We start from the raw sequence: 72,089 nt of genomic DNA, 5'->3' as shown, positions 1-72,089 counted from the left end.
GATAATGATTAACCATCTGGTGAGAGTCCGCTGGGATAATGTTGATGATGAATATTGTAAAGCCCATGAACACCACAAAAAAACATGCATGGGACCTCGTTCCTTGTATAGACGAAGATCAGCACCAACTGCAGATCCTCCATCGACCAGTACATGAACTACGCCAAGTGGAAATTAAGCCTCTACATCAGCAGTGGTATCCACTACACTGACTCCTCTGTTATTGACACCCATTCTAACCCTGATGAAAGTCATGTGTACAAAATGCTGCAACTGGGTAGTCAAGGGAGAAGACACAATTGAGCAATGGCTGAAGTTAATCGCTGAACACCAGATTACCTATCATGCGAAGTATTTTTTTTAAGTGGCATTTCCCCCCATTTCTATTAAAAAAAAATAAAAAAACATATATATGTTGGATTTTATTTTAATTCCCTTTGTTAAATGTTTCATCCTTATGTATTTTCCTCCCCTATTCCACCCACCTCTTTCCATCCCGCAAAACAGCCCTTTTAAGGGCCACCGTTTATGTTACAAAAATAGATAGAATTAAATACAGACTGCAAACATATATTAGAATATCTATTGTAATTTATTTTATGCAGTTTCAGTACTCACAATTGTCAATTGTTGCCTGTAGCCACGGTTATCAGAGCACCAATTAAAAGCTCTCCAGACATTTCTCACCTTAGCCACGCCAAATAAATCCTGCTATTCATTGGCTAATACTGTAACCATGGCTATATATATATATATATATATATCCAAAGTCTTACCAAATACCTTGCCTCTTTCTTCCATATAAGAACTCTGAAAGAAAATGTACTTAATATTAATGTAAAGGCCATTTATACCATACACTATCACCACTGCAGTGGTACTATGGTGTTCATCATAAAAAAAATACAAAACTATTTGTTTTTTTTCTCATAATGATACTAAAAGAATACTGATTGTATTCCACATACACAGCCATTAATGATCAAGTTGTGTCCATTAATCATGCTATAGAGGAAAACATCTTCTCAATGGAGGAAAATAAAACCTCTGTTCTGTTATTTGAAATGCTTAACATTTAAGTCATTACATACTAGTTTTTGCATCACCAATCAATGCATTTGACTGTAACGCACAGATGTTAAAATACTATACAAAGATTACTGTGTGCTAAATGATGAGTGATTCATAAATTACTTTATACAACCTTCACCAGGAAACCAAGACATATAATATACCTATGTCTTCAAGACATGCCAACACTGTAACATTATTTTAAGTATTGATCTTTTTAAACTATAGTCATACCTATATAATAAATAATATGTAGACAATATAAAATGTTGTGAAAAAGCATATTAACACTTATCAAAAACTACACTAATAACATCTTTCTGGACGACCGCTCACAATCGGTGTCTCTCCCTCCTTTTCGCGCTGGCCCAGTCTTACTATGATGCATTGTTCCACAGGGGCCTGATTCTTTTCAACTTGTATATTCGGCATCTTCTGGCTCTCCTTCACTCCCATGGCTTCCGCTATTATTCCTACACCGACGACACCCAAATTCTGGTCCGTCTTGACCTTAATCACGCCAATACGGGCAGTCGGTTTAGGTTGTATCTTCAGGAGGTCGGGGAATGGATGTCATCTAACTGGCTCAAATTAAGTGGTAGCAAGACGGAGGTATTGGTGGTCGGTACCACCTTACCGCTCCTTTATGGGACCAATGATTGCTGGCCGGCCTCCCTTGGCCTCTCTTGGTCCCTGTGGCATCCATAAAGAATTTGGGGGTTGTTATTTCCTCCTCTCTTGCGATGGATGCCCAGGTTGCGGCAGTATGCAAGAGCGGTCATTTTAAGCTGTGCATACTCCGGAAAGTTCTCCCTTTTGTGCCGGAAAAATGCTGTGCTCCGGTGCTAGCAGCACTCGTTTTGAGTGGTCTAGATTACTGCAACTCACTGTATCTTGCCCAGCCCTGATATGTGATTCATCCGTTACAGTTACTGCAGAACGCCGCTGTCAGAGCTATCCTTCGCCCCCCTAATTTAGCCCACATTACCCCTCTGCTGGCGCAGCTCCATTGGCTTCCGGTGGACAAGAGGATATCGTTCAAATCCTTGCGTATGGTAAATTGGGCTTTCAAAGGCCTCGGGCCAGAATATATTCAAGAAAAGTTCCCCCATTACGTACCAACACGATGTCTCCGCTTTCACTCTGCTTTTTTGGTCAAGGTCTCCTAGTTTAGATTGACTCATACTGGCAGCTTTGCTTTTTTTGTGGCTGCCGCCAAGGCCTGGAATGCTACTCCCCAGCCATTGCGGATGATAGCTGATCACCTTACCTTTTGGTGTATGCTCAAAACATCTGTGTTCTAATTTGTTATATGGTAGCTCTGTATTCATCCTAGCGCCAGGGTGCCTTTGGGTGTTTGTGCACTCTGCAAATACGTTTAACATAACATAACATAACAAATGTAATTTCCATACTTCTGATACAATCTGTGTGCGTCCTTTGTTTGGCCACCTACACACATGTGAAGTTCATAATGACATTGCATATCAATAACATCATATTATTTTCAGAAATACACATTATTATATCAACCTTTGTTAGCACTCATATTACTACACAGTTTGGAATACCTTTTTTTACTATATCAAATGTATTCTAAATTATAAAAATGATATCTACATTGCCATTTCATGACTTATTTCAAAATGTGATGTGGGTCCTTTTTTCTGGCCACTTGCACACCTTAAAAGCTAAGCACAATTACCTTAAACCTACCATACAAAATTAAAGAATATACAAAGTTTAATGACTGAAAAGATTGACTTTTCTAAAAACTCCACACATAAAAATTATTAATACATTTAACAAAGTAAACTATTCAGTCAGTTATGTTGATTGTGTATTTTAATTGCAATATATGTTTTGTATCTATATTGTTTACTTGTCTCATATATAAACATTCATCAGCTTCTACACTCCCTCACACTCAAATAATGTACATGGAACAATTTATTTAACCTCACACTTATAGGGAACACTTGTACATGTTAAAATATAAAGTTTTTTACACAATAAAACAGAAGTAGCCGAATGCAGGATTCTAATTTTTCTTCTAAATTACATAATCTTCACAATACTACCTCTACTTTTATTTAGTACTGTTTTAAAAAAACATCCTAGTAACAAACCATGTCCTGCTTTACAAAAAACACTTACTAGCCTATTTTTCTATTTCAAATTTGTATTTTACATCTTTATATTCACAAAGAGTATTAGACATATATTTTAAAACTTTGCTTCAAACAACATTAAGTAAGCATTCTTGAAACACTTTGGCAATCTAGCCTGGTGTGTGACTATAGAGTGATTACAAACAAGCCAATCTACGCCTGTACACACCGATGTTGTGAAATGTCCAGATTCAATGGATGTCCCCCATGAAAAATATTTGCACACATTTCAAAAGTTTTCTTACTAATACAAACCTGACCATTTCAAAATTCATTATTTATGTGTTTGTTTTCCTACCATCTACATTGTATCTTTGAAACATAATCTATACATACTTATTATAAACTAGATGTTGCAGTGTTGATTGTAAATTACAACCAGAGTCACTGCATTGTATGTCATGGAATGCTTTAGTTACAAGTTCAGAAAAGTGTAACATTTTCTGATCAGGCACATGCAGATACACAAATCTTTCACAAACATCTTGTTAAGGATTTCAATCAGGCAACACACCCAAATCTCAGCCTAGCATGCAATGCACAAATGAAATACTTATTTATTGTGTCTATAGGTTCAATATTCTGAGTGATATACCACTCATATCACACCCCTCCTCAAAATACCCCCCAGGTCACAATAGACTAGGAATCAGGCTGGTTGGTAAAGTTAATATTTATTTATTAATTTACAATTCAAATCAAACACAAGTTTTAATATATATGTGGCAGCAAGCACCAATGTTGTGACAATACAAATAGGAAAGTAGATAAATGCAGTTGAATTCACTTTTTAGAACACAGAATATAAAACACACAGAAAAGAACAGTTTTGGCTTATGAAAAGATAGCGCTTAAATTCAACTCACAAAGAAGCAATTCTACACAGGTGTAAGTAAGCAGCAGGCATTCGGGAATAAAGAATAGTGTACAGGGTTTAAATACACTCTTCCCTCCCCTAACAAGAGAGAAAAACGTTTTGAAAATGTTACACTTTTAAAATCACAGTTGAAAATGGCTGAGAAAAACAATGAAAAGTGTGCAGAAATCCTTAAATTGATATAAATTCCTATGGGAGCAACACTACAAAGATCCTAACAAACATAAGCTATAATATGAGCAACAAAACACACTTTAAATCAGAATGGATGTTTGGAAATACTTTGAATGGGAAAACACACGTGTAAAACGTTTGCAAAATTGCAAGTTCCTGCCTAATTTTCACTATGCGATTTTTAATAAAAACGGGTTAAAGACACTTAAAGGGTAATTCATAGAATCCAGCGCACAAGTGGCGCACACGGCTGGCGCACAGTGTGCGCGTGCGACAGTCTGCGCCAGCCGTATGCGTCAAAATCCTTTTCCGCGCACAGCGTATTCATGGATTTTAACATCCATTACCAGCCATGGCGCAGAGTGGTGCAGCGCCCCTGCAGCAGCGCCAGTTACGCCCCAACCCCTCCCCGTGCACCATGCACAGTGCACAAATCCCGTACACGGCGCACAGGCCAGTGGACCAGCATACAGGCCCCCAACCACGAAAACGCCTGTAAAACTCCCTGCACACCCCTCCGAATACACGTACACTCCTGCACAGGGAGAATCACACGCGATTGGGCCTGTGCGAGCGGGGTACGTGTATTACTGGGGTGCACGGGGAGAATCACACGCGATTGGGCCTGTGCGAGCGGGGTACGTGTATTACTGGGGTGCGCGGGGAGTTCTACACGCGATTGGCCCTGGGCGAGCGCGGTACGTGTATTACTGGGGTGCGCAGGGAGTTTCACACGCACTTGGGCCTGTGCGAGCGGGGAACGTGTGTTACTGGGGTGCGCAGGGAGTTCCACACGCGATTGGCCCTGTGTGAGGGGGGTACGTGTATTACTGGGGTGCGCTGGGAGTTTCGTACGCGATTGACCATGTGCGAGGGCGGTACATGCATTACTGGGGTGTGCAGGGAATTCCACATGCGATTGGCCCTGTGCTAGCGGGGTACGTGTATTTCGGGGGGGCGCGGGAAGTTTCACACGCAATTTCGCTGTCAGAGCGGGGTACGTGTATCCAGTGGGGTGCGCGGGGAGTCCCAAACGTGTATTGGCAGTGTGGGTCCTCCCAGGTGTGCCCCCTACCCCCTCCATGGCCCCTGCAGGCAACCCACACCTCAGGGGACTACCCTGCACCCCTGTTCATGTCCCGCAGGCAGCCCATCCAGCATAGGCATGCCCCTCAGCCAGCCCACATGTCACCTTGCACTAGTGATCACCAACTCATGTCCCCCTGCACCCCCACCCACCCAGCGTTGACGGTCACCTGCCAGCAGGCCCCGACTCATGTCCCCCAGCACCCCCACCCACCCAACATTGACGGGCACCTGCCAGCAGGCCCCGACTCATGTCCCCCAGCACCCCCACCCACCCAGCATTGACGGGCACCTGCCAGCAGGCCCCGACTCATGTCCCCCAGCACCCCCACCCACCCAGCATTGACGGGCACCTGCCAGCAGGCCCCGACTCATATACCCCAGCACCCCCACCCCCCAGCAGTGAGGGGCATCTGCCAGCAGGCCCTGACTCATGTCCCCCAGCACTCCCACCCACCCGGCATTGACGGGCACCTGCCAGCAGGCCCGACTCCTGTCCCCCAGCACCCCCACCCACCCAGCATTGACAGGCACCTGCCAGCAGGCCCCAACTCATGTCCCCCAGCACCCCCACCCACCCAGCATTGACGGGCACCTGCCAGCAGGCCCCGACTCATGTCCCCCAGCACCCCCATCCACCCAGCATTGACGGGCACCTGCCAGCAGGCCCCGACTCATGTCCCCCAACACCCCCACCCCCAAGCAGTGAGGGGCACCTGCCAGCAGGCCCTGACTCATATCCCCCAGCACCCCCACCCACCCAGCATTGACGGGCACCTGCGAGCAGCCCCCAACTTATGTCCCCCCGCCCCCACATCATGACGATCCTCAATCATGGGCCTTATGGCCACCCACATCACAGCCCACGCCACCCCAGTCAAACACACAACCAGGTATCACATCCCCCCTACAATGTAATCCCTATCACATGACACATCACAAATGGCAAGTATGCACATCAAGACAGTTACACCCACACAATGCGTGCATGAGATTGAGAAAACACACATCCTGACATGCATGTAACCAAAGAGAGAATACCACACATTGTATTAAAAACAAAAGCAAGGGAATGAAATGAAACACACAAGAATGGAAATGATGAAGAAAAAGCTGCATGTCCAAAATATAAAAAGAAAATGAGTGAATGCAGAATCGAAATCAATCCAAATGCACATGGGTCCAAAGTCACTGTCCGGCAAAACAAATCCAAAGTGATAAACCAAGACAAAACCATTGATCCATGGGAAAGAAAAAAAAAAAGAAAAGTGAAATCCAGTGTTGAACTATTTACAAAGTACAAAACCAGGGTCCATGAGTCCAACCTTTCAGCTTAAAACTAGAAAAAACCCTACCTAATGAAGAACTATATACAAAAACGTGGGGCATTGTCCAAGCGCCCCAAAATAAATAATAACAGAAAGGAAACCTAACACTATCTAACTATATAAAAATGGCGGTGGGCAAGTCCTGCGGCTCACTCTGTGATGGCCCGAGGTCTTGCAGGGATGCTTTCATGGCCTGTTCCAACTCCCTGCGAGTTGCCTCGAGGCCCTCTGCCCGCCTCAATACCCGACGCATGGAGAACTCCGCCCTGACCATGGTTAGCCGCGCTTCTTCCGCCCACAGCCGCTCCGCATCTATACGCTGGCCCAACCGTTGTTGGGTGTCCACACCTGCTGGACCGCCGACTCCTGACTGTGGCAGGGATGGGATCTCCACACAACCTGGCTGTGTTGGTCAGACCAGGTCCACAGGGGGCCCTGGTGGAATCTGGGCCGGAAGACGGCAGGGAGAACGACTGGCACATAGTCTCCACAGAGGAGGAGAGGTCCGCCAGAGTGTGCGACACATCTAGGAACCCACCGACCAGGGCCCCTCCTAACAGTGCCACGTCGCGACGCTGCTGTTCGTGATGGCGTGCGTGCTCCGCCCAGGAAGCATGCACGTCATCACGAATGTCATGCGTGCACGATGCGACACCAACCAGGACGGAGCCCATACGGTCGTGGGACCCCTCGTCCGCAGGTAGTGGAGAGGCAGATGACGTGGCACTCCCCCCTACCTGCAGACGAGCCTGGGATGGGGCATCTCTGCTGGTGCATGGTGGTGCAGTCACAGGGTCAAGGACAGCGACATGCACAGGCCCCTCCGCAGTGACCTGTGCTGCCTCCTGACCCTGGCCCTGGACTGCACCACTTGCACCAGTGGTACTACCCCCACCAGGCCCCATGTGCGGCTCAGTAGCGGGCTCCTCCTCCTCTGTGAAGACCACCAACCTGGATGTCTCTGCACCGTCTTCCGCCATTGCAAGCCCCTGTGGGGGCTCACCCGGCCCTTCCGCTACAGCCGTAGTGGCAGACACGGCACCAGTCCCCTCACTCCCGGTTGATGGCAATTCCTGGGAGGGTGGCTGGGCCTTGCGTCGCCGCCTGGTGGAGGCATCCCCGCCGCTTGGCTCCACAGCGCCGTCTCCGCCCTCTTCTTCACTTGATGCTGCATAGAGGGAGACATAGAACACAAGCATCACGGTACAGTACAATATTCCCCTAGACAGGAAGCAATAAGACATGAGTGGCACTGTCAAATGTCACTTCCATCCTGTCCCTCCACAATACATGGGTGAATGCACGCAACACAAATGCACAAACAGGCATGGCGCCTGCAATCAACATCAGCATCCATGTACAAGGGCCTCTTTTAACCAAAAAGTTGCCTTCAAACTCACATGCATCATGGCTCACACTGATCCCATGCACACACATCACCGGAGGGTCATGCATCATGGCTTGTACACCACAGACACAGTGGATAGACACAGTGGATACAACTGGGACATCACTGCAGAAGTGAATCTACACATCATCACGGACATGTGTCATACATCCATGGCGTTTCAAAATCACACAAACACTTCTCAGACACACACACATGTGCACCATACATGTACATGAGAGCAGCACCCATCCCTCACCCCCCCTCCATGTCCAAGAACAGAGACTGGCATGCATTTATGTGTGCATTCCGCATACAGCTCCCCATGTTGCATTGGAACACATGCACCATCCATGTGGTTCACATTTTACTCGTCTCACATGCATGACCATGATGTCCCTGCACACACACATCCATACATGGCCTATGTCACACATACAGGCAAGTATCAGATTACCAGCACACTGCAACATGCCCTGTCTCACACAGCAATGCTTGGCCACTTACCGCTCAACTCCAGACGGGTCTGACTTCGAAGGATCTGGGCGTGGAGCGCTGGGCCTACGCGTTCCAGGGCCCTCATCTGGATGTTGCTTATGCTGACCCGGCCCCCCTCCGCGAGGCACCGGCCTTGTAGAGGGTCCTGGACCTGAAGTCCTCCCAGCACTTCTGGACATGCTTGATGTCGCGGCTTGCCACCCCCTCCGCGTTGATGGCAACCACTGCGTCCTCTCAGATCCTCTCCCGTCCTTCCTTGTTGGCGCGTGATGTTCCGAAGAGGGCATCATAATGCCCCAGGACATGCTCCATCAGGACACCAACTTCTTTCTCACTGAAGCTGGTGGCCCTCTGCCTCTCTGGCTGGGGGTCGCCAGTGGTCTCAGATGGTGTTTGCCCCTACATGGCGACCCCCGAGGCAGGCGTGGATGGGCAACTGGGTCCTGGGGCTGGGCTGTGGAGCGATGGTATCCCAGTCGGGAGTCTTCGGTTCCAGCAGGGGTGGACACAGCAACTGGACCCCTGCAGATGGCTGACCTGCAGGTACCAAATAGCAGGGCACGTGGGCAGCAGGCAGGCAGCAGCAGATGGCTGGTGGGAGCGTGCTTGGGGCTCTTGGGGGCAGGAAAATGGCCATCTGGGCAGGAGCGTGGTCTTCCGTGTATTTTCGCGTGGCCAGCTTGATACGGAGTGATTTGGCACGTGAAATAATTGCACGTCAGCGTGTAATTCGAGGAAATGCCCTTAGCGTGTAAGCGTGTTTGTGACGTAGCGTGCACGGGCGTTTCCCTCGTGACGTGTGCATAGTGGTTCAGCGCGTGAATGAAAAAACTGCATGTCCGCATGTGAATGCGTGTAATCCGAGGAAAGGGGCTACGCGCGTAAGTGACGCGACGCGCGCAGGCGTTTCCCTCAGCACGGTTTAAAGGTGAGCGGGGCTAGCAGTTCGCTGTACGTGCCTTTCGTGGAGACCGACGTGTGTTGCTACTTCGTGTTGTTTCACGCGGCATCACAACTTCACAATGGATCAAGGACGTATCTCTTCTTTTGGCGGGAGTATTGGCTACGTGTGTTTTTCATTATCACGCTAGTCAGACGGTGAGTCGCGCATGCTATTTTTCCCACTGCGGGTGCCGCTGTGTATCGCACCAGTTTTCAAGGTCATAGTAGCCTGCGTGTCCCATGCATACGCATTTTTCGTGTTACTGGGTGCCACCTGCGGGAGGTTAATTCCACGCACGTAGGCTGCAGGGTTGTGTGCACGGTTTTACTGCAGTTTTGGGGTGCCTGAGCATTGCGTGACCCGTCACTACATCACCAGGGTCACATACAGCCTTGCAGGTGCAGGGGGGCTGTTAATATCTTGCATCCCACCCCCTTCACCCCCAATTGCCCAGGACAATTGTGGTGTACACCTCCCATTGGGACTCCTCCATCGGTGTCGGCACTACTCCATCTGCCATGGTTGGGAGGCCACCAAAGGTGAGGGGCACTCAGCTGGGCGTCCTCCTCGTGGTGGGCGTGGTCAGGGACGTGGCCAGGGTGACCAGGGAGTAGGGGGACTCCAGGGTGTCCAGGGTGGCCGCAGAGGGGGACGAGGCAGGGGTGCGCCACTTGAGCACGATGTTGTGCCATGTGTCGGTGCAGTCATGCCACCACCCCCTGTGGTTCCGGGAGATGCAGCTTCTGCATCTGGCACTGGCACCCGTGTGACCCAGCAGTCCGTTTTATCGACTGCCACAGGCCCAAGGGTAGTGGTAGCTGCAGGTGCAGCTGTAGACACCACCACCCAGGCTCAGGGTCTGCCAGCGCAGGCTGCGTTGGCACTTGAAGAGTCCTTGGAAGATTTCCAACAGGCCAGGAGGGAAACCGTAGGTGCACGCAGGGCTGCCCTGACCAAGACACGTGTCCCTGGGGCAGTAATGTCATCTGCTGCCCTGAACAGCCGGGTGTTGGCAAGTGCAGGGGCAGATGCAGCCAACAACACCCCGGTTGTGAGTCTGCCAACCAGGACAGTCGCGGTCAATGACCCTGCCACAGTGGATGTTGCTGCGCAGGGTCCATTAGTGGGCACCCAGCTGCCACTGTTGCAAGTCAGGCCTTTGGTCGTCCCTCAACTTGCCACTCCCTTGGCTCAATCCAGTGGTGCCACTGTCCATACTGATCAGGGAGGCATTTGCCAGCCAGGGTCTGTGCCACAATCCAAGAGGAGGAAGATTGCACCTGCAGCACAGGCTGGGACCCCACACACAGCCACGACCTCCTGCATGTCGAGGAAGAAGCCTTTCTGCAACCAGGAACTGGACTTCCTCGTGGACTATGTGCGGGACCACAGCCGTGACATGCTAGTGGGTCCTAATTGTTAGACTACGGCTGCCCACCGTGATACCCACTGGAAGCAAGTTGCGGAACATGTGGGTGCATTCGGCCATGAGGTGCGCACGGCGCAATAGTGCAAAAAGCGTTGGAATGACCTCAAACGCATCGCTATGGCTAAGCGTGCCTCAAATTACAACTTGACTCTGGTGACTGGCAGTGGGCCTGCACCTGAGGAGGAAGACCTCACTCCGCATGAGTCACTCGTTGCAGAGTTCATACCATCTGAATTGGTCGAAGGAGTGGGAGAGATGCCGGACTTTGATGCCCAGTCCAGTGTGTGTTGCTGCGTGTTTGTTGAGGACATGTGTGTTTTACTTGTGTGATGTGTTGTGCATGACTGCCACTACATGTCACGTGTACATGGTTCTGATGTGCAAGTAATGCAATGCTTCCCTGATGCATGGCTGCTCTGCTGCATGGTGGACATGTGGAGCGGATGGGGACTGTCCGCATCACCACTATTGCACCCTACTCACATGCTGGTCACCAGGATGCCCCTCCAGTCCATGTTCCAGCTCACTGGCCCTTCTGCATGTAGCGTGGGGTGACCTTCCTCTCAGCCCAGGGACTATGTCATAGCATGACTGACGTGCATGTGTCCTCTGCCTGCATGCGGGTACTCCATGTAGGCATGCTCCCTTGCCCCTCCACCCCCCGCTCTACACCCCAATTCCACCTTTGCACTGGTCTGCTTCAATTTTGCCATTGAGTACTTCCCTGTTCATGCGTCCTGTGTACATGCCAACTTCCAGCGGCCAATCTGCCAGACATATGCTGTGTGGTACATCCTTTGTACTTGATGCAGGGTGTCTCACTTAGACTGTGCAGAGGTCAGATGCTCCGCAGGGACATGCGTGCCCATTCATGCACCATGTGTATTCCATGCATGCCCCTATGTGTCCTTGACTGGATGATCATTGTAGTACAAGTCCAGGGTGACCTACATTGCATGTCATTTCATCAGCCTTCCCATGTCCACTGTGGCTCAGTCCTGCGTCGCACACATGTTTAGGGTGTGACAGTCTGTGTGGGTCACAGGCCTCAGCCTGTTTACTGGCCAATGACCGTGTCCAATTGGTGTAGTGTCTTCTTCACACGTGGGTGTACTCCAGAGGTTTCATCATGTGTCCTGCTTACTGTCCCATCATCATTTGCTGTGTTGTCACTTGACTCACATGATGCAGTTGATGCTAGTCAACACTGTCTGTTAATACACAGGTCTATGGTCAGCCTTTTGATATCATGCTAGGCATCCCTGCATTTGCACTTGGCGGGAGGGGTGGTTTGCTTGTAGCCATGCTACCCATTGAATGCACATTGCACGTGATGCCTGAAGTTGACCTTGCACTGCCTTCACATTTTCTGACACACATCATGAAGTACTTGTACATGTAGATAGTCAGTAACGTACAAATTTGCTGCACTTCATCGACCCACCTCTGTGCAAACTGACACCATTCTACATGCCTAATCACAGAAGCAATGTCATGTTGACCCAGCATGCATGGTAGGTTCTATTTTGTGTGTGACATGTCTGCTTGATGTGTTTGGTGTCTGTGTGATGTCTGTGTGTGTGTGTGTGTGTTGTGTGCTTCTAACATGTGTAGTGAGCTTTTTTCTCTCTACTTTTCAGATGATGACGCAATGGAACCAGAGGATGGTGTTGTCATGCCAGGCACAGGGTTGTTATCACTACAGCAACCCGGCACAAGTGGGGGTCATGGGGTGGTAGTCCATGAAAACCCACTTGTGCTACAGTCCATCTTGTCTCTGGCTGGCAATGAGTCCAGCCCTGATGAACACTCTGACGTCCATGTCGAGTTGGATGTGCATCAGGTCCACATGTCAGGGGTGAGTGATTCTGATGTGGGCACTCATCTGTACGCAACACCTGCACTGAGGGGTCAGACAGTGTTGGAACCTCTGCCTGTGGTGGATCGGGACACAGGATCACCCTCCACACCAGTCACTGATGTGCCTGGGCCATCAGGTCGACGGGGGCATGTAGTCGTGCAGCCGCGGGAGGTGCCAACACAACGAGGACACCCGGTCCTTGGGTCCTGCAGGGGTCAAGCCCAGCAACGCGGTCGCCGCAAGCAACCACAGTATACTGAGTGGGAGCAAGACATGACTGCCAATTCTGAACGGCAGGGGGCAGCAATGGAGAACATCGCTGAGAGCATGGAGCGTGTGGCCCAATCCGTGCTCCCCCCTTCTAGGCAGGTGCTTCTCCAGCAGCAGATGGCACGGTCCATGGCCCGCTCGCTCAGGCTGGGCATGGCGGCCTCAGACAGGGCACACCAGGCTGAAATGTTGTCTCTGCGTCAAGCAATTGCTGCTCACGCAGAGGCACACATGGAGGCCCTGAGGCAGGAGTATGCTTCCCTCAGATCCACTCTGGGTGTCCTTCTGATGTCCCAGAGGGAGCGGGCAGAGGAGAGGTTTGCGCAGCCTGAACATACCATCTCGGCTGAGCTACATGCTTGCCGGGAGGTGCAGCAGTTGTCCAGCCAGGCCTTGCAGGAGGAACTCCGTGTTTCACGTGCTACCTTGCAAGAGGAAGCACATGTATCAGGGGAGGTTCTGCATGCAGACCTACGTGTGATCACCACACAGAACCAGGCTCACGCGTCCGGCAGACTTGCAACCGATGAGGGGCAAGCTACGGCTAGGTGTGGTCAGGCTCCTCCTTTCCACAAAGGTCGGGCTGTGCAGGCGTTGAGCCCATGGAGGATTTTTTTTTCCTCAACATCATCGCATGTGGGTGTTGAGCAGCACCCTGTAACTCCCCCCTCCTGGGTGCCTCCCCCCCCCGGGTCATATGTGGCCATTTTTGATTTTTCTTTTAGTTTAGTTTAGTTTAGTTTCATTTTGATAGCTAGTTTAATTAGGTAATGTAGGTTTTTCATAGTTAGTGTAATTAGTTAATATAGTTTAAAATTGCTTGTCTATTGTGCTTTCATGTGACGGTGTGGTGCTTTGTGGCTTTTGAAAGCATCCACTCTCTGTTCCAGCTGGGCCCTTCAAGCTTGTCTTGTGTATGTGTTTGCAGCTTGGGGTCCTTGACTCACATATGCCACTCCTGCTTCCCTTATCCATGGGCTTGCAAGGATGGTTCGGTGTAACAGCCTATTACACAAGGGCTTTGGACTGTCATATCTGTGGCATGTCTGCTGCTGTCCAACTTGTGTTAACACCCCTAGAGGGGATGATAGGGTATATTGACCACTGTTCATCTTTCGCTAGATGGGGGGTTTCATGATTCATGTGTACATTAATTGCTATGCATTGTGTAGTATGTTTCTCATCTTTACTGTACACGTGCTTGTTGCAAATCATGCCGTAGATAGTGCGTTCCACACTTTGCCTGTGAAAGACTCACTGATGGTGTGATTTCTTAAGTACGTCTCTGACATGGTCCAGTCATGAAATGCCTGAAGAGACACACACAGATGATTTTAAAGAATTAATAATGTGTTTCATGCCCTTTGTGCACGGGGATGAGCCTCCAGATCACCTTTGCCTGCAGACATGGGCCATTGGATGTCTGGAAGCTGGACATGTTTGGTGGTGCCAACATGCGCATGTGTGCGCAAGCAGAGGCACAGGGATTGCGCTGATACATCCAAAAACAGCTGACGTGTTTCAAGGGACTCCAGGCAAGGTGAGCAGCACAGGGGGGCCACAACGCAGCAAACCTTTCACCAGGCCAGTTGCACATGCATGCTTAATAGCAGCACTGACTGAGAGCTTGGACAAATATTGGTGTTGAAGCTCACAATACAGCTGAGATGCGTTGGTGGACTAATGGCTAGTTGATGGGAAAGTTGTCTGGGGCACCTGCAGGGGCAGTGGCACATACCCTCCGGTCCACCATGGTCCATTGAGGCACTTGTATTAGCCATGTAGCATTCCAAGACATGGAAAGAAGCAGCTCACCACAGGGACAGACAGCAAGGGACAGACTTGTGTACAGTGCATTTCATTCCCATGTAGAATTTGACACATGCACTGCCTACTTTATTTCGGTCATGGTGGAACACAACTTGCTCTGAAGTCATACCTTGCTATATGCGTCTGGCTGCTAACCCAGGGAACATTGCATGTTGTGTGAATCGTGACACATTGGTCTTCCATTTGCCACGCACCCACCGCCGCCTGATTTACTGCATTGATTGTGTATGAACAATCACAGGGGTAATGTTACGTTTGGGTATGAAACATCCACACCAGATTGTTTGTTTGTAGAGTAGTTTGTTACTAAGGGGCATATATGGTGGTGTGTGTGTGTTATGGGCACGCACAGATTAGTAACTGTGGCTGTCTTTGCAGCTTTGAACTGCTCCTGTTACTGGACCTGAGAGTGCGCAGGCAGGAGGCCAGCACTCACCCCAGAGATAAGTTTCTCTTTGTCTTCCATTTGAGTAATTTGTTACTATGTGCATGGTGATCAAGTTTGGTGTACTTGTGTATGTGGTAATGTGAGTAGTACAGTTTTGTGCATTTCCTACTTTCCTGTGTCAATCCTACTCCCCTCTCCTGCCCCTCATTCCGGTTATCCAGTATTGCAATGCCTGTCCCGACTGCATATCCCTGACCCTCCTTCCCCACCAGGGTCTCAGAGGCCTCTGTGAGTTTGACCTTGCAGGCACCCAGACCACGGTGGGTGTGGTTGGTTCATGCCACTCCTGCGCCTGTACACAGGAGCTGTGACAGTACACATCAGTTTGTGGTGCATCATTCTGTGTTATGTACCACACATGGTAAACATCCTGTTGTGACATTGTTTTACTGTGCTACCTTGGTTGTTACGTCATTGTGGTAGTACTTGGGCTTTGTGACGTACTGCTACTTCAAGTCATCCACTGGAGGCTCTTCTGGTTTGTTTTGCTGCCTGCAGGCTTTTTGCTTGGCTTCTGTGTTGGCCTGCTTTGAGTTCTCTTTGATTTGTTGTTTTTGCAAGTCAAGGTGGCCTCTGAGGGTGCTGGACACGTTTTACACACAACGTGGGAGATGTTGACAAAGGGGAAGGGTGATTCTGTGGCCAGGTGAACTTCAAGGATGAAGGCTACATAACCCAGGTGCAGTTGTTCAGTGGGTCATGGTGATTTGTGAGGGAGGGAGGGTGTTTTGTTGTTGACAGTTGCCTTGCCCTACAGTGTGATGCACACCCTGACATTGTAATTGCGGTATCCTATGTACATGATGTTTTCTGCTGATCAATGCCTGGTCATGTGTTGTGTTTACCTTCCAGGTGTGAGGGAATAGTTGTGGCTTGACATGCTTGGGTGTACACATGGTCAATGTTCACATGTGATGTGTAGAGGAAACTGATGGTCACTTGATTGCACATGCATATAATGAGTGCATGTCCCTACTGACCCAAACACTCGCACTATGATCCACTACATGTACAACCTCCCTTCCATGTCCACATGTACACTCTGTTTGCCTTCTGATGCCCACAGTGTCCCTGCAGCACATGATATATGACCAATTGTGGATCCTGTACATGCGTAATTTGCTTTTTGATGTAGTTTGTCGCTTAGATGTGATGCTCAGGGTGTGCGTTACACACAATGGCTGTTCACTATGCTGTGTGCTGAGCAGTGTGTTGCAGGAGGTGGACATGGCACACAGAAGCTGCAGTGTTGATTTTTCAATGCACAATGTGCATGTAGACAGGCATTCATTGTTATGTTACAACTACAACTGTTTTAATGCATTTGGGTATGATTATTTTGGGTGGGAGGTTGTTGGTCAGTCATTTCATCTGATTCCATGTCAGGCATCATTTTGTGATGCCACTTTACATTTTTAACATGTAAATGTGTACCTTATTGGTACTGTGTTGGTGTATAGCTATTGCTTGCCATGTCATGTTGTGGTTTGGGAGGGTTTGGGTGACATACCTGTGATAGTCATGGCCTGTTTTGCAGGTCTGTGTGATTCACACCTTGCATGTGTGCCTTTTGGTCACACAGGATTGCTTATATTTAAGAGGCTAGGGATGCACACAATGTGGCACTTCCATGGCAACATTCTCAGGGTGGTAAGGTTGTGACAGTTGACTGTCTCTTTGTCATCATCGATTGTCACCTGGTATGTGGCAAGCCTGTGTGAACTCTGCAGGGGTGGGAGTTTAGGTGAAAAATGTGGCCACAAGCTGGATCCGGGCTTCCTCGCCACGTGCCCTATCCCCTCCCATGGGCAGCGCCTGTGCCTGTGGTTGGGAATGTGGCGGCACCACCATGTCCACTGGTATGCCGTGCCGTGTTGCAACATTGTGCAGGACACATGCTGCCACAATGATCCTGCACACTACTGGGGGTGCATAGAGTAGCTGCCCGCCAGAGCGGTCAAGGGAGCGGAAGCATGACTTGAGCACGCCGAATGCACGCTCCACTATGGCCCTGGTTGCAATATGGGCCACGTTGTATCTTACCTGGGGTGGTGTGGTGGGGTTCCGGATTGGCTTCATCATGTGGTTGCTCAGAGGGTAGGCACTTTCCCCTGGAGAGGTGATGATGGTTGTGATTATTGGGGTTGATGTATTTGTGTGTGTATGACATGCATGCATGTGCACGGGCATTTGTACTCACCTAGGAGCCATGTGTCACCATGCTGCCCAGCTTCCAGGGCCCGGCTCAGGGCGGACATTCTGTATATGAAACTGTCATGGGTGGAGCCAGGGTCGTTTGCATAGACAGAGGTGATGATTCCCTTTGCATCGCATACCACCTGCACGTTGATGGCATGCCAGTGTTTGCGGTTTCGATAGATGTGCTCAGTGGCCCGAGGTGGACGTAGGGTCACATGGGCGCAATCTATGGAACCAAGCACTTTGGGGAAGTGTGCCACCCTATAAAAGTCCTGGACAATGGCTTGCCTTTCTGCAGGTGTTCTGGGCATGTATATGTGCCTGCGGACTGAGGGGCGCACTGTCATGATTGCCAAGACCTGTTGTAGGCAGCGTGACTGCGTGGCCTGTGAGACCCCCCCCACTATGGCAGTAGTCCGCTGAAAGAACCCAGTGGCCAGAAAATGCAGGACATTGAGCACCTTCTCCAAGGGGCTCAATGCTTGGGAGCAGAGGGTGGAGGATGTAAGGTCATCTTCCCACTCCCTGACCAGGTCTAGGATGATACGAGGTGGAAACCTATACCTGCCATAGACCTGGTCATCAGGCATCCCAAAAAGGCCTGTCCGGGGTGAAAAAATGCGGGCCCTGGCTATTCTCCTCCTCCTGCGGTGTCCCACGATCAGGGCTGCGACAAATGGGGCATTCATCGTAGCTGTATATACGTGTTTGTTGTTTGCGCACACTCTTATACTGTGTGCGGGGACGCTTCCACCTGCCTTCGTGTGGCGGACGCGTTGACGCCTATGCGCATCTTTTGCCGTGCGCGGGTTTCCCGTATTGGAATCCATGAATACGGGTTGTTCGCGTGCGTGTGGGCGTTCCGTGTAGTTCCCTGCAGTACTTCCCCAGTTACGTCTTCTTTTTCACGCGTTGTTCCCCATTCTGCGTGTTACGCACCGTGTCCTGCCCCGTTTTTGGTGTGTGCGCGGACGGTGTGCGATTTCCCTGTGCATGTCACGCATGGCATTCGGGATGTTGCAATGACGTGTGCGCCACGCACGGGTTTGGTGCACATTTCTGGAAAAACACGTGCAGAAGCTTCCATGATTGCACGCGTGCGCTTCATTTTTCACGCTTGCACCAGCTTGCATCAAGATTTTCGGTGCACATTTGTTCCATGAATCGGCCCCTCAATGTGGTTTTAGGTTACGGATGTAGCTAAAGGTCTTAAATTTAAGTCAGAGTTGAAATTAAGTCTCTAGCTATAAAACTGAGGAAGTTATACAAGTTTGAATGAGAGGTGTTTTTGAGGTGTTTTTGAAAATAAAGGCGTTGAAATGAAAACAGAAATCAGTTTTTACAATGACAATTATGCTCTGAACTAGAGTATTCAGGCTGGTTACCAGTTTGAAACACAGTAAGCTCCAGAGTGGTCAGCAGAAACCAACCCCAGCACCTCTGTGTCCACCTTGGCGGACTCACTCGGATTACCCATGGGATGATTTTAAGGGTTTGGAATTTCACAAGACAAAGAATTTTAAAGATATTATCACTAGCACAAGGAATCAAAGCAAGGTTTCAAGACTGGTGTGACACTATTACAAGTTCTTAAGTTAAAGGGAGTATGGGTTATTGATTGGGATAGGACAAGGCAAATATACAATGGGTTACTAGGATTCCTATTGATACTTATGGTCCACTGTGATTTAAGATCGGACCCTCAGGGCTCTGGTCATCCAGATCGGGTCTACAGGCAGCAGGGCACCTCTGGTGGAACTGGATCAGCTGAGCAGTTCTGGTCAGTTGGACTGGGACCTCAGACTGGACTGGATTGGCCCTTCTGGTTACTGGACATTGTAGATCAGTGGGATGGTGAGTTTCAGCAGGCAAGCATGAATGGTAGCAAGCCAGACCGGATCAGAATTATTCCCTTAAGTTGAGGATGGTTTCAAGATTTGGGCCTAGCTGAAAAGGAGTTAAGCACATGCTGAGGCCTTGGCTTGCTAAAGAAATCTGGAATCAGTAGCAAGATGAAGAATTCAGGAACAGAGCGCCACGCGGAAATCAGGATGGAGTCAGGAATCACTGTGTTGTGAGGTTCCCTTATTTATCCTGCCACGTGACATCACTCATTTTATGGTAGGGGCAGACTTACAACCCACACCCAAAAGGCTATGAGTGGTCAAAAGGCACAGTTCCCTCCTTTGCTTTTTGCTGGTTGAATGACAGAAAGAGTTGTCATATTTTATGATGTGACTTGGGAAACTCCCACAGTTATTTGGACCAAAATGTAACTTTCCCACAATTATATTTTGATATACTTATGCCCTCTAATAAAATCGGACACATACATTACATATTTTGTAGGTTACATTTACATCTAAATCCCAAGTCGGTGAGACCTGGTGTTGTCTTTCTATTAAATTTTGTCAATTTTGATCATAAAGGTTTGGCCTAACAATACCTAATTTGGTACATATATGTGCAATCACCCCTAGAACATGGGTACACAATATTAGATTTGCAGCATTAATAGTTTTGGCACAAATAGTCTTTTTGTGTAACTTCAGTTCCTTACACAGTAATTCCACCAAGTCTTCACATGTCTCTCATAAATTCAGATTTCAATGTATGTACTTTTCATTAATTTACTTATTTTTGCCGCCAAGTTAAATGTTATGAAGTTCTGTGGCAAAATAAGCAAATTAACTCCAAAATCACAAGTCAGTTTCTTTTTCTTTCTTCACAAGTGAGCAAACGGCCAGTCCTTTGAAGTTCCCTGAGAAGCCTCTCCCAACATCATCCTCTTGGAGGATGGGTGTCCAAGCCTTCTATTGTCGTGCCTGAAGCAAAGATGAATGTCTAATGAGCGCCTTTGTTCTGAGTATACAAGGCCTCCCCATAGCAATTAGGCCTTCCTGCCAGCAGTAAGTGTCAATCTGAAGTGTTAACTTTCCCAGGCTGAGGACTGTCAAAGCAGTATTGTAATAGTTAATTAACTCAAGACTGGGTTTTAACTTTAAGTTACCTACATCTTTCATTAAAACATATAAAATGAACACAGTTTATAAGGGATTCTTACATTAGCAATTTGACATTTTGAAAGAAATAAACCTTTAAACAAAAACATGCTTTCAAAACAGGCAATTTTGCACTTCATTCCTGAAAAAGCACCTTAAAATGAGTCCTTTAAATCAGATTTTCCTATGCAGTACATATACATTTGATTCAGTATTATTTCTTCCCTTGAGTGCTGGGATTGTTTGCAGTCTTTGTAGTAAACTTTTAATATCAGTGATTCAATAGAAATAAATAGATCTAGTGCCAAAAACAGCACTTTTGAGGTAGCAAAGCTAACATTTTGAAAGTCATTTTCGGTTTTTAGCATGATTCTGCTGCTTTGTTCCATGTTGAATTTGGCAAATGCCACTGGCATGCTCCTGCAGTAATAACTCTGTTTTCAGCCCCACATTGACTGTGTGTGGCAGGGGTGCAGCCTTTCCTTGGTTTTGACCCAAACACGGTTTTACAGATGTTGGTGTGCACAGGAGTCAGCGCATCCATTTTGGGCTGTTTCTTGCTCCATTTGGAAAGTGATGCAGTGGGTCACATTGGAATGGGTCAAAATATCCCACAATCTCTAGTACATTAACCTTTCTTACATTTTGGACTGATATGATTCCACACATAACTAATTCCTACATACCTATCTACGTTAACAGTTTCTTTCACTAATACCTCAAAGACATTCATTAAGAATTCTTGACTATCTTCCTGTGTAATTTGAGAAAATTGTTGATTTTCACTTGCAACAGCTACTACATTTCAGATTGACATTGCCAAATGTAAACTGTGTGGATCTTCATCTACAGATATTTTGAGAAATGAAAGTTCAACACATAGCTGTTTCTCTGCAGTAGAAGCTATTTCTTGCATCAATGGAGTCATTTAAAACAACATACACAAAGCTGCATTATAATAGCATTCAGCTCCTATTGCATTACTAAAGCTGCAATGAGAGTATGTTATAGTTGAAAGACTCTCCAACTCCATTACATTCCATTGTTTTTTATTCTAACAAGTACTGATTTCATTTGAATGTGCTTTCACTGACTCCTTACATTTCGTTGATGAGTGTTTCACAGGTACAAGTATAAGGTTAAGGTGAGGAGCATACAGTACACGCAACCTATTGTATTCTTCGATTCAAGAAACGTCAGCTGTCACTTTCCTTTCATCAAATTCTATTAAAAAAAAATACATTTTTCACACTTGACAAAGCTACATATGACATGTCTTCTTTAAACACTGTATGACCGATATCAATAAGTGTTGCTTCCAAAGTCAACCCTTGTGATTTATGAATAGTTATTGCATAGGCAGAGCACAATGGAAACTGTGCTCTTTTAACAAAGGTATCCTTAAAAAGCATGAAACATGCAGAGCGCCGAGAAATCAAGTGAATTACTTCTACACGATCAAACTTAACTTCAACATGATTAATACTTCTACTGTGAGGAAAAGTGTGAAATGCAATCACTCTTCCTATCGCTCCACTGACTAGACCAATTTCTACATTCAAGTTCCTCTTTAACATTATCTGTGCATTGATACACAGTTTTAAAAGTCATTCCAGACCTGCTGTTTTAGAAATTGAATTCTCTAGTTGACCTAATCGAACATTTGCTCTCTTATCCAACTCTAAAGGTAGAACATGACCATCTAAAATATCACATGATTTTATATCTACAGTATTTTGCTTCTCTGACAGGAGCATTGTAGAGGTAAACTTGTTAAACTCACATCAAAGCAACACAAAACATGTTTCTTTCCTTAAGAGTCAACATTACATGACAGATTGCAATCTACATTAAACAGGTTAGAAATCAGTCTTCCCTTTAAGACTGCTTTCACATTTTCCTCAATAACACCCATTCTAATCCTATTAAGCATTTCTGCATACTGCAAGTCTCTAGATTGCCTCATATTAATGGCAAGTTCCTGGAATTCAAAACAATTACAAGGGTTAAAAAGACCAATACTTCCCATACTTTATGGAGCAGCCTTAGATTGCAGCATTCTAAAAACTGGGTGACCTTTCACAGGAGTTAAGTGTGATAAGTCTCCAAAAACAACTGCATGTTTACCTCCAAACAAAATGTTTTAGTCAGTCTTTAAAACCTCTTTTATTCGCAAATGACTGAAAGCTAGCAAGGAGTTAGACACCATACTTACTTCATCTACAATCAAGGTATTTAATTTTCTAAAAACATTTCCTAATTTTTGTGCTGCACTTGATACAAGTTTCCAATATTCTAGTTTGTTGTTTTGCTCCACTGGTAACATCAACAGGCGATGTACAGTAACACATCCTACATTAAATGTTGCTAAACCTGGAATCAAAGCAAGGTTTCAAGACTGGTGTGAAACTATTACAAGTTCTTAAGTTAAAGGGAGTATGGGTTATTGATTGGGATAGGACAAGGCAAATATACAATGGGTTACTAGGATTCCTATTGATACTTATGGTCCACTGTGATTTAAGATCGGACCCTCAGGGCTCTGGTCATCCAGATCGGGTCTACAGGCAGCAGGGCACCTCTGGTGGAACTGGATCAGCTGAGCAGTTCTGGTCAGTTGGACTGGGACCTCAGACTGGACTGGATTGGCCCTTCTGGTTACTGGACATTGTAGATCAGTGGGATGGTGAGTTTCAGCAGGCAAGCATGAATGGTAGCAAGCCAGACCGGATCAGAATTATTCCCTTAAGTTGAGGATGGTTTCAAGATTTGGGCCTAGCTGAAAAGGAGTTAAGCACATGCTGAGGCCTTGGCTTGCTAAAGAAATCTGGAATCAGTAGCAAGATGAAGAATTCAGGAACAGAGCGCCACGCAGAAATCAGGATGGAGTCAGGAATCACTGTGTTGTGAGGTTCCCTTATTTATCCTGCCACGTGACATCACTCATTTTATGGTAGGGGCAGACTTACAACCCACACCCAAAAGGCTATGAGTGGTCAAAAGGCACAGTTCCCTCCTTTGATTTTTGCTGGTTGGATGACAGAAAGAGTTGTCATATTTTATGATGTGACTTGGGAAACTCCCACAGTTATTTAGACCAAAATGTAACTTTCCCACAATTATATTTTGATATACTTATGCCCTCTAATAAAATCGGACACATACATTACATATTTTGTAGGTTACATTTACATCTAAATCCCAAGTCGGTGAGACCTGGTGTTGTCTTTCTATTACATTTTGTCTATTTTGATCATAAAGGTTTGGCCTAACAATTCCTAATTTGGTACATATATGTGCAATCACCCCTAGAACATGGGTACACAATATTAGATTTGCAGCATTAATAGTTTTGGCACAAATAGTCTTTTTGTGTAACTTCAGTTCCTTACACAGTAATTCCACCAAGTCTGCACATGTCTCTCATAAATTCAGATTTCAATGTATGTACTTTTCATTAATTTACTTATTTTTGCCGCCAAGTTAAATGTTATGAAGTTCTGTGGCAAAATAAGCAAATTAACTCCAAAATCACAAGTCAGTTTCTTTTTCTTTCTTCACAAGTGAGCAAACGGCCAGTCCTTTGAAGTTCCCTGAGAAGCCTCTCCCAACATCATCCTCTTGGAGGATGGGTGTCCAAGCCTTCTATTGTCGTGCCTGAAGCAAAGATGAATGTCTAATGAGCGCCTTTGTTCTGAGTATACAAGGCCTCCCCATAGCAATTAGGCCTTCCTGCCAGCAGTGAAGTGTCAATCTGAAGTGTTAACTTTCCCAGGCTGAGGACTGTCAAAGCAGAATTGTAATAGTTAATTAACTCAAGACTGGGTTTTAACTTTAAGTTACCTACATCTTTCATTAAAACATATAAAATGAACACAGTTTATAAGGGATTCTTACATTAGCAATTTGACATTTTGAAAGAAATAAACCTTTAAACAAAAACATGCTTTCAAAACAGGCAATTTTGCACTTCATTCCTGAAAAAGCACCTTAAAATGAGTCCTTTAAATCAGATTTTCCTATGCAGTACATATACATTTGATTCAGTATTATTTCTTCCCTTGAGTGCTGGGATTGTTTGCAGTCTTTGTAGTAAACTTTTAATATCAGTGATTCAATAGAAATAAATAGATCTAGTGCCAAAAACAGAACTTTTGAGGTAGCAAAGCTAACATTTTGAAAGTCATTTTCGGTTTTTAGCATGATTCTGCTGCTTTGTTCCATGTTGAATTTGGCAAATGCCACTGGCATGCTCCTGCAGTAATAACTCTGTTTTCAGCCCCACATTGACTGTGTGTGGCAGGGGTGCAGCCTTTCCTTGGTTTTGACCCAAACACGGTTTTACAGATGTTGGTGTGCACAGGAGTCAGCGCATCCATTTTGGGCTGTTTCTTGCTCCATTTGGAAAGTGATGCAGTGGGTCACATTGGAATGGGTCAAAATATCCCACAATCTCTAGTACATTAACCTTTCTGACATTTTGAACTGATATGATTCCACACATAACTAATTCCTACATACCTATCTACGTTAACAGTTTCTTTCACTAATACCTCAAAGACATTCATTAAGAATTCTTGACTATCTTCCTGTGTAATTTGAGAAAATTGTTGATTTTCACTTGCAACAGCTACTACATTTCAGATTGACATTGCCAAATGTAAACTGTGTGGATCTTCATCTACAGATATTTTGAGAAATGAAAGTTCAACACATAGCTGTTTCTCTGCAGTAGAAGCTATTTCTTGCATCAATGGAGTCATTTAAAACAACATACACAAAGCTGCATTATAATAGCATTCAGCTCCTATTGCATTACTAAAGCTGCAATGAGAGTATGTTATAGTTGAAAGACTCTCCAACTCCATTACATTCCATTGTTTTTTATTCTAACAAGTACTGATTTCATTTGAATGTGCTTTCACTGACTCCTTACATTTCGTGGATGAGTGTTTCACAGGTACAAGTATAAGGTTGAGGTGAGGAGCATACAGTACACGCAACCTATTGTATTCTTCGATTCAAGAAACGTCAGCTGTCACTTTCCTTTCATCAAATTCTATTAAAAAAAACTACATTTTTCACACTTGACAAAGCTTCATATGACATGTCTTCTTTAAACACTGTATGACCGATATCAATAAGTGTTGCTTCCAAAGTCAACCCTTGTGATTTATGAATAGTTATTGCATAGGCAGAGCACAATGGAAACTGTGCTCTTTTAACAAAGGTATCCTTAAAAAGCATGAAACATGCAGAGCGCCCAGAAATCAAGTGAATTACTTCTACACGATCAAACTTAACTTCAACATGATTAATACTTGTACTGTGAGGAAAAGTGTGAAATGCAATCACTCTTCCTATCGCTCCACTGACTAGACCAATTTCTACATTCAAGTTCCTCTTTAACATTATCTGTGCATTGATACACAGTTTTAAAAGTCATTCCAGACCTGCTGTTTTAGAAATTGAATTCTCTAGTTGACCTAATCGAACATTTGCTCTCTTATCCAACTCTAAAGGTAGAACATGACCATCTAAAATATCACATGATTTTATATCTACAGTATTTTGCTTCTCTGACAGTAGCATTGTAGAGGTAAACTTGTTAAACTCACATCAAAGCAACACAAAACATGTTTCTTTCCTTAAGAGTCAACATTACATGACAGATTGCAATCTACATTAAACAGGTTAGAAATCAGTCTTCCCTTTAAGACTGCTTTCACATTTTCCTCAATAACACCCATTCTAATCCTATTAAGCATTTCTGCATACTGCAAGTCTCTAGATTGCCTCATATTAATGGCAAGTTCCTGGAATTCAAAACAATTACAAGGGTTAAAAAGACCAATACTTCCCATACTTTATGGAGCAGCCTTAGATTGCAGCATTCTAAAAACTGGGTGACCTTTCACAGGAGTTAAGTGTGACAAGTCTCCAAAAACAACTGCATGTTTACCTCCAAACAAAATGTTTTAGTCAGTCTTTAAAACCTCTTTTATTCGCAAATGACTGAAAGCTAGCAAGGAGTTAGACACCATACTTACTTCATCTACAATCAAGGTATTTAATTTTCTAAAAACATTTCCTAATTTTTGTGCTGCACTTGATACAAGTTTCCAATATTCTAGTTTGTTGTTTTGCTCCACTGGTAACATCAACAGGCGATGTACAGTAACACATCCTACATTAAATGTTGCTAAACCTGTTGGAGCAGTTACACTATATAACAAAAAGGATCTGTTAAATGTTGGATCTTAGATCTTATTGCATTAATTAAAAAATATTTACCTGTTCCTGATTGTCCACTAACATTCAACAATACAGGTTTGTATTACACATAATAACATTCATGCTTGTCATGCAGTAAACCATGTAAGAACCTATCTTTAATTTTATAATAAACTTCTTTTTGCTCTACATTAAGTTTACTAACAATTTCATCACAATTCACATCTGCAAATTTACTTTGTTACATTGCAATTTCCACTTACGCCATAGCAAGCTCAACATCGGTTTGAATAATTGCTCACCAAGAACATTTTTACTTCCTGCTGCGGGAATCTTGACTGCCCTCAGGAGTCTCTTTTGCCAAATCAGCTGCAAAAAGTTCTTCTTGGCATAATTGTTTCTCCAGTAACTCCAAGTACTGCTCACATTTTGGATATGTAATTAAGCATTTTTTAGCAAAAAAATGATTTTTCAAAAGTTTAAAAATTCCAGGTAAATCACTCCCTGCACACCATGACATGAACAACTGAAAAATACAAAAATAAAAGAATTCCTTTCTCTCTGCACTTTGGTTTCATGTGGTTAACGAGACCTGCCTTTTCATGTCTCACTAGACAACCACTACATCTGTGTACTTTAAAGCATCCTCTGTCACTGTTTGCTTTAATATTTTGATATGAGTAGCATTGTGCTACTTCAAATAAACGAAAATCCTCCAGCATTTCAGATCGATTTGGATAATATGTATCAATCAAGGCGGTTTTGAAAATCTCTGTACTGTCAGGTGCTTCTTCAGATAACTGCTCAATTTCAGTTAAAGGCTTCAATACCTGATTTCTAGTACTAGTTGGTCCAAGACTTAACCAAACGACATTAACACTACGTCCATACATAGGCAAACTAGTTAGCCGATCTACAGCTTCATAGCGACCCCACTCTCTATGTGAAAACCAAAGCTTACAAGTTTCTGACTGAGACTTGTATCTGATGGCAAATCTACACATACTTCAGCTGCATTGCTCTTATCTGCTTTTATCATGTATGCTGTAACATAATGAACAACAGCTTTTGAATTATCAGCAATAAGCTCTACATCGTCCTTGAATTCACGTTAGTGTAGTGGATGAATAGTATAAGGTTCATACAAACTATTCTCTTCTACAACAGATAGACGATGAAACTGACCTTCACTACTTTTCTTTGTTGACTCAGCATCAAGCATAGACAAGTTTGGTACAGTCAGACTACCTTTGTGCTTCAATAGGAACGCCAATACATTTTACACTTTTCCAATATTGATAAGTTGTTGCCAGATTCTCTTATCTTTAGTGGCAACGCCATTTACTAAAACAAACAAAGAATCTGCCATGTCACATTTCACTCCTAGAGTATTAACATGTTCTTCAAAATTCAGGGGTAAATACACAACTTTGCCTCTCACACCTTGCGCTAATGACTTCTTAGGCAGATTTGACATCTTTATTTGCAGTCTAACAATAAATTGAAAAGGATGAACAGTTTGCAATGCAATCACTTCAAACATGTTACATTTTTGAAGCACAAGAGGGATATCAGGCACTAACATATTGTTTAAGACACTTCTTGGTGGAATGCATGTTTGAATATAACATCCAACACAGTGTCTACAAACATAAAGTGCCTTACATGTGTCATATAGTTCTTCTACAAACATGTGCAGATAAAGTTTTTTCCAAACATTTTATATAGATGTGTTTAATTTTGTTCTCAACATATACTAGTTGCACTTGAGACTTATGAAAAGTGTGTCAAAAAGATACAAACAATGTCAGATCTTTCAGTAGAAGACAACTCAAACATTGCAATACTTCTTTTATACTGTTGAAAAATCTGATCCTTTGAAAGCATAGGATCATCATTTCCACTTCCTGTAAGTGTTTCATCTAGGTACACATACTCTTTTAAATGCATCATATTTATCATTTGCATTGTGGAAACTAAACTTTTTAAATTTCCAGTCAAAAGTACTTGATTTAAAGCTCCAAGAGAAATACTTGGTGTTTTGCCCTCATACAGTTTAATTAGAAGGTATCTCATTTTGGTATGATGTGCAGCCAGCATCTGTATAAGATGAAACTGACTCTTACATCTATTTTTATCAAGATAAGCTAGAGAGTGACCCAAAAGTCCTATTTTTCACAAACTTCACAGTCATCTATTATTTGTAGTATCTTCATCTGCCTTTGAATATTATCAATGTTGTGCAATACTTGCAAAAATCTCTCCATACCTCACAATCCTTCTTTCGTTTAATATCTGACTGACCTACAGTTTCCATTTCCGTATTATTACACTGCATGAATTATTCCTTTTCTTAGAAATCACACCATTTTGGATTTTATAGCTACATCCACTCTCATCAATAGCTAGTGGAACATTCTTTCATTGAATGTAACTCTCCTCATTAAAAGAAATGTCAATATGAGAAGCGTGTTTCCACACTCCACCAAAGATGTCACAAAAGTTGTCTTGTGTAAGCACATGAAGTGTTTGTATATTTGTATAGAATGGTGTAGTCACCTTAAGCAATGTCTTAAGTTTATTTAATACAAAAATGAACAATTTTCTTTTCATATCAAAAGCTTTCTTAATGATGACTTCTACTTTTTTCTTTTGCAAAAAATGTTGTACCACATATCTAAATTTTGGTTTCACAATTCTCCAAAGATTTGTAAAAACTCAGGATTCATAAATGTTCCTATATATATCCTTAGTCCTCTGTTTGGAATTGATAGAACATTTTTTTCTAAAAAAATATTTCCTTTTTTACTAGCTAGTAACACATTTGAATCTATTCCTTTTTTTTACTTTCAATAAAAACAGTATTGGTTCCAGCAAAATGTTGTGTTGGCATATCTCTTATTTCAACTTCAACATTTTTAAAACTATCCTCAGCACTAGAAATGGTTGCATCATCTACAGGATTTGTATCTGCAGATTTAAAAAAAGTACTTTAGAAAAAAACTATACTGTTTATATCTACTTCCCTGCAAATGACCCCATTCTTATAACTTGTTTTTTTTTTGATGGCATATTACAAAAAAAGCTGTATAAAAAAAATAATTGACATGATTAAGTTCACGCATTGTGGTTCTTTATATTTTAATTATAAAATATAACTTTCAAGTCCAGGCTCACAGGTCGAGATGGAGTTTAACGGGCGACCAACACAGGATTTGTAAGGCCAAGTGAAACAACACACTCACTCAAAGCTGTAGAACAGAAAAGCCTGTGTCTGCCCGTCAGCCCAAGGGTAATAATTATTCACACCCTGGGAATTTTCCTAGGTGCAGATCATTTTCTTTTTTTTAAATTCCTGACAAGATATGTACACCTCCCACCAGAAAAAAATATATATACCGCCACGATTTAAATCAAAAAGACACTTGTTCCCTTTCCAGATGACAGCAAACATCAAAAAAAGTGTTCCAAACTGGCCACCATAATTTAAAAAAGAAACCTTTAAAATAAAATTACAACTACTACTCAACCAAACATATCAGCATGACCACCTTCCGTCCACTACCCATCCCCATTTTCACTACAGTTTGAATGGCTAAGTCCCCTAGCAGCGCCATAAAACACTTCACAAACTTCTAATTGATAGGTACACGACAACTCCAAGTACACAGCATTAAGTATATTTTTGTTCACATAACTAGGCCCTTCCACACCCTTGCTTCTCCCAGCACCCATTTATTTACTTCTCCTTAGACATCCTCAAGCAAAAGCATGTTAATTACCCCATCTGATTCCACCCATTTCAGCATAATAACACAATAGGCTAATGCACTATCCTGCCTTTCCCCTACAAACTAATAACTACTACTGTTAATCAGCAAAAATGTATCAGCATGTATGTCCTCCCTTCGCTGTCCATCCCCACTCTACTAAAGTTTCAATGGCCATTTGCCCTAACCAGACCCAGAAAACGTTCTCAATAATACTGTTTACCCCAACCCACTATGCACCCCCATTAATTTGAAATCTTATACACCACATTAACCATTTCTTACATACCATAATAATTTGACATCCACACCACATCCAGAAAAAAAGGGTGTTATATGTCAAAACCCAATACCTGCCGTAACAGAGAAAACAGGATTTGGAAAAAACAAGGCGTAGATAACCTGACACAACTGATGCTGGAAAATAAGCCGTTTGGTCTACCTGCAATGCCAACTATAACACTTTAAATCACCAAAATAACCTTCACCAATAAGGAGGTCGGCATGACTGCCATGTGCTCTGAAAGAAAACAGAGGTGCATACACTTGACCCTCTGTGGCCATAGCAAGCCTACCTCCACCTCATAGAAGACTCAGAGTACTATACAACCTGGTGGAACCCTCCTGCTCCTCTTGTGGAGCTGTCCCTACTGATTAAAGGTATAATAACATTCATGCAACAGCTGGCCGTTCAAGTAAGGAGGAGACCATGATGGCCACACAAAGACGGGGACAAACAGAGTAAAAAGTCAGGAGATCATATTAGCTGTACCAGCCCACCATCATCTACATACTCCAACTCAGTGAGAGAGAACTTGAAAGCAAAGGAAATATACACTTTGCCATGTCACACCATTTGAAGTTGGTTGCTACACACCATTGTTTTAAACAGACTACTCCCAGTACACTGTTGGCATGGTCCATGTCCTGATACAGCCAACATTTCTACACACACTGGCAAAGGTGGTAATAGCTCCCCTACACCATGGAACAGCACACGTGGCTACCCAAAATCCCAGGGCAAACAGATGATATAAAAAGATGATTTTACATCATTGACCAGTTCCCAAACACTAGTGGTTTCCTGATCTGCACACATGTGCGATATTCCATGTGTGTAACCCATCGGGAGGAAGCATGTCTTCCAGAACTGTAGATAATAGCAAACCCTAAATGTAAGAGATTACATGTGATGCAGACATGACCTGCACACCCTGTTTCACCGGGATCCCTAGGTCCACACAGGACCTCATGGTACTGTGAAAGAGTACAATGGATGCATTCATGGCCACACACATGGGACAACTGGCATGTCTCATTGGTAAGTAAAACTTAGAGAGTGACGAGGCAGTGAATGAGAGGTTCAGGAGGGAGTGCCTGCTTAAGGTGGAGGGCTCAGTAGGACTGCCTGTGAGAGTCGGGGTGATGGGACAAGTCTGATTGGAGGTGGACAATTATCAAATATATACCCAAGAACATTGCAAATGATATAATATCATAAGTCATTTATAATGTGCCTGTACAAGTGTTTATAGGCGTGACAAACCAAGGGGAGGAAGACAGAGGAAAGACAAGACAAACCATTTTACTAGGCCTTGTGTCATACAGATCATGCAAGTGCAAAAACAAAAAGTGCAAAGAGAAAAGGAGGGAGGAAGTGCAAGGGATAGGGAAGGGGAAAACAGGACACAAATGCTCTGAGTATGTGCAGCCAGGGTAGTGCGGCTCTAGGTAATGCAAGGAGACTACTGACTGCTTATCGTCTTCAATCTACGGTGGTATTATTCTCAGGAATGTTGTCATCTGTTCATGAAAAAAAGGTGAAAATAATTTACTCAGTGCTTTATTGAAAGATGATGGTGAGAAAATGTATGTAGCAAATCACTCCAGTAAATACTGATACCATACGTGGTAAAGAGAGTTGTAATGGATGATTATACCTTTGCCTCCACAAATGCAGTAAAGGTAATTACTGGATGTAAAAACAGAACAAAATTGCATTTGAGAAAATCAGTCATGTATCATTGCTTCCAGTAATGCTCGTACCAGAAGCAGAAACACCACATATGCTGAAGTAAACACCTGAGATGGCAGCTAGAATACAAGTTCAATCCATCAATAATAACAGCCAGGGAAAGGCATCCATTTTTCAGGCTTGTCTGCTTAGATGCCTGTGATTACCAAGTGTACATTAAAGAAGAACTCCTTAGGATGATATTTATGGTTAAACCATCTATGTCCCTCGTACGCACCCATGTTCCACATTGACATGATATGATATGATAGGTTATTTATAATGTGCTTAATAGCCAGAGGTTTCTAAGCGCTGATCCGGGGATCGAATCTGTGGTGCTCCGTGTCGTCTTGCTTCCAAGGTGAGCATGTTGCACCTGAGCTATCCTCCCGAGACAAATACAGTATAAAGAGGATTTGTTTGTACACCACATTAGTAAAAACTATATGTAGTAAAACTTGCTGTAAAATACTTTATTGCATCAAAACCAAATGCTTTTAGGGTATTGCATTTGTGAAACTATGCTGCAAATTACACACATTATACCCCATTTTTCCACACTCCTCTCCTGGGCAGAACCTTCTGACCCCAATGTGGGGGATATACATGCTCACAAACTCACAATTCTTACAAACGCAGAGAACCCCCATTTATGCCCCACACCTTTACAAAGTCATCAGCCACCACTCCTACCAACAATCCTGCAGTACAAAGAAATGTGCTATCTACACCTCACCTTTAACTGCTTGACTAATTTAATTATTTTATTTATTTGCATGTGTAGAGCGCACTTTCAGCCTGTGGGCATCGAGGCGCTGTTACAGGATTTTGTACAAACTTTTGATTAATAGGTTACAGGTGACCAGAGGTCTCTTGGTTACAGAAACGCAGACTGTGTACGATACAGAGATGAACAGAGTTACAGGCCAATGCATATAACAGTGAGTAAGTTTACAGGCTGCATGTAGACCTTTTCCTTTCAGACAAAGAGATTAGTTTTGATAGCTTTGCGGAACACTTGGTTGGAGTCTATCATTCTTAGGTGGGTAGGTAGTGCGTTCCATGGGTGGCTGCCAGAGTCGGGAAGCTAGATCCACCACCGCAGACTTTTCGAGTTTTGGGCGTGACAATCATGTTGGAGTAGCACTTCCTGAGGGGTCTTGTGGCGGCATGCTTGGTGATTCTCTGAGCCAGGTACGAGGGTGCAGGTTCATGGAGGCATTTGTGCGTGATGGCAAGGGTTTTGAAGACAATTCTCTCTTTGACAGGGAGCCAATGGGCATGCCTTCTAACTTCGGAAATGTGATCTTTTCTAGAGGCTCCTGTAGCTGCCTTAAGGGTGTTGTTTTGTACCAGCTGGAGTTTGGCCAGATTTTTGCATGATGTCCCTATGAGGAGGGCATTGCAATAGTCCAACCGTGAGCCAATTATTGCCCTGGCAATAGTGAGACAATTCTGGCGTGATAGGAAGGGTCTGGCTGCGTTGAGGACTTTAGAGTAAAAGGCTGATGAGGATGCAATGGTATTAACCTGTCTGTCCATGGTCAGATTAGAGTCGAAGTAGACTCCAAGTGTCTTAACATTGTTGGAGATCTTGCTGGGGATATTATCAATAGTGAAGGATAAGTACTGTTCATCAAGGTTGTCCAGTGTGGTGGGTGACCCTATGAGCAGGAGTTCAGTTTTTTCACTGTTAAGGCAGAGCCAATTATCTAGTGGAGTAAATGGTGGTGAGTGTGTTGACATCCGCTTCATTGTCCCCGGTGAGTGGAATAAGCACCTGTGTGTCATCCGCATAATTTGTATACAAGATGCACAGGGAGTCAAGTATGCTGAACAAAGGCCTTGTGAAGAGGTTGTAGAGCGTGGGGGCGATACATGAGCCCTCTGGCACACCACATTTGATGTGGCTAGGGGTGGCACAGACTGAGTCAGAGAAGACTTTCATGGCCCTCTCTTGGAGCAAGGAGGTTATCCATTTGCACGCTTTAGGAGAGAAGTTAGCCTCAGTTGCCAGATGGTGGCACAAGGTATTGTGATCCACTAAGTCAAAGGCTGCGGATAGGTCAAAGAGCAGAAGGAGCGCAAGTTTGCCTGTGTCTCTTAGATCGTCCATTTGATTCTTTAAGTCTAGGAGAGCCGTTTCAGTGCCATGTCGTGAGCGGAGTCCAGATTGCCGCAGGACTAGAAGCCGGTTGTCTTCCAAGAACTTTTGGACTTGCAGGTAGGCTGCTTTGTCCAGGATTTTGAGTAGGAAAGGGACGGTGGTAATGGGCATATAGTTCCCTGGGACCGATGGATCTAAGGATGGTTTTCTAAGGAACGGGCGTACCCACGCTTCCTTAAGTCCGGTTGGAACGTGGCCAGCCTGGAAGGAAGAGTTGATGAATGTGGTTAGGAAGGGTGCTAGGATATGTGCCGAATCTTTGATGAGTTGGGCAGGAAATTCATCTCCCTTGCAGTTAGAGAGTTTGATAGATTTGAGAAGGGAAATTACTTCCAGCTCAGTCATGTCTTTGAAGTCAAAAGGTGGGGTTGACTCAGTTTTGGTGGGCGTGGGTGTTTTCGCTGTGCAGGTTGGCTATGAGGCAGTTAAGGGCTTTTTGATGTCCCTGGAATTTGTTTTGAAGATGATTGAGCTTGTCTAGTATGGCAGATTGAATACTGTTGCACCAACATTCGTCCTTGAGGAGGGAGGGGAGAGGAGAGGAGGGTTTTTCCAACTCCCTAAAGATGGTGAAAATTTCTTTCGACCCTGATTTAGCGTCATTGATCCTTGAGTTGTAGGATGCGGCTTTAGCTATGGTAATGTTGACTTTATAATATATGGAGATGGCCTTGAAGGCGCTTCTGGTGGCTTCAGGGGGGTTGGCTTTCCATGCAGAAAGAGCAAGCCTCTTCTGAGAACGTTGGTCAAGGAGTTCTTTTGAGAACCATGTGTTGGAATGTTTGGCTTTTTTGGCTTTTTTAAGTGCGAGTGGAGCAATGGCATCCACTACTTGGGTGATGACCTCTTTAAAGGTGTTGGCTAAGGTTTCTGGGTTTTTGGGAAATGGGGCCTGCAGGGCAGGGATAAGGAAGAATGGTGCTAAGTTTTCAGCTGTCAATTGGTGTGAGCTCCTTGCGAAAGCTGCTGGACAGGGGGAGATGGTCTTAGGGGGGTCTTTCGTCACGTTGAGGTTGAATTGAATATAGTGATGGTCGGACCATGGGATAGGAGAATTGGTGGTTGTTTGGATGGAACAGTTATGATGGCTGATCCAGTAGAGTACTGAACAGCTCATATACCAGACATAATTTACAAAAAGTAGAATGCCATTAACTGTGCCAACTTTAAATATATATGTGCTTAGAACCAGACATTTTTCAATGATAAACCTAAATGAAAAGTGAGCTAATCTTATACACCACACTACCCATTTCCTACATACCATAAACATTCTTAATAAAGCATACACATAATACAAGTAATATATACATAAACCATTCATGACAAAGATATCAAGAGAAACAAAACTGCAAAATAATGCACTGGCAGAGTTACACCACCCAGCTCCAGTTTTATTTATTTATTTATTTGCATTTGTTAAGCGCACTTGCAGCCCAAAGGCATCGAGGCGCTGTTACAGAGGATACGCAGACTTAGGATTACAGAGAGGTGCCAGGAGGGCTCTTAGTTACAGATTGGCAGGCTTATATGAAGTGGATGATGATACAGATTCAAGTTAGACAAAGAGTCTTGTTTTGATAGCCTTACGAAAGGCTATCACACCTCACAACCCTCTGCTTAGGACTGTAGGTCAACTCCAGATAGACAACATTCAGTCTACTGATACGCACATAACTGTGCTCTGTCACAACCTTCATCCTCCTAACACCCATTTAATCAGTCCTTCTTAGTTATCCTCATCCAATAACATGCAAAGGCAAATGCCTCACCTGTTTTTATCTACTCAACTATCATTGGGCCAACAGCCAGACCCACTATCCTACATTTCACCAACAAACTAATCACTACTACTACTAATCAACACAACATGTATGTCCTCCCTTAACTGCCTGCCCATCCGCACTGCACTAAACGTCCAATGGCTGTGTGACCTAAGCAGACCCAGAAAACCATGTTAGCAAACCTCAACCATACTGTTTCACCCAACCCACTATGCACCCCATTCATTTTACATCTATCTATGTCAGTGCACTGCATAACAACATATTACATTACGTAGCATGGAACCCAAATCTATTCCTGTACTTCCAAAGCACGGCATTTGCAAGCAAATTGGAAAAATGCCAAATATCATTATTCATTATTGTTTCTAAATTACTACCAACAAATACATGACAGTGGAAATCCTGCAGTATAAAACAATGTCCCATATACTATGAAACTTTACCCACTTAGCCATTATAACTTCACCTTCTTCACTTTATCATTTCACATGTCTAACATAGTAGAAAATCACCAATATAGGATCACAAAAATACAGCTTAATATCCAACTACAAAGCACACTCCCAGCCACACTATTTGTTAAGGATAGCGTTATACTGCTTGGTTCACACAAGTGTTTCTTATGCACCCTCATTCATATCACATCTTCCAATGTCACTGAGAAACAACCTTTATTTGCAAATACATTTTCTGGCAAACATAAGCTTAGGATACCATGTCATACTGCTTCATCATCACTTTCCTAAAAACACTGAAGTAAAATATAGAAAACCCTACTTTGCAAACAATACTCATAAACTTGACAAAATGAGACATCTAAACATACTTCAGTTATCTTACAAATACAATAATTCAAACTGTACATATAATATATAAAAACACTATCACCTTCAGCTGCTCCAAATAATGAATAGATCTACACCATAGCCAAACAGAGAACATGTGCACACTCTGTGTTCTTGAATCATACTGTCAAAAGTTCCTGCAAATGTCCCTTTCATAGCTTTCACAATTCAATAGCACAAAACGAGGACTGTAGAAAGCATACAAGTAAAATGACAAACACATTTCTATTACAAGCTATATCAATCAATACAATATTTACAGACTGCATTAAAAAAACACATTTTTCCCAATAACATAACCGTGGCTATCACCCTGGTTAAACGACAAAAACCCACCTATAGATGTGGTTACACAAACATTTTTCTAACACGCTTGAAAACGCATATTACAAAGATTTCAAAATCAATTCACATTAGCCTTCAGATGAGACCATCCAAACAGAAACACATGTACAAATCTGAGCGTAACCTCCATGATATAATATGATCACTGGATCAAAATATAACCGGCTATAGCCGCGGGTACAGTAACAGATCCATATCCGTGGCTATAAAGGACTGCCAAAAAGCATGACATGCAATTGGCCAATTCATAGCTGCGGATTGATCAACCGCCAGTAGTCATGGCTACCCGTACCATTTTTACAGATTCAAAAATTCATATGGACAATCTGTGACAATTCAAACAATATAAGGTACACATGAGGGCATGGAATCAGAAATACATGTGAAATTGTGTGGTGTAAAATCAATAGAACAACATGATCAATGCATAGAAATTGGAATGGTTATAACCGTGGCTAAAGTGCGATAGTTATAGCGGCGGCTTCAGCCGCCAAAAATACACAACGTGTCATTTGCATGCTCATTTCCACAGCTATGACCCGTCTTGCGATTGATATCCGTGGCTATTAAAGACTGCCAAAAAGCACAACGTGCGATTGGTCCATTCATAGCCATAGATCGTGTCAACCACCAGAAGACTCGGCTACCCGTACCATTTTTACAGACTCAAAAAGACATATTGAAGAGCTGTAACAATTCAAACAACATAAAAGGTACACATGAGGGCATGGAATCAGAAATACATGTGAAATTGTGTGGTGTAAAATCAATGGAACAACATGATCAATGCATAGGATTTGGAATGGTTATAACCGTGGCTAAAGTGTGATAGTTATAGCCACGGCTGCACCCGCCAAAAATACACAACATGCCATTTGCCTGCCCGTACCCATGGCTATGACCCATCTTCAGGTTGGTGCCTGTGGCTATAATTCACCTACCAGGGCATGTCTCATTGGCTGCGATCGTAACCACAGCTATTTTAAAAAAGGCATAACAGGTATTTTCCTTTTCCAATATACTTAAAATGTTCTCTGGGTGGCTCTTAGAAGAGCCTTTGGGTTCTTTTACCAACAAATCACCCAAAAATATATTTTCAGTCAGAGAACACTATGATGATTAAAAACATTTTGTAAAACATGTCTGTGCTCTTTCTTTAGATGATTAATTAATTTTCTTTTCCCAAAGAGAAAAAAACCTGTTCTCACTTTCAAAATATTTTTCCACAATCACAGAATATGCCTCTCATTTCAAACACTCTATCTAAAATAATATTTTAAAACCAAAACATCCTTGTAAGCCAATGCTTTGAGAATCCATCACCTATGTCCTGAACATCACTATTAACACCATTCTCAAAACATTTTCCACAATCTTCTGAACAAAGAGATTCCTCTCCATTTGAAATTGGCTCCATGTTTCAAATATCAAATGAAACAATAAATATACCCCAAAAACAGCACTATTTTCTAAGGGTACACCTAACCCTCAAACAATAAAAATGTATTATGTACAAAAACCATTAATGTAATAATACAATATTATCTATAATTGTATTGGCATATATAAACATCACTCAAAAATATACATTCTCTCAAAGGCTCTATACAATGCAACAGCATTTGGGGTACTTGAAAACCCATTGGCACCAACCCACCACACAAACAATGAACAACCAATCACAAAGCAAACACAAACATTCCACCTTCTCTCCTCATTAATCTTCCTCGTTACCAAATTCTAACTCTGGACTGACAAGAAATGATTCTCTGTACCACTACTAAAATGGAACAGTACATGGAATGGCTGGAGGAGAATTACGCTACAGAGGAAGATATTAAAAAATAAGACACTCAAAACAATGCTTCAGACAAAAATACACCAGAATCAGGATTTTGTAAGTATATTCTATATATTCATGTAATATGAGACTAACAAATATATTTAAAGGAACAAATATCAGTCACCAAACACATATAATTTATCTACCTATTATCAAACTATCAAATGTGTATACAACCACACACATAATTTGAAAGTGTATTATATCTACAATCGTTTAAAAATATTTCAAATATTTTCAAACAGATGTAGAAGTGATTCAAGTCTCTAGAAGATTCAAAAAGAAAGTACCACAAGGACCCGCAAATCTAATTAGCGATTCCTTGACAGAATTAGATGAACTATTAATGAATATTTAAAAAAACATGCAATCAATGAAAAAGGACATTGAACGTTTAATACTAATCATGAACAGTAAAAATACAGTAAATGTGGTTTGAGAACAAGATATATCATGTGTTCTAACTAAAGCAGAAAGAAATCCCACAACCTCATCCCCCCCAAGTAAGCCTGTTTTAAACAAACTGTGTTTCAATATTTATTTACCCTTTTCATGTATGTACACATATATGCATTACTGTTGATTAAAATGTATTTCAAATGTTACACTAACTGTTTGAAAACAATACACTCAATAAATCTTTTTAAAAAATGTCCACATTTACAGGCCGATTCATGGAATAATTAGCGCGGCGCAAGTGGCCAAAAACGTGCGATTCGCAGTGGAATAGCGAAAATCGCAGTGCAAGTGCGAAAATCGCACAAAAAGCAGCGCACATCGATTCATGGAAGGCTGTGCGCGAGAAAACCATTGGATGTGCGCTAAAAAAGTGCGTGGCGCACGTTGGCGCACAGGCCATCTAACGGCGTGCGCCAGGTCACAGCGAAAATCGCACAGGCCACAGCGAAAATTGCACATAGCGCGGCGCACACAACAAAAGTAGGCGGAACACGGGGCGTAACACTCGGAATGGGGAACAACTTGCCAAAATGTGGGCGTCACGGGGGAAGTACAGGGTGCAAGTGCGCGGAACGCCCACACGCTCGCCTACAACACGTATTCATGGAATCGAATAGGGCAAAAAAGTGCACGGTCAAACCAGCGCACAGGCACAAACACGACCGCCACAAGAAAGCAGGCGGTAGCATCTCTGCGCCTGTAATAAATGTGCGCCAAAAGGTGCGCCAACAAATAGCACCTATATACAGCTATGATGAATGTCCTATACTGTGGCCCTCCAGGACAAATGATGTGCAAAGGGGTACCCACAAACACGGACACCCGCTGACTGAAAAATAAGGTGTGCGTGTATTCCGGGGTGCGCGGGAAGTTTCACACGCGATTTGGCAGGGTACGTGGATTTCAGGGGTGCGCGGGAAGTTCCACACGCGATTTGGCTGGGTACGTGCGCGGGAATTTCCACACGCGATTTGGCTGGGTACGTGGATCTCAGGGGTGCGCAGGAAGTCTCACACGCGATTTGGCAGGGTACGTGGATTTCAGGGGTGCGCGGGAAGTTCCACACGCGATGTGGCTGGGTACGTGCGTGGGAATTTCCACACACGACTTGGCTGGGTACGTGGATCTCAGGGGTGCGCGGGAAGTTTCACACGAGATTTGGCAGGGTACGTGGATTTCAGGGGTGCGCGGGAAGTTCCACACGCGATTTGGCCGGGTACGTGCGCGGGAATTTCCACACGCGATTTGGCTGGGTACGTGGATCTCAGGGGTGCGCGGGAAGTCTCACACGCGATTTGGCAGGGTACGTGGATTTCAGGGGTGCGTGGGAAGTTCCACACGCGATTTGGCCGGGTACGTGCGCGGGAATTTCCACACGCGACTTGGCTGGGTACGTGGATCTCAGGGGTGCGCGGGACGTTTCACACGCGATTTGGCATGGTACATGGATTTCAGGGGTGCGCGGGAAGTCCCACACGCGATTTGGCCGGGTACGTGCGTGGGAATTTACACACGCGATTTGGCTGGGTACGTGTATTTCAGGGGTACGCGGGAAATTCTACACGCGATTTGGCTGTGTGCTCCCAGGTATTCCCTGTACACCCTCCACGGCCCCTGCAGGCAGCCGACACCACAGGGGACTACCCTGAACACCTGCTCATGTCACCCAGCACCCCCACCCCCCAGCACTGTGGGGCACCCTCCACCAGGCCCCCACTCATGTCCCCTATCACTCCCACGCCCCAGCAGTGCAGGGGCAGCCTCCACCAGGCCCCCACTCATGTCTACCACCACCCCCACCCCCTAGCAGTTCAGGGGCAGCACCACTAGGCCCCCACTCATGTCCCCTATCACCCCCACCCCCCAGCAGTGCAGGGGCAGCCTCCACTAGGCCCCCACTCATGTCTCCCACCACCCCCACCCCCAGCCACTGGGGCAGCCTCCACCAGGCCCCCACTCATGTCCCCTATCACCCCCACCCCCCAGCAGTGCAGGGGCAGCCTCCACCAGGCCCCCACTCATGTCCAACTCATGTCTCCCATCACCCCCACCCCCCAGCATCCAGGGGCACCCTCCACCAGGCCCCCACTCATGTCCCCCTGCACCCCCACCCCCCAGCATCCAGGGGCACCCTCCACAAGGCCCCCACTCATGTCCCCCTGCATCCCCACCCCCCAGCATCCAGGGGCACCCTCCACCAGGCCCCCACTTATGGCCCCCTGCACCCCCACCCCCCAGCATCCAGGGGCACCCTCCACCAGGCCCCCACTCATGGCCCCCTGCACCCCCACCCCCCAGCATCCAGGGGCACCCTCCACCAGGCCCCCACTCTTGTCTCCCATCACCCCCACCCCCCAGCATTGCAGGGCACCCTCCACCAGGCCCCCACTCATGTCTCCCATCACCCCCACCCCCCAGCAGTGCAGGGCACCCTCCACCAGGCCCCCACTCATGTCCAACTCATGTCCCCCTGCACAACCACCCCCCAGCATCCAGGGGCACCCTCCACCAGGCCCCCACACATGTCCCCCTGCACCCCCACCCCCCAGCATCCAGGGGCACCCTCCACCAGGCCACCACTCATGTCCCCTATCACCCCCACCCCCCAGCATCCAGGGGCACCCTCCACCAGGCCCCCACTCATGTCCCCCTGCACCCCCACCCCCCAGCATCCAGGGGCACCCTCCACCAGGCCCCCACTCATGGCCCCCTGCACCCCCGCCCCCCAGCATCCAGGGGCACCCTCCACCAGGCCCCCACTCATGTCTCCCATCGCCCCCACCCCCCGGCAGTGCAGGGCACCCTCCACCAGGCCCCCACTCATGTCCAACCCATGTCTCCCATCACCCCCACCCCCCCAGCATCCAGGGGCACCCTCCACCAGGCCCCCACTCATGTCTCCCATCACCCCCACCCCCCAGCATTGCAGGGCACCCTCCACCAGGCCCCCACTCATGTCTCCCATCACCCCCACCCCCCAGCAGTGCAGGGCACCCTCCACCAGGCCCCCACTCATGTCCAACTCATGTCCCCCTGCACCCCCACCCCCCCAGCATCCAGGGGCACCCTCCACCAGGCCCCCACTCATGTCTCCCATCACCCCCACCCCCCCAGCATCCAGGGGCACCCTCCACCAGGCCCCCACTCATGTCTCCCATCACCCCCACCCCCCAGCATTGCAGGGCACCCTCCACCAGGCCCCCACTCATGGCCCCCTGCACCCCCGCCCCCCAGCATCCAGGGGCACCCTCCACCAGGCCCCCACTCATGTCTCCCATCGCCCCCACCCCCCGGCAGTGCAGGGCACCCTCCACCAGGCCCCCACTCATGTCCAACCCATGTCTCCCATCACCCCCACCCCCCCAGCATCCAGGGGCACCCTCCACCAGGCCCCCACTCATGTCTCCCATCACCCCCACCCCCCAGCATCCAGGGGCACCCTCCACCAGGCCCCCACTCATGTCTCCCAACACCCCCACCCCCCAGCAGTGCAGGGCACCCTCCACCAGGCCCCCACACATGTCCCCCTGCACCCCCACCCCCCAGCATCCAGGGGCACCCTCCACCAGGCCCCCACTCATGGCCCCTATCACCCCCACCCCCCAGCAGTGCAGGGGCAGGACCACCAGGCCCCCACTCATGTCTCCCATCACCCCCACCCCCCAGCAGTGCAGGGGCACCCTCCACCAGGCCCCCACTCATGTCTCCCATCACCCACACCCCCCAGCATTGCAGGGCACCCTCCACCAGGCCCCCACTCATGTCCAACTCATGTCTCCCACCACCCCCACCCCCCAGCAGTGCAGGGGCAGCCTCCACCAGGCCCCCACTCATGTCTCCCACCACCCCCAGCCACCATGGGCAGCCTCCACCAGGCCCCCACTCATGTCCAACTCATGTCTCCCATCGCCCCCAACCCCCAGCATCCAGGGGCACCCTCCACCAGGCCCCCACTCATGTCTCCCATCACCCCCACCCCCCAGCATCCAGGGGCACCCTCCACCAGGCCCCCACTCATGTCCCCCTGCACCCCCACCCCCCAGCATCCAGGGGCACCCTCCACCAGGCCCCCACTCATGGCCCCCTGCACCCCCACCCCCCAGCATCCAGGGGCACCCTCCACCAGGCCCTCACTCATGTCTCCCATCACACCCACCCCCCAGCAGTGCAGGGCACCCTCCACCAGGCCCCCACTCATGTCTCCCATCACCCCCACCCCCCAGCAGTGCAGGGCACCCTCCACCAGGCCCCCACTCATGTCCAACTCATGTCCCCCTGCACCCCCACCCCCAGCATCCAGGGGCACCCTCCACCAGGCCCCCACACATGTCCCCCTGCACCCCCACCCCCCAGCATCCAGGGGCACCCTCCACCAGGCCCCCACTCATGGCCCCTATCACCCCCACCCCTCAGCAGTGCAGGGGCAGCACCACCAGGCCCCACTAATGTCTCCCATCACCCCCACCCCCCAGCAGTGCAGGGGCACCCTCCACCAGGCCCCCACTCATGTCTCCCATCACCCCCACCCCCCAGCATTGCAGGGCACCCTCCACCAGGCCCCCACTCATGTCCAACTCATGTCTCCCACCCCCCCCAGCAGTTCAGGGACAGCCTCCACCAGGCCCCCACTCATGTCTCCCACCACCCCCACCCCCCAGCCACCATGGGCAGCCTCCACCAGGCCCCCACTCATGTCCAACTCATGTCTCCCATCACCCCCACCCCCCAGCATCCAGGGGCACCCTCCACCAGGCCCCCACTCATGGCCCCCTGCACCCCCACCCCCCAGCATCCAGGGGCACCCTCCACCAGGCCCCCACTCATGTCTCCCATCACCACCACCCCCAGCAGTGCAGGGCACCCTCCACCAGGCCCCCACTCATGTCCAACTCATGTCTCCCATCACCCCCACCCCCCAGCATCCAGGGGCACCCTCCACCAGGCCCCCACTCATGTCTCCCACCACCCCCACCCCCAGCAGTGCACGGCACCCTCCACCAGGCCCCCACACATGTCCCCCTGCACCCCCATCCCCCAGCATCCAGGGGCACCCTCCACCAGGCCCCCACTCATGGCCCCCTGCACCCCCACCCCCCAGCATCCAGGGGCATCCTCCACCAGGCCCCCACTCTTGTCTCCCATCACCCCCACCCCCCAGCATTGCAGGGCACCCTCCACCAGGCCCCCACTCATGTCCAACTCATGTCCCCCTGCACCCCCACCCCCCAGCATCCAGGGGCACCCTCCACCAGGCCCCCACTCATGTCTCCCACCACCCCCACCCCCCAGCAGTGCAGGGGCAGCACCACCAGGCCCCCACTTATGCCTCCCATCACCCCTACCCCCAGCATCCAGGGGCACCCTCCACCAGGCCCCCACTCATGTCCCCCTGCACCCCCACCCTCCAGCATCCAGGGGCACCCTCCACCAGGCCCCCACTCATGGCCCCCTGCACCCCCACCCCCCAGCATCCAGGGGCACCCTCCACCAGGCCCCCACTCATGTCTCCCATCACCCCCACCCCCAGCAGTGCAGGGCACCCTTCACCAGGCCCCCAATCATGTCCAACTCATGTCTCCCATCACCACCACCCCCCAGCATCCAGGGGCACCCTCCACCAGGCCCCCACTCATGTCTCCCATCACCCCCACCCCCCAGCAGTGCAGGGCACCCTCCACCAGGCCCCCACTCATGTCTCCCATCACCCCCACCCCCCAGCAGTGCAGGGCACCCTCCACCAGGCCCCCACTCATGTCCAACTCATGTCTCCCATCACCCCCACCCCCCAGCAGTGCAGGGCACCCTCCACCAGGCCCCCACACATGTCCCCCTGCACCCAGGTCCTCACAATCCCCAATCATGTGCGTTATGGTCAGCCTCCACAGCCAAAAGGCCCTACCAAGTAACCCATTCACCCACATGGAAATGGAAATTACATGTTACACCCCCAATGTTCAGAAAGCAAATGAACCCATGTCCGTCACACACAATGGTTGCAATTGAATGGGAAAACACCCAACATGACATGCATGAAACCAATGAGATGATACCACACAGTGAAGTATGAAAACAAAATTGTATTAAAAAAAATTGAATGAAAATGAAATGAAACAAACTACAATGGCAATGAAAAAAAAGATAAGCTGCATGTCCGTAAAAAAAAATTAAAACTACAAATCCAAATTCAAAAAAATGTTGTCCAAAGTCACATTAAAAATTAAAATTAATCCGAGAGAGAAAAATAAATGCAAAGACCATTGCTCCATGGTGAATAAATAAAAACAACAAAAATAAAACAATCCAATGAAGAACTATGTACAAAACATCCAAGGGTCCATGAGCCCAACTGAACAAAGGAAACCTACAAAGAACCCTAACTAAAATGCAACTATATACAAAAAGTGGAGCAGTGTCCGTCGACTCCAAATCATAAGAAGAAACAAAGGAAACCTAAAACTAAAGAACTATATACAAAGGCGGCGGGCAAGTCCAGCGGCTCACTCCGTGGTCTTCCGGGCCAGGGCATCATCAAACTCCTCTTCGATGTCCCGGAGGCGGTCCTGTTCCATGGCCCGAGGGTCCGCAGAGACGACGCCATCTGCTCCTCCAACCCCCTGCGGATTGCCTCGAGGCACTCAGCCCGCCTCAGGGCCCTCCGCATGGAGTTCTCCGCCCTGACCATCGTGAGCCGCGCCTCTTCCGCCCGCCGCCGCTCCGCACCTATCTGCTGGCCCAACCGCAGCCACACGGAAGACACTTCCCGTCCTGGGTCCTCCTGCCCTCTGGCCGATGCCTGCCCCTCCGATGTTGATGGCCCCGAGCCATGATGACTCCCACGTTGACTCTGCTGATGCCTCCGACGCATCTGCCTCTGCCAGCACGACGGCATCCAGGCTGATGGAATCCACCGACGCCGTCGTGCACGTGCCCTGCCTGATGATGCCGACACATCCTCCATCTGCTGGGGTACAGTTGCTGTGGTGTCCACCCCTGCTGGACCTCCGACTCCCGACTGTGGCAGGGATGGGATCCCCACCGAGCTGGCTGCATTGGTCAGGGCAGGTCCACAGGGGGCCCTGGTGGCATCTGGGCCGGAAGACGGCAAGGAGAACGACCGGCGTATAGCCTCCACAGAGGAGGAGAGGGCCGCCAGATTGGCCGACACATGCAGGAAACCCCCGAACATGGAAGATCCCAATTGGGCCACATCGGCACAGTGTTCTTCGTGATGACGTGCGTGCTCCTCCCGGGAAGCACGCACGCCATTACGAATTGCACCCGCGCGCATCGCAACCGCAATCAGGACCTTCTCCATACGGCCATGGGTCCCCTCGTCCACAGGTGGAGGGGAATCAGGTGACATGGACATCCCCTCTACCTGCGGACGGGCCTGGGACGGGGCATCCCTGCTGGTGCATGGTGGTGCACTCACAGGGTCAGGGACAGCGACATGCACAGGCCCCTCCACGGTGACCTGTGCTGCCTCCTGCCCCTGCCCCTGGACTGCACCACTTGCACCAGCAGGGATGCCCCCACCAGGCCCCATGTGTGCCTCAGTGGCGGCCTCCTCCTCCTCTGTGGAAACCACCAACCTGGATGGCTCCTCACCGTCTTCCGCCGTAGCAGGCCCCTGTGGGGGCTCACCCACCCCTTCCGCTGCAGACGTGGGGGCATCCCTGCCGCCTTGCTCCACAGCGCCGTCTCCGCCCTCTTCTTCACTAGCCGCTGCGTAGAGGGAGACATAGAACACAAGCATCAGGGTACTGTACAATGGTCCCCTAGACAGGAAGCAATAGCAGATGAGTATCACTGTCAAAGTACACTTCCATCATGTCCCTCCACAACACATGGGTCAGTCCAGGCAAAACACACACAGTAACAGGCATGGTGCATGCCATGGACATTTCCATACATGTCCAATGGACTCTTGAAACATACAATGATATGAAACTCACATGCATCATGGGTCATGCCTATCACATGCACACACTTCACCTCAGTCACATCCATCTGGCCTCATACACCCCAAACACAGCAGATACAAGGATAACTAGGCTGCATCAGTGAATCTGTGCATTGTCACACACATGTGTCATGCATCCATGGCATTCACAAGTCACAGACACGCAGGTCAGGCACACAGACATGGCTACCATATATGTACCTGGCATCAGCACCCATCCCTCACCCCCACCCATGTCCAGGAACAGATACTGGCATGCTCTCATGTGTAAAATCTGCATAGGGCTCCCCATGTCGCATTTAAACACATGCAACGACCATGTGGTTCACACATCACTGGTCGCACATGCATTACCATGATGTCCCTGCACACATACATGCGTACATGGCCTATGTCACACATACAGGCAAATATCAGACAACCAGCACACCGCAACATGCCCTGTCTCACACAGCAATGCTTGGCCACTTACTGCTCAACTCCAGACGGGTCTCCCTCTCAAGGATCTGGGCGTGGAGCGCTGGGCATACGCGTTCCAGGACCCTCATCTGGATGGAACTCATGCGGCCCCGGCCCCCCTCCACGAGGCGCCGGGCCTTCACGAGGGTCCTGGACCTCAAGTCCTCCCAGCGCTTCTTGATCTTTTGGACGTCGCGGGATGCCACCCCCTCCGCGTTGATGGCAACCACACAGTCGGCCCAGATCCTCTCCCGTCCTTCCTTGCTGGCGCGGGACGATCCAAAGAGGGCATCATACTGCCCCAGGACATGCTCCACCAGGACACCAACTTCGGTGGCAGTGAAGCTGGTGCCCCTCTGCCCCTCTGGCCTGGGGTTGCCACTGGTGCCAGATGTCGAAGTGCCCGACATGGCAACCCCAGAGGCAGGAGTGGGTGGGCAACTGGGTCCTGGGGCTGGGCTGTGGAGCGATGTTATCCCAGTCGGGAGTCTTCTGTTCCAGCAGGGGTGGACACAGCAACTGGACCCCTGCAGATGGCTGATGTGCAGGCACCAAATGGCAGGGCACGGTGGCATCAGGCAGGCAGGCAGGCAGGCAGCAGATGGCACGTGGGAGGCTGCTCGGGGCACTGGGGGGCAGTAATTCGGCCTTCTCGGCAGGAGCATGGTCTTCCGTGTGTTTTCTCGTGGCCAGCTTGATACGAAGTGATTTGGCACGTGAAAATCCTGCACGTCAGTGTAAAATTCGAGGAAAGGCCCTTAGCGCGTAAGCGCGTCAGTACGCATACGCGATTCTATTGGACCAAAGGCCCTCAGCGCGTAAGCGCGTCTGTGACGTGACCCGCATGGGTGTTTCCCTCATAGCACGTGATGATGGAGCACACGTGGAAAGACTGCACGTCAGAGTGTCATCGCGTGTAATTGGACAAAAGTACGCGTACACGCGATTGGCCTATGTACGTGTATTTCAGGGGTGCGCGGGCACTTACACACGCGAGTACATCAGCGCACGTGTATTCCGGGGTGCGCGGGAATTTCCACACGCTATTGGCCTGGGTACTGGATTTGAGGGGTGCGCGGGAAGTTTCACACGCTCGCCTACAACACGCGCAAAGAAACACGTACGCCAGTAGGAAGCAGGCATACGTCGACCCGCGACGCATAAATTTGTGCGCAAAAAACTAACAAGCTCAGACGCCAGGATGAATATACCGTTCCTAGCAGCAGTGGCCATGGGCTACCAAAGGAGGAGGAGGAGGATAGTCAGGGCCAGAATTTTCACACCCAGAACCAGCCTTTTCGGGATGCCTGATGACCAGGTGTATGGGAGGTATAGGTTTCCACCACACATAATACTGGACCTGGTGAGTGAGTGGGAGGATGACCTCACATCACCCACCCTGTGCTCCCAAGCACTCAGCCCCCTGGAGAAGGTCCTCAATGTCCTGCACTTCTTAGCCACTGGATCATTTCAGCGGACAAGTGCCATAGTGGGTGGTGTGTCACAGGCCACGCAGTCACGCTGCCTACACCTGGTCTTGAACATCATCACTGCACGCCCATCAGTCCGCAGGCACATATACCTGCCCAGAACACCTGCAGAAAGGCATGCTGCCACCCTGGATTTTTACGGTGTGGCACGATTCCCCAAAGTGCTAGGTGCCATCAACTGCACCCATGTGGCTCTACGTCCCCCCAGGGCATCTGAGCACATCTATAGGAACTGCAAGCACTGGCATTCCATCAACGTGCAGGTAGTATGTAATGCCAAGGGAATCATCACCTCAGTATATGCCAACTATCCCGGGTCCACCCACGACAGCTTCATTTACCAAATGTCCATCCTAAGCCGGGACCTAAAAGCTGGGCGGCATGGCGATACATGGCTGCTTGGTGAGTATGAATGCCACTACACATGCATGCATGTCAGATACTGAGCAAGGTCACAACCACAACCCCACCAATGATACCCATCACCACCTCCACAGGGGACAGTGCCTACCCTCTCAGCCCCCACATGATGACGCCAATTCGGAACCCCACCACGCCACCCGAGTTAAGATATAACACAGCCCACATTGCAACCCGGGGCATAGTGGAGCGCACATTCGGAGTGCTTAAGTCACGCTTTCGCTCCCTTGACCGTTCTGGCGGGCAGCTGTTATACGCTCCCCCAGTAGTGTGCAGGATCATAGTGGCAGCATGTGTCCTGCACAACGTTGCAACACGCCGGGGCCTGGCCATGGACATGGTGGTGCCCCCACATCCCCAACCACATGCACGCCCGCTGCGCATGGGAGGGGAAAGGGCAGGGGGGAGGCAGCCCGTACACAGCTAGTGGCTAATTACTTCACATAGAAATCACACCCCTGTGGAGTGCACACTGCCCTGGCACATACCATCTGACAATCAATGATGACTCAACCTGACACTGATCCTGAATGTCTGTAGAATCAACCATCAAAACCATATCAGCCTGAGATTGTTCACCTGGAAGTGTTACAATGTGTGCATCCCTACCTACACAGACACCACCAATGCAGTTTCGTGAAAAAACACATTCATGTAGCTAAAATGAATACCCACTTGCAAAATGCAACATGAGGACAGTGCCATGTCACCCAACCCATCCCCAGCACCGCCACACGACACACCATGCCATGTCATGCTATGTGCAGGTAAACAAAGTAATCCCCACAACATGACACAAATGTCACAAAGTACAGTGTCCCTAATTGAAACTTGCGACACCTGAAATGCTCACAGTAATGCAGGACCAACAACACACTTGAGCAGGTATTTAGCAATAACACTTATCAGCTATTGACCCTCAAAACTACCATTAACATGACATTACGAATGTAAGGAATTAGTAGTCTCACCACCTGGAAATGCCTGCACTCCCACCACTTCCAACTGTACAGTGTTGCCACCATGTAGAGTTTTAGGTGCACTGCTGCCAACATGGACCCCATCTCCAAAGAAGAGGGCCTTGTGTAGACATGAGGAAAGGACCTGCAAATTAGGAGGTAGACATGGATGATGAGTTACACATCAATGCAACATGCAGTGTACAACACAACAGCAATATGCACTAGGAATGTATACACAGTATTGACTAGACTACCCACACATGTAGTGGGAGTCCAATGTCACCATGTACGTCATTGTCACTTGGGCACACCCTTTGCAAGCCCATGGAAACGGGAAGCAGGAGGGGTGTGTGTGACAAAAACCCAAGCATCTGAACCAAATACATGACAAGCCTGCATGTGCCCAGCCACAATGCAGCGTATGCCCACGGGAGCCACACAAGGCAACACACTGTCCCAAAAAAAAAAAAAATTATCAAAAATGGCCATTAGTGGACCCGGGGGGGTTGGGGAGGCCACCCAGGAGGTCCGAGGACAGAGTGCACACCAAAACCCACCTGTGTGGATCTTGCGAAAAAAAAAAAACACCTCCATGGGCTCATGGCCCACACGGCTACCCTATTGTGGGAGTATCACTGCTGTCGCTATTCTCACCCTGTGCAGCTGCATCTGGAGGTGGTGGCACTATGGGAGGCAGCCCACGCAAGTCCCTAGTCTGTTCCTCCATGGCTGCAAGCATGCGGGTGTGGTAGGTCTCGTTCTGGAGGATGAGTGTGCGGAGGTCCCCATGCAACAACTCACGGGATGCCCGGACCTCCGCCCTAGTTGCCTGCATCTCAGCTGAGAGCGTACGGGTGAGACGCTCCAGCTGCTGTTCTGTCTTTCAGTTTGTTGAAGCCTCAAGCTCAACAAGAGTCGTCCTGAGGTGAAGGAGTCCCAGCCTCAGGGCTTCCCTGTGGCCCTGGGACTCTATGGAGATGGCTTCCTGCAGAGTCGCCAGTGCCGCCCGCCTGTCCCTGTTGGACGCCAACATGTCCTCCCTGTGTGACTGGCAGATGGAGTTGGTTGCCTGCTGTAGTCGCTCCATCAGCCTTTCAGGGGGGACAATGGAAGTGGCCACCCTATCCATGGCCTGAGCCATCATCTCTGATGATGCTGCCTGTTGGGTTGCCATACCGTAAATGGATTGCTCCCATGCGGTATTGCCAGGTGGCGTACGGCCACCACGTCGGCGGGCACCACACCTGTCTGGGGCAAGGCGAACTGCGCCTTGCTGTGCCGGCACTGCCTGAGGCTGCAGGACTGCATTCCCCCTCTGATCTGCTGGCCCAGGAACAGGATCAGATGTCGCGGAGTGTGACCCTGCATCTGTAACCACCAAAGGCGTAGCTGCCAACACTGACATCCCCATTGAGGGTTCTGACCCTGGTGCAGGTGGGTCAGACAGAACAGAATCCCTCCCAGGAACACTCACCTGCGACGGCACGTAGGTCTCATCATCCGAATCAACACCTGAGTACAGCTCGGGGGAAGTGCAGCCAGAGACACCCCTTGAGAGCACGACCTGCAGCAGTTGTGGGTTCTCACCCACCACCACACCATGTCCCTCACTGGTGGTCGGTCGGCCCTCAGACCCCTCCTGGGTCTGCACCATCTCCACAACCCCAGCAGTATCAGGTGCGTCTTCCCCTGCAAAGACATAAAAGCAAACAAATGGAAACAGGCATTAGCACCATGGCACACAATGAGGGCTGAGAAGCAACAGAACCAGTACTTGATTGACACATGTCCCACATGACTAAAACCCTCCCATGCATGCACCCTCACTGCGTATGAAGGGTAGGCAAATGGCACACACTGATGACACCAAGATGGAAGATGAACATATTTTCTGCATGCTGCCTAGCAGTGGCATCACACATTGGCCTGTGATTGCCAGGTGAAATACACATGCCATCACACAGATGGCATGTACCATTGCTATTGAGTGAAGATGGAGAGGAGGGCAGCACTTATTCATTCAGTCCAGTTCCTTCATGTAATAGCTTTTCTAATTCAAACAGGTCTGATTTTTCACCTGGAGCTGCCAGTCCAAAATGGTCCGATTGCACAGGGACATGTCTAAACAAATGATATCCAGGTAACAAAGTCACTCCACTTTACCATAGCCATGTCAGACATGTGACTAGAGGACTGAGAAATGCCTAGTAAAAGTGGTGGAATGCAAACAATCTGCCTGAATGAACAGAGAAAAATAAGCAACAATGTTGTGGCAAGGTGACACTTCAAGGGCAACTGGCGTGCTGTTGGGCTATATGTCTACTGTTGGCAGATTGATACTGCTATGGCCAAATGCTGCTGCGCAGAATGTATTGCATGAAGCACATGGGTGACCCAAACGACTCAGGCGCACACACCCTCACCTGGCACACAAACAGAAGCCCTCACACACACACCATGCACATGGATGACACACACATGCATGTGCACTCACCGGACCTTCCTCATAATCAGGCAGATCTCCCACGCCTTGGATCTGTTCCTCCGTGACGTAGGTCCCAGCGACTGACTCATGTGGAGTGAGTTCCATGTCTTCTACTGGAGACCCACCTCCAGTCACTAGAGTTGCGGCATGACTTGAGGCCAGCTTATACTTTGCCCTGCGCTTTAGGTCATTCCAGCGCTTATAGCAATCATTGGCTGTGCGCCTCACGATTCCAAGGGCACTTACGATGTCCGCAACGGTCTGACAGTGTGCCTGGCGTTGTGCAGGTGTGGTCTTGGATCCTGCAACAATGACCATTTTGTTATCATGTGCGGACACATACTCAACAAGTGCATTCAGTTCGGCATCCGTGAAGCTGGGCTTCCTCGACGGGCCGGACTGTGTAGCCGTGTCTGGGGCATCAGCCTGTGCCGGACGAGCACTCTTCCTCTTCCGCTTGGAAGGTGGTGGTGATCCTGAGTGTCCTACGCCGCTCTGGACACTAGGGGCAGGAGCCCTGGTGGATTCTGTATCAGGAGTGTGGGATTGCACACTCAGCATGGGAGTTGGTGCAGGCATTGGCTCAAGTGTAATGGTGTCAGGGGGAATGTCAGCAGGATGGACTAGGACCGACACTGTCCTGGCTGGGTGTGTGAGAGCTGGGGTGGATGGAGCCACAGCTGCCCCTGCAGCCTCTCCACCCTGCCTACTTGGGGCAGCAGATGACCTTGCTGCCCCTGATCCACGTGGCCTGATGACATCAACGTGCACCAGCGCACGTGTCATAGGCCTGCTGACCTGGAAGTCAGCCATGGAGTCAGCCAGGTCTGGTGCCACAATGGGCTGGTCCAACAAGGGCTGAGCATGGATGGTGTCAGCCACATCAGCCTCAACCAGGGGGGCGGGGGGGGGGATTATGGGTGCCCTTGACTGGTCCTCCACACATGGGGGGACAGGGTCACCCTGCAAGTAATGACCACGTCCCCTACCGGATCCACCACGGCCACCACTTGTGGGTGGTTCGTCCACCTTTGCCACCCTTACGGATTCCTCGCCTCCCAACCATGGCACTGATGTTAATGTGCGTATGGGAGTGGCTGTAAACTATTGTCCTGGGCAATTGGGGGTCAAAGGGGTTGGGTACCAGATGGTAATTGTACCCTAGTGCTCTAGCAAGGCTGAATGTGACCCCTGGGGAAAGATGACGGGTCACGCAACGCACAGGAGCCCAAAAAAGGGAGATGACGTGCACGCAACCCCTCCTAGACCACGTGTCCGGAAAAAAAAAACCTGCACTACGCTGTGGCACCCAGTAACACAAGAATGAACGTATGCGTGTCACACGCAGCCTAGAATGACCTCTGAAGGGGTAGGCTACACACGGGGCAAGCACAGATGTTAGATACGTGCGTGACTCACCGTCTGCCAGGATAAAGAGCGTGAAAAAGAAGCGCGTGTGCGCGTTGGCAACACCCCCGCCAAAAGAAGAATTGTACGCTGTCTGAGGAGACAGGACAACAGTAGAAGGGAACGCTGTTTGAGGGAACAGGCCCAGGAAAACCAGAAAAAGAAAAAAAAGAGAAAAAGCTGTCAGAGGTAACAGGGAGTACGAACTTGAAACGCCGTGAAGTAAATCGCGTGTGAAACGACAAGAAGTACAGATTTCACCCACTCGCTCTCCACGAAAAGCACGTACAAGGAAATGGTGTTCTACACGTACCTTTTATGCAGGCCCACACGTCCAGCGTCACTTCCGCGTGTACGTGCTAGGGCCATTTCCACCAATTACACGCTTTGTCAATTCCGCGTGTACGCGCTAGGGCCATTTCCACCAATTACACGCTTTGTCACTTCCGCGTGTACGCGCTAAGGCCATTTCCACCAATTACACGCTTTGACACTCGGACGTGTATTTCATTTTTTTAACACGCAACATTTCAAACGTGTGCCATATTCAACGTGCACGTGACTTCATAGACGCGAATACGGTGGTGGCCTTTGGGCCAATGAATGTACAGACGTGTGCTGACGCGCTTACGCGCTAAGGGCCTTTCCTCGAATTACACGCAGACGTGCTGGATTTTCACGTGCAAAATCACTCCGTATAAAGCTGGCCACGCGTTCACACACGGAAGACCACGCTCCTGCCCAGAAAGCCGAATTACTGCCCCCCAGAGCCTTGAGCACGCTCCCACCTGCCATCTGCTGCTACCTGACTGCCTGCTGCCCACGTGCCCTGACATTTGCTGCCTGCACATCAGCCAGGGGTGCTGTTGCTGTGACCACCCCTGCTGGAAACGAAGACTCCCGACTGCTTTTCCATCGCCCCACAGCCCAGCCCCAGGACCCAGTTGCCCACCCACTCCTGCCTCAGGGGTTGCCATGTCGGGCACTGCAACATCTGGCACCAGTGGCAACCCCCGGCCAAGGAGGCAGTGGGGCACCAGCTTCACTGCCACCGAAGTTGGTGTCCTGGTGGAGCATGTCCTGGGGCAGTATGATGCCCTCTTCGGAAGGTTGCGCGCCGACAAGGAAGGACGGACTCAGATCTGGATGGACATCGTGACTGCCATCAACGCGGAGGAGGTGGCAGTCCGCGACTACGAACGTGTCAGGAAGTGCTGGGAGGACTTCAGGTCCAGGACCCTCAACAAGGCCCGGCGCCTCCTGAAGGCAGCGGATGCTAAGGGGCGCCAGGGCCACTTGTCGGAAGATCAGATCAGGGTCCTGGAACGCATATCCCCAGCGCTCCACGTCCAGGTCCTTGAGAGGCAGACCCGTCTGGAGTCGAGCGGTAAGTGTACATGCATACTGATTGTAAGCTGTGCGTGTGGTGTGCCAGGAGTGTGCAGGTTGAACATGTATTTTTATGTGGGCAAGTAGGGGGGGGTGTACAGGGCCGTGAGGGTGACACATGCGAGGGGTCTCATGTGTGACACATGGATGGTGCTTGTGTGTGTGGGCATGCATGGCACAGGATGTGGAGGAATGATTGTCAGGTGTGACATGGATGTCGATCGGAACACTGCGACAGTTGGCGGAGGTGTACACATGCATGCAAGTTTGGTGGTGTGTGTGCATGTGCAGTGTACTCCCTATGTTGCATTTGATGTGTGGATGACCTTTGGCTGCTCATGCTGTTGTATGTGAATGGATGGTGCTGGCTGTTGCAATATGGCTGTGGTATGGCTCATGTGTGCAAGTTGAAATGACATGTGTGTTGGGGATTGTGATGCCATGTCTGAGGTTTACCAATGCCACTCATGTATGACTGTCATGTGTGTATGAGTCCATTGTACAGTGCCCTGATGCCTGTGTTTTATTTCTCCCTGTCTGCAGCGTCAACTGATGAAGAGGGCAGAGAAGGTGCTGTGGAGCACAGCGGCAGGGGTCGCACCACCAGCCGGAGACGCAAGGCCAGGATCCCCTCCCAGGTTCTGATCTCGTCGGGGATGAGGAGTCTGGTGCCGTGTCCCAGGCCGCAGCTGCCGAGTGGAGGTCCAAGAGGCGGAGGTTGGAGTTGGACTCCTCGGCAGCAGAAGGGGCAGCTGGGACCCCACAGGGCCCAAAGGAGGAAGATGGCATGGAGTCATCCAGGTTGGTGGGGGGTTTGGAGGAGGAGGAGGCCGTGCAAGCGACAGAGGCGGGGTCTGGAGGTGGGGATTCCACTGGTGCTAGGGGTGCAGTGCAGGATCAGGGACAGGAGGCAGCACAGGCCGCCGCGGAGGTGCCTGTGTGCAATCCTGTCCCTGCTCCTGTCACTGCATCATCTTGCACCAGCGGGGTTGCCTACCTCCAGACCCGTTCTCAGGGAGGGGATTGGCTTACAACACCTGGCCTTCCTCTCCCTGCGGATGTGGCTATCCTGCACCAGGTTGAGCCTGTCCAGGGTGGGGTGGCGTTGCGTCAACGGGCCATGCAAGCTGACCTGCAGTCTTTTCATGATGAGTCTGCACGTCTTCTCGCATGGCTTGTTGACCGCGTTGACCCACTGGGACAGCTCACCAGGGCTGGATTCCTCTGTTTCCTGGACCTTGTTCCGACCCCCTCCTCCACAGAACCCCCTATGCCCCAGTTGTCCTCTATGCCATCTTCTCACCCATGTGTCACCTGTGGAGCTGCCTCCGACCGTGCGGCCAGGCTGGTGGACAACAGATCCCTGCCACAGTCGGGAGTCGGACGTCCAGCAGGGGTGGCCACATCAACGACTGCACCCCAGCTGGAGGAGGATGTGCAGGCACCATCGGACAGGGCACATGGACAGCAGCAGCTGCCGCAGCAGGAGGCTGTAGGTGGGAGCCACGATAGCTCGGGGCCTTCAACATCGGAGGGGCAGGCATCGGCCGGAGGGCAGGAGGATCCTGGACGGGAAGTGTCTTAAGTGTGGCAGCGGTTGGGCCACGCCATAGATGCGGAGCGGCGGCGGGCGGAAGAGGCGCGGCTCACGATGGTCAGGGCGGAGAACTCCATGCGGAGTGCCCTGAGGCAGGCCGAGTGCCTCGAGGCAATCCGCAGGGAGTTGGAGGTGAACATGTCGGCATCCTTGCGGACCCTCGGGGCCATGGAACAGGACCGCCTCCGGGACATAGGCGAGGAGTTCGATGATGCCCTGGCCCGGAACACCACTAAGTGAGCCGCTGGACTGGCCCGCCGCCATTGTATATAGTTATTTAGTGATAGGTTTCCTTTATGGTTTATTTTTATTTGGAGTCGACGGACACTGCTCCACCTTTTGTATATAGTTCCATTTTTTTGGTAGGTTTCATTTCTTCTGTTGGGATGATGGACCCTGAATACTTTGTACATAGTTGGACTTTGGATTTGGATATTTTTTTTACTATGAATATTTTTTCCCATGGAGCAATGGTTTTCTATTTCTTTTTTCCCTTCATTTCCTTTTTATGGACTTGAACTTTGGAAGACATTTTTTTGGATTATTATTTATTGATTTTAATTTGAAAAGGGACAGCCAGCTTAATTTTGTTATTTTTTTAGTTGTGTATTTTGTTTAATTTTGATTGCCATTACTGTTGTTTTTAATACATTATTTGGATTTTTTCATTCTTCAATGTGTGGTTTCATCCCATTGTTTTCATGCATGTCATGATATGGGTTTTCAGGTTCACTTGCAACCATTGTGTGTGTGTGAGACACATGTGTTGATTTACATTGTTTCCATTGGAGTAGTATCATGGGCGCATGTAATACTTGGTTGTGTCTTTGGGCTGTGGTGGCTGGCCATGAGGCCCATGCTTGAGGATTGTCAGGGCCTGTGGGCAGTGGGACATTAGTGGGGGCCTGGTGGAGGCTGCCCCTGCACTGCTGGGGGGTGGGGGTGGGTGGGAGACATGAGTGGGGGCCTGGTGGGGGCTGCCCATGGTGGCTGGGGGGTGGGGGTGGTGGTAGACATGGGTGGGAGCCTGGTGGAGGGTGCCCCACACTGCTTCGGTGGGTGACATGAGTGGGGGCCTGGTGGGGGCTGCCCATGGTGGCTGGGGGGTGGGAGTGGTGGGAGACATGGGTGGGGGCCTGGTGGAGGGTGCCCCACACTGCTGGCGGGTGGGGGTGGTGGGAGACATGAGTGGGGGCCTGGTGGGGGCTGCCCATGGTGGCTGGGGGGTGGGGGTGGTGGGAGACATGGGTGGGGGCCTGGTGGAGGGTGCCCCACACTGCTGGGGGGGTGGGGGTGGTGGGAGACATGAGTGGGGGTCTGGTGGGGGCTGCCCATGGTGGCTGGGGGGTGGGGGTTGTGGGAGACATGGGTGGGGGCCTGATGGGGCTGCCCATGGTGGCTGGGGGGTGGGGGTGGTGGTAGACATGGGTAGGAGCCCGGTGGAGGGTGCCCCTGGATGCTGGGGGGTGGGGGTGCAGGGGGACATGAGTGGGGGCCTGGTGGAGGCTGCCCCTGCACTGCTGGGGTGTGGGGGTGGGTGGGAGACATGAGTGGGGGCCTGGTGGGGGCTGCCCATGGTGGCTGGGGGGTGGGGGTGGTGGGAGACATGGGTGGGGGCCTGGTGGAGGGTGCCCCACACTGCTGGGGGAGTGGGGGTGGTGGGAGACATGAGTGGGGGCCTGGTGGGGGCTGCCCATGGTGGCTGGGGGGTGGGGGTGGTGGGAGACATGGGTGGGGGCCTGGTGGAGGCTGCCACTGCACTGCTGGGGGGTGGGGGTGGGTGGGAGACATGAGTGGGGGACTGGTGGGGGCTGCCCATGGTGGCTGGGGGTGGGGGTGGTGGGAGACATGGGTGGGGGCCTGGTGGAGGGTGCCCCACACTGCTGGGGGGGTGGGGGTGGTGGGAGACATGAGTGGGGGCCTGGTGGGGGCTGCCCATGGTGGCTGGGGGGTGGGGGTGGTGGGAGACATGTGTGGGGGCCTGGTGGAGGGTGCCCCACACTGCTGATGGGGTGGGGGTGGTGGGAGACATGAGTGGGGGCCTGGTGGGGGCTGCCCATGGTGGCTGGGGGGTGGGGGTGGTGGGAGACATGGGTGGGGGCCTGGTGGGGGCTGCCCATGGTGGCTGGGGGGTGGGGTGGTGGTAGACATGGGTGGGAGCCTGGTGGAGGGTGCCCCTGGATGCTGGGGGGTGGGGGCTGGTGGGACATGAGTGGGGGCCTGGTGGAGGCTGCCCCTGCACTGCTGGGGGGTGGGGGCTGGTGGGAGACATGAGTGGGGGCCTGGTGGAGGCTGCCCATGGTGGCTGGGGGGTGGGGGTGGTGGGAGACATGGGTGGGGGCCTGGTGGAGGGTGCCCCACACTGCTGGGGGGTGGGGGTGGTGGGAGACATGGGTGGGAGCCTGGTGGGGGCTGCCCATGGTGGCTGGGGGGTGGGGGTGGGTGGGAGACATGAGTGGGGGCCTGGTGGAGGCTGCCCCTGCACTGCTGGGGGGTGGGGGTGGTGGTAGACATGGGTGGGAGCCTGGTGGGGGCTGCCCATGGTGGCTGGGGGGTGGGGGTGGGTGGGAGACATGAGTGGGGGCCTGGTGGGGGCTTCCCATGGTGGCTGGGGGGTGAGGGTGGTGGTAGACATGGGTGGGAGCCTGGTGGAGGGTGCCCCTGGATGCTGGGGGGTGGGGGTGCAGGGGGACATGAGTGGGGGCCTGGTGGAGGCTGCCCCTGCACTGCTGGGGGGTGGGGGTGGGTGGGAGACATGAGTGGGGGCCTGGTGGAGGCTGCCCATGGTGGCTGGGGGGTGGGGGTGGTGGGAGACATTGGTGGGGGCCTGGTGGGGGCTGCCCATGGTGGCTGGGGGGTGGGGGTGGGTGGGAGACATGAGTGGGGGCCTGGTGGAGGCTGCCCCTGCACTGCTGGGGGTTGGGGGTGGGTGGGAGACATGAGTGGGGGCCTGGTGGGGGCTGCCCATGGTGGCTGGGGGGTGGGGGTGGTGGGAGACATGGGTGGGGGCCTGGTGGAGGGTGCCCCACACTGCTGGGGGGGTGGGGGTGGTGGGAGACATGAGTGGGGGCCTGGTGGGGGCTGCCCATGGTGGCTGGGGGGTGGGGGTGGTAGACATGGGTGGGAGCCTGGTGGGGGCTGCCCATGGTGGCTGGGGGGGGAGGGTGGGAGACATGAGTGGGGGCCTGGTGGGGGCTGCCCATGGTGGCTGGGGGTGGGGGTGGTGGGAGACATGGGTGGGGACCTGATGGGGGCTGCCCATGGTGGCTGTTGGGTTGGGATGGTGGTAGACATGGGTGGGAGCCCGGTGGAGGGTGCCGCTGGATGCTGAGGGGTGGGGGTGCAGGGGGACATGAGTGGGGGCCTGGTGGAGGCTGCCCCTGCACTGCTGGGGGGTGGGGGTGGGTGGGAGACATGAGTGGGGGTCTGGTGGGGGCTGCCCATGGTGGCTGGGGGGTGGGGGTGGTGGGAGACATGGGTGGGGGCCTGATGGGGGCTGCCCATGGTGGCTGGGGGGTGGGGGTGGTGGTAGACATGGGTGGGAGCCCGGTGGAGGGTGCCCCTGGATGCTGGGGGGTGGGGGTGCAGGGGGACATGAGTGGGGGCCTGGTGGAGGCTGCCCCTGCACTGCTGGGGGGTGGGGGTGGGTGGGAGACATGAGTGGGGGCCTTGTGGAGGCTGCCCATGGTGGCTGGGGGGTGGGGGTGGTGGGAGACATGGGTGGGGGCCTGGTGGAGGGTGCCCCACACTGCTGGGGGGGTGGGGGTGGTGGGAGACATGAGTGGGGGCCTGGTGGGGGCTGCCCATGGTGGCTGGGGGGTGGGGGTGGTGGGAGACATGGGTGGTGGCCTGGTGGAGGGTGCCCCACACTGCTGGGGGGGTGGGGGTGGTGGGAGACATGAGTGGGGGCCTGGTGGGGGCTGCCCATGATGGCTGGGGGGTGGTAGACATGGGTGGGAGCCTGGTGGGGGCTGCCCATGGTGGCTGGGGGGGTGGGTGGGAGACATGAGTGGGGGCCTGGTGGGGGCTGCCCATGGTGGCTGGGGGGTGGGGGTGGTGGGAGACATGAGTGGGGGACTGGTGGAGGCTGCCCCACAGTGCTGGGGGGTGGGGGTGGTGGTAGACATGGGTGGGAGCCTGGTGGGGGCTGCCCTTGGTGGCTGGGGGTGATAGGGGACATGAGTGGGGGCCTGGTGGAGGGTGCCCCACACTGCTGGGCGGGGGTGGGGGGTGGGAGACATGAGCAGGTGTGCAGGGTAGTCCCCTGTTTTGTGGGCTGCCTGCAGGGGCCGTGGAGGGTGTACAGGGAACACCTGTGAGGACCCACCCAGCCTAATCGCGTGTGTAACTTCCCGCGCACCCCTGTACTACACGTACCCAGCCAAATCGCGTGTGATAATTCCTGCACACCCCTGTAATACACGTACCCAGCCAAATCGAGTGTGACAATTCCCGCGTACCCCTGTAATACACGTACCCTGGCTAATCGCGTGTAAAACTTCACGCGTACCCCTGTCATACACGTACCCAGCCAAATCGCGTGTGATAATTCCCGCGTACCCCTGTAATACACGTACCCTGGCTAATCGCATGTAAAACTTCACGCGTACCCCTGTCATACACGTACCCTGGCTAATCGCATGTAAAACTTCCCGCGTACCCCTGATATGAACGTTACCCGCTTTGCGTTCCTTGTTTGGCAGCCCTGTAAACTGGTCCAGGGTTAGCGCAGCCCTTTGCGATGATTTAGCGATTTTGATGGCTTTTCCTTGCGCGAGGGCGTTCTTGGGGGCGTTACTGGCGCTGCTGCAGGGTCGCTGTGATACTCTGCACCACGGCTGGTTTGGGAGCCTAAAATCCATGAATACGCTGTGCGCGGAAATCGGTTTTGGCACACGCGCCTGGCGCAGACAATCGCACGCGGACACTCTGCGCCAGCCGCTTGCGACACTTTTCTGCAAAATTCTATGAATTACCCTGGTAATTTTTTTTTCTCAAAAAATATGTATAGCCACGGTTACCAAAAAATCCAATTACACCCCAAATCTTATAACCGCGGGTATGTGATTGCATGTTTTCTTTCCACAAATTTAATGCAAAATATTTATAACAACAGACACAGTAAAAAAGGAGTACGTAAAGAATGCACTTTTCACACATTACAGCTATAGCCAGGGGTATGTGTCATCGGAATTGTGCCTAGGACACCCCCTCAGTCGTTGCTGCTGTTACTAGCGTCTCCAAATACCAATAGCACATTGGGCTAAACCGTAGCAGCGGCTATACATCTATGTTTAATAAAATATATAATATCCTCCTATCTGAAAACAAGAAAACAGAATCAGTTCAATGACACACACACTTTAATAAACATAATGTAATACACATAGTTTTATGAACCTCACATTTTATATGCAGTGCATCATATGCACTATATAAAAGATAGATGTTCTCATTGCACATACTAATCATTGGGTCATTGGGGGAAAAAGCCAACCTGGATTAAAAAACCCATACAACAATATAAAAATCAATAAGAAGATATCACTACAAAAAACAAACAAGGATATATAAACTGGGTGAAAATAAACAAAGAACATTATACTAGTTGCATGCAGGACAAAGGGGTGGAAGGTCAGGTAAACTTGGAGAACAAGAGAAAATAGGGTAGAATAAGTACTTGGAGAACAAGTGAAAATTGGATAGAATGAGTAAACCTGGAGAACAAGTTACCAAAAAGATCAAGTTTATCAAACTACTTTTCCTTTTTTTTTTACTTTTCCATTTTTTGCAACATTGTCTTTTTCACTTGTCTTTTTGAAAGTTTTACTTTTTCCTTCCTACTAAGACATTCCAACATGTCTGGACATGAGAGCTTGAGTAGTGACAACAACATCATTTGGGTCAACAATCCTTCACTACCAAGGAAGAAGTACACAACAATGAAAAAAACAGCTGACAGTTGGTGATTCTTCATAGTGAAAGAACTTCTCCTGAATAGAGCCACAGTAGGTACTGTGCACCTTCTGGAATAAAACTCTACGCACGTGGGCCTTCAGATGGTCCATCTCAAAGCCTGGGAACATCTATTATGATTAACCATCTAGTGCAAATCCATTGGAATGAGGTTGATGATAACTATATTAAAGCACATGAACATCACAAAAGAAAAATGCATAGGGCCCATTCCTTGCATAGAAGGCGATCAGCACCACCTATATAACCTACATCCACCAGTGCATCAACAAATCCAATTGTAAATAAAGCCTATACATCAGCAGTGGTATCCAGTACACAAACTCTTCTCGTATGACACCCAATCTAACCATTATGAAAGTCGTGTGTACAAAATGCTGCAACTCGGTAGTTAAGGAAGATGCCACATTTAGCGAACAGTGGAATTTAATCGCAGAACACCAGATTACCTGTCATAGTTAGTTGTTTTTTTAAGTGGAAATTTATTTTCCCCCCTTTTTTTCTAAACTTCAACAGCAGTATCATAACCAAGTTCGCATTCACCAGGGGCACTGCCGCATAACTCTTCCCAGATTTAGTGATGAAAGTCTTGTGTGGACGTTGCCGCGAATGGGTAGCCAAGGGAGATTCCACAGTTAATAAAAGGGAGATATTCCACTCCATGTGAAAAATTGTGATAAATACTGCAAAGGTCACTGAGAAGGATTTCCATACATCTCCTACTTTCATATGCAGCAGTACCACTATCTTTTGAATATAGGTGTACCTTTCATGGGAGTTAACTGTGCAACATCTAATGCAAATCCACTGTGATGATGACAACAATGCAGCTACAAGAAAATGCAAAAATAAGCACATTACAAAAATGAACTAGCACAACACCAGCAATTGAACACTCCAAACACCTACAAGTACTGCATATCTCAAAATGCTTAAAAGTACAAGAACAGCAAATGAAGAAAATAATAATGAACACCATCTGATAGCATTGGTCACTACAACTAACACACACAGCACTGAAAATAAACCTTCAAATGTGTAAATAAAGACTAACACTTATATTCACATCAGCCACACTCCTGCCATGTGCACAATGCCAGTTCAGGAATCAAAGGGACGAAACTGAAGAAAATAGTGGCTTTTATACTTTTCCAAAACAAACACCCAAAAAAGAGAACTATATACCAATAAAACTAAGATGGCTAACACATTTTAGCACAACCTATCACTAAACCCTACACAAATGCAAAAGTAACAACAACAAATAACAAACAATGAAACTGACACAAACCGAAGGGTGGATCTATAGTGATGAAAAGTCTTTTCTGATCCAACATAATTCAATCATCCCGGCCTGATACTGCCTGCCCAAAATGCATAAAGACCCAGTCTGCCCGCCGGGGTGACCTATTGTGGCAGCAATTGGGTCTATTCTATAACCACTCTCAATTTACACTGATTTCTTCTTGAGACCTTTTGTTACTGATATGCGTTCATATATTCAGGACACAACACATATGATCCATATCTTGGAAAATGTAGCAATAACAGCAGATGACATCTTGGTTACACTGGATGTGGAGGCTCTCTATACCAGAATTCCTCAGATGAAATGCATTAACATCATGCACACATTTCTGGAGAAGAGAGAAGACAAGATGGTCCCTTCCAATTTCATTACAGAGTGTATTAAATTAGCATTAACTAACAATTATTTTATTGTTAATGGCACTTTTTATTTGCAACAACACGGCACCAGTATGGGCTCCACTTTTATCCCAGACTTGGCAAATCTCTTTATGGACGACTTAGAAAGTCGCTCTGTATATGCAGACAACAACCCATTTAAACATCTGATGAAAACGTGGCATAGGTATATTGACAATGTCTTCATGCTTTGGTCTGGGAGTGCTCAAGACTTGGAATTGTTTCTTACAAGGCGGAATCAACAAGAACCCTTGCATCAACTTTACAATGTCGTCTAGTGTCAAGAAGATTTCTTTTCTAGATTTAGAAATCGACAAGGGCGATAATAACACTGTGGGCACGACGCTCTTTAGAAAACCTACTGACAAAAATTCATTTTTATTGTTTAATAGTTACCATCCAGCAAGTCTGCGTGAAAATTTACTATTTGGTCAATTCTTGCGCATTAGAAGGAATTGCACTCTCAGAGAAGACTTCGATACAAACAGCAAAGACCTATCCATAAGATTGAAAGCACGGGGGTACCATCCACAAGTAATACGGAGATCTTTCAAAAGAGCCAGGAATATCAACAGACAGGACTGCCTTAGAAAACAACTAGGGGCAAAAGAAGATAAAATTACCTGTGTGTCAACATTTTCGCCCATTAGTAATGCATTACGGCGAAGTATAATCAAGAATTGGGAGATGATCAATACAGAGGATTTTAAAATAAAAACCACGATTTGCTTTCAATCGCATGACAAACTTGTGAGATAAATTAGTCCATACATACAAAGCAGTGGATCCCAAAATAGATCACACTCAGTCTACTTTGTGGAATACAGAACCGGTTATAGGCCACTTTAAATGCGGTATATGCTCTGTATGTAGTCTTACATCAAACACAAAAGAAATAGACCTAAAAGGCAGGAAGTGGAAGAATTTTTCTAATTGCAATACAAAATGGGCTATTTATGTGATTAAATGTCCATGTGGTTTGCTGTATATAGGAAAAACAAAGAGACCCATATGACAAAGGATCTGCAAACACAGGTCCTGTGTCAAGAACAACGTACCCGATAAACCACTAGTGGCGCATTTCAAATTAGCCAAACACACCCATGAGGACATCCATTGGTCTATTATTCAGACAATTGGACCCCATCCAAGAGGGGGAGATAGGGACTTGAAATTGAAAAGAATAGAACAGAAATTGATTTTTGATCTTAATACGGTTAAAGATTACCTTAACATTGCCATAGAGTGGGGGTTATTTGTACATTGAAGAATGTACAAATAACCTTGCGGACATAATATAAAACACCAAAATGTACTTTAATGGACCATTCACTCTGTCCCAAAGGGGTAGGTTTTTGACAACAGCTACTGGTCTACATCACTCCAACATGGCGGTTTCCATCTAAGATATAATGGCCCTCATTAGGACCCAGGCGTTAAGGGGTTTACGGCGCCGTAAACGGCCACGACCCTTAACGCCTGATTCCAAGGTCCCTTTGCGGGATGGTGATTTTAACGCCTGCTTTTTGCAGGCGTTAAAACCCATGCCGCAAAGGGACCTTGGTGCTAATTACGCCACCGTAATTTACGGTGGCGTAATTAGCACCTTTCCCCATTCCCATTATGCCCTATGGGGCAAAAATGGGAATGGGGAAGGGTAAAATGGGAAATGGGGATTTACCGCCCCACTCACCTTGGAATGGGGCGGTAAATCTGCCATCCACCATGGTGTAAACGTAGTTTACACCATGGTGGTAATGGTACGACCCAGGCGGTAACTTACCGCCTGGGTCGTAATGAGGGCCAATGTTTGCTATGTTGGAGTTGTGCAATTAGAAATAAGACCACACAATGATTTTGTGCAGATGGGCAATTCAATTTTATCCGATCAGTTGTGCCTGTCTGGTGTTGCCTTGGAGCAATTGATGGTCCACTTCTGATTATTTTTGTATTTTGAGCGAAAAAACACAACGGGCATGTATACAACTCACATGCTATAAAATGAAATGTTAAAAGCTGTAGAATGTGTAGAACATGATTATAGGAAATCCCTAAAAATCACGATTGTAAAAATCATAGATTTCGTTTAATTTATACTGTTCAGAATGGCGTTGCGTATGTAGCTACATCGCCACCTTTGAGAATACAATACCCATGAGCCTCTTCAGGTTAGAAGTGCCAGATGCGGACAACTAATAGAAACACAACAATACAATGATGTGAGCATGTACACATGGTCTATATAGATCACATGACTAGCTCACAGATGCAAACTCGATTTGAAGAAAACGGACGCCCAAGCTGAAGGCGAGAAAGACGGCGTGACACAATGGTCCGATCAAGGTAAATTTGAAAAATAGAGAGGGGGTTGGCGCCATACATAAGTAGCGTTACTGACCCGCGGCACCTTGCTCTTTCAGGTCCAGTGACATATACATCTTTGATTCAAGACCTAGTAGGAGAGAACAGTATTGTGTATTTAATACCATGAGAAGAGGATGTGAACAATCTATTTCCTTCTTCCGATAAGACTAATTAAATTACTAATGAGATAGATGGGTCAGGTTAAAAACCATTGGTTAGTAACTCTGCGTTCATTCCGTTTTTGATCGTAGATACGCTGTTTGTCCCTGTAATTCCAAGGAATAGCAGCATTACATCACACTGGTGACTCGACCTTTTGATATAACCCAGGTGGCTGTATTAGAAAGGAAAATAGGAGGTAACTAGATAGGACTTTTGATGTCTGCGAGTGACTAAACTTTTGATATGTAAGATAACCATGGCTCTCAAATAGAATGGTGAATACATTTTGGGCGCTAAATGGAAGCAAAGGTTATCATCTGTAATGACACAGATAGTGCCTGTGTTATCATACAAAACCGCTCTACATGAAAAATGTTTAAAGAAATGTTGGTATAGACCGTAGTATGCAAGTAAAGGCTAACTTCTGAATTGACATAGAAATAGTAATAATGGACACTGAATACATGTTTTGGTGGATAAGTAGATTCAGTTTTGATTAGAGTGTTACTTAGAGATAACCCTTAGGCTTCAAAGAAATAGTAGAATATGTGTTTGGTATATCCGCTTTTTTGACATAATACACAAAGTCACACATGATATTAATATCAATGTGTGTTTGTTTTAACTTTTTAGATTGTTTGGGAGCACATCATGTTCCTAGTATGCGACACGTGTAATATGATCGCGTGATGAAATTAAAGAGTGTCCTGAAGACTGAACCTATGGGAAATGCAAAGAAAAATTAATCTGATTGTATTTCGAAACTACATATAGGTTCTAGAAACACATGTCTAGTGTTGACACACCTATTTCCCCCTTAAAAAGGGAATTTTTCACTGAAAATACATGATTGATTGTGGGCATATGTTATGTCTTGATTGACAAATATGGAAAAATGTATTTTGATGCCTACACACTGAAATGAAATGGTGTTCTCAGAGGAATGATGCAGTTTTGTGAACCATTGGGGTTCTTTTTTTTTAAAAGAATGTGATCTTTTTATGATTGTGTTTTATGAATTTATAGACATTAACATATGTATATTTTTTGGAAAAACCTTGCATGCCCACCTTAATTCTAAAACGGTTGGTTGTGTATGTGTCAGGCGGATACCAAGAACAAACTCATAGCTTAAAGGGAGGAAGCTGTTTTGTGGGATTTGTTTTGCTTGCTATCACTAAACCCTACACAAATGCAAAAGTAACAACAACCAATAAAAACCAATGACACTGACACAAACCCATATTTACCCCACCTACTATCTTTCATAGCTGCGGCTTTTGGACATGGCTAAAGTTCTTGATTTGTAGCCACGGCTACAAGCACATTTTCCAGCAAGCCGCTAATCAAACTAAATTGGCCTACAAACCTTCAAATCAAATAAGTGAAAAACTAAGTACAGAAAATAAGACACACAAATAAAATTATGTACTATATCATCCACATGAACATTTGATTATTGCACAGAAAATGTATATTTAGAACACAGCTTTAAATATACCTGCTGCAATCAATGAAATGCAGAAAAGTATCGACACACTTATGCACTTGCTTTTTATAGACGTGGTTATAAAAGAGCCCCCCCCTGCACATTTGCCGATAGCCGTGGCTATTCGCAAGTACTACAAATTCAAATTTGCATTTCCACTCCAAACTCCAAAAACTGTCCCCAACATGCCTACCATCACCCCCCCACTCCTCGTGGTCCTCCTCCACTCCACTATTCTCTTATAATCCCCCAACCCAAAACACTCAATGCATAAAGGGATGACACCCCACCCAGAATTTTGGGTAGCTGTGGCTACCCCATGTCCACAAACACATGACGTGTCACTTTCTAAAATATAGCCGCAGCTGCAAGGGGGGCTTGTGGACGATTAGCAATGCCACACGCTGATCAGCAGTTGGAAAGCCGCGAATACTAACAACAGCACCATCAACCATTTAGAAAGTACAACACACACACATCATACATACCATGCTTATACAAACTACTAGAAATTCAAACTAGGAATTTTTTTCCTGGAAACAGAGAAATACTGCAGATATCATGACTGGTTTGAAAACTGTGTGGCTAATTGGAGACAGATGGCTGTTTTGGTTGATAGCTTTTTGTGAGAAACAAAATATTAACATGGACCTAGGCTTGATAGATTTTACAAATAAATTGTTTGAATTGCGTGGAATGCGTTGGTGCCGGTTTATCCAAAATTGTTAAGTCTGAGAAGTACAGGGCACCCAGGTGTCATACTAATTCATTGTGATGGTAATGATTTGGGGAATGTACGAGGTGTGACCCTTAATTTAATGTTGAAACAAGACATGGGAAAACTAATGGAACATTTTCCTCAGACCATCTTTGTCTTTTCCAATCTCACTCAGAGGCAAAAATGGAAATGCAACACCAGATTTAAAGGTACAATTGAGAAAACCTGGAGAAATGTTAATAAAGCCGTTTCAGTATTCATGACAGACCACAACCAATTATGGATTGAGAACAACAACATACAGTTTTACATGGCCAATTTCTATAGACATGACAGAGTACACCTAACCGATTAAGGAAATGTACCCCAAATAAGTCCTTTTAAGGACTACTCACATACATAAATACAAAAATACAATAACTAATAACAAAAACATTTTTTAATTATACCTGCGGCTACAGTTCATTGACTATTACCTGCTACCTTTGTTGAATTCTTTGAAGGAACTTGGGGCTGGACACCCTAGGTTACCTGGGGGCAACCAGACGTGGACTCCCTGCTCACTGTGCTTAGAGAGGCTCAGCTTTACCTCACTGATGATGCCCAACAAGGCTGAAACACATGTATGGGGTTGCTGTTGGTACTCTTGTTCAGAGAGGAATTGCCGTAGCATTTCGGTGCTGGACTGCCCATGTGGGTGGGACAAAGACTGATATGCAAATGGATAGTTCCCATCTGTGAAAGGTACAGTGAGCAAAAAGCAGATGGCTGTGAACTCTCAATGTGGTTAACAACCACTGAACAGGTTATCATGCCTTGTTCTTCCGAGAGAGGGGCGCCTGCTACCTTTGTTGAATTCTTTGAAGGAACTTGGGGTTGGTCACCCTAGGTTACCTGGGGGCAACCAGACGTGGACTCCCTGCTCATTATGCTTAGAGAGGTTCAACTTCACCTCACTGATGATTCCCAACAAGGCTGAAACGTGTATGGGGTTGCTGTTGGTACTCTTGTTCAGAGAGGAATTGCCATAGCATTTCGGTGCTGGACTGTCCATGTGAGTGGGACAAAGGCTGATATGCAAATGGATATTTCCCATCTGTGAAAGGTACAGTGAGCAAAAAGCAGATGGCTGCGAACTCTCAATGTGGTTAACAACCACTGAACAGGTTATCATGCCTTGTTCTTCCGAGAGAGGGGCGCCTGCTACCTTTGTTGAATTCTTTGAAGGAACTTGGGGTTGGTCACCATAGGTTACCTGGGGGCAACCAGACGTGGACTCCGTGCTCACTGTGCTTAGAGAGGCTCAGCTTCACCTCACTGATGATGCCCAACAAGGCTGAAACACGAGTATGGGGTTGCTGTTTTTACTCTTGTTCAAGAGGAATTGGCATAGCATTTCGGTGCTGGACTGCCCATGTGGGTGGGACAAAGACTGATATGCAAATGGATATTTCCCATCTGTG

The sequence above is a fragment of the Ambystoma mexicanum genome, chromosome 5p (assembly GCF_040938575.1).
Source record: "Ambystoma mexicanum isolate Mex_15411 chromosome 5p, UKY_AmexF1_1, whole genome shotgun sequence".
NCBI lineage: Eukaryota > Metazoa > Chordata > Amphibia > Caudata > Ambystomatidae > Ambystoma > Ambystoma mexicanum.
The sequence above is the reverse complement of the archived record's forward strand: the minus strand, read 5'-3'. Positions refer to the sequence as shown.